Source organism: Quercus lobata, chromosome 11 (assembly GCF_001633185.2).
Source record: "Quercus lobata isolate SW786 chromosome 11, ValleyOak3.0 Primary Assembly, whole genome shotgun sequence".
NCBI lineage: Eukaryota > Viridiplantae > Streptophyta > Magnoliopsida > Fagales > Fagaceae > Quercus > Quercus lobata.
This window is the reverse complement of record NC_044914.1, coordinates 12,375,699-12,444,403: the sequence shown is the minus strand read 5'-3', so window position 1 is coordinate 12,444,403 and position 68,705 is coordinate 12,375,699. Positions and strand designations below refer to the sequence as shown.

At 34.1% G+C, this 68,705-nt stretch overlaps 3 protein-coding genes, 1 long non-coding RNA gene and 1 pseudogene across 8 annotated transcripts; 4 read left to right on the top strand and 1 right to left on the bottom strand.

Moving 5' to 3' along the window:
* The first annotated feature begins 9,735 nt into the window (after positions 1-9,735).
* LOC115968382 (allantoate deiminase 1-like) lies at positions 9,736-15,851 on the top strand. 4 transcript variants are annotated; one of them, XM_031087769.1, is made up of 12 exons: positions 9,736-9,993; positions 10,841-10,923; positions 11,764-11,867; positions 11,937-12,021; positions 12,164-12,280; positions 12,814-12,923; positions 13,004-13,109; positions 13,249-13,335; positions 14,631-14,873; positions 14,983-15,108; positions 15,186-15,347; positions 15,431-15,851. In XM_031087769.1, the coding sequence occupies exons 1-12, from the start codon at positions 9,891-9,893 to the stop codon at positions 15,551-15,553; spliced, it is 1,449 nt and encodes a 482-aa protein (XP_030943629.1). In that variant the 5' UTR covers positions 9,736-9,890; the 3' UTR covers positions 15,554-15,851. The 4 variants fall into 4 exon arrangements, with proteins under 4 accessions (XP_030943629.1, XP_030943630.1, XP_030943631.1 ...); XM_031087770.1 differs by lacking the exon at positions 15,431-15,851 and having other exon boundaries at positions 9,737-9,993; positions 14,983-15,103; positions 15,186-15,249; XM_031087771.1 differs by lacking the exons at positions 9,736-9,993; positions 10,841-10,923 and having other exon boundaries at positions 11,764-11,857.
* A 4,553-nt stretch (positions 15,852-20,404) lies between these two features.
* Positions 20,405-24,520, top strand: LOC115968381 (putative disease resistance protein RGA4). Its single transcript, XM_031087768.1, has 3 exons — positions 20,405-23,981; positions 24,224-24,271; positions 24,447-24,520. Exon 1 carries the CDS (start codon positions 20,663-20,665, stop codon positions 23,954-23,956), a length of 3,294 nt encoding a protein of 1,097 aa, XP_030943628.1. The 5' UTR covers positions 20,405-20,662; the 3' UTR covers positions 23,957-23,981; positions 24,224-24,271; positions 24,447-24,520.
* A 3,208-nt stretch (positions 24,521-27,728) lies between these two features.
* LOC115968384 lies at positions 27,729-34,101 on the top strand (annotated as a pseudogene).
* A 6,975-nt stretch (positions 34,102-41,076) lies between these two features.
* LOC115967484 (G-type lectin S-receptor-like serine/threonine-protein kinase RKS1) lies at positions 41,077-46,971 on the top strand. Its single transcript, XM_031086589.1, has 7 exons — positions 41,077-42,406; positions 43,682-43,810; positions 45,160-45,359; positions 45,532-45,742; positions 45,897-46,134; positions 46,375-46,525; positions 46,603-46,971. The coding sequence occupies exons 1-7, from the start codon at positions 42,121-42,123 to the stop codon at positions 46,903-46,905; spliced, it is 1,518 nt and encodes a 505-aa protein (XP_030942449.1). The 5' UTR covers positions 41,077-42,120; the 3' UTR covers positions 46,906-46,971.
* A 10,522-nt stretch (positions 46,972-57,493) lies between these two features.
* Positions 57,494-61,932, bottom strand: LOC115967937. 2 transcript variants are annotated; one of them, XR_004086596.1, is made up of 2 exons: positions 61,643-61,932; positions 57,494-58,951 (listed from the first exon to the last, which is right to left on the bottom strand). It is a non-coding gene; the product is annotated as an uncharacterized LOC115967937 (long non-coding RNA). The 2 variants fall into 2 exon arrangements; XR_004086597.1 differs by having other exon boundaries at positions 57,494-58,947.
* Positions 61,933-68,705: the final 6,773 nt, after the last annotated feature.

The window sequence follows — 68,705 nt, the reverse complement described above, 5'->3', positions numbered from 1 at the left end:
GATTTATTCACCAAGAGCTTGCCTTCACCTCATTTTCATGCACTTTCTTTCAAACTCATGGGGCATCCTCCCCTTCGTTTGAAGGAGGATGTAAAAGATGGTGGTGCTATTTCCAGTGGTGTTGCTTCAAGTACAATCAACAAAGCATCAGTTCATAGAGCTCAGCATTGTATTACAGCTTAACGACTTGTAGTTTAGTCATCATATTGTATACCTGTGTGTAGTTTAGGATAAGACTTGGAGTGTAGTTAGTTACATTGATGTACACGTGTCTCTGTTCTATTGGACACTAGATAATTCTATTAGAATAGTAGTTTTGGTGGCTAATCAGTTATGATTGGTAAGTATATAAGATGTATTTCATGTAATCTATTGAATATACAGAAGATTCAGTTTTCTCACTTCTTCTTCTTCTAGAACATTCTCTCCAAGAATCGTAGTTTTCTTTTAGTAAATACATGGCAAAAATTAAACATGTGTATCATGTCGGTTCCAATGTTCATAGGTAGATACTTTTCAAATACAATAATATAATTTATTTATACCCTGTAAATTCTTGAGATTCTAATTTTATCAATTTTAAAAATTAACTAAGAGTTTGTATTAAAAAAACTATTCTAGAAAATTTTTTATAGAAAAACAAAAAAAATTACTAATTTATTTAACAATTTTTTCAATTCGCGATAAAATGTTTTCAAAATTAGATGATTAATATATGCTCCCATTAACTAATAGAAAAAGCTTAATAATTAAATAAAATAATAACGTGCGTGACTTCATTAACAGTAAACTCCACCCATACAAGAGAGCAAGAAGTTAAAATATTTTCTTAAAATTATAAAAAATAAATAATGGTCAAATATAATTTTCCTAACTTTATGCCAAATAAGCTTGAAAAAAGAATATGCATATATGACTAAGATACGCACTCTCACGGTATCGTTGTGCAAGACGACAGGACTTTTGTAGAGCCCGCCTACACGTGGGTTCTTGTCCCAATATGAGCCTCAGTTCCTCACATCCCCGAACCATTCCAAAGAGCATCAGAATCTGGGGCAGGCATTTTGGGAGGGAGATCTCGTCAGACTAATTTTCACTTTCTCACTCTAAAAAGCAAACCTTAGGGCCTGTTTGGGTAAGCATTTTTCGTCACTCAATTTCCGTCCCTCAATTTCCATCACTCATCACTCATCACTCAATTTTTCACATCCGTTTGCCTTCATCACTCAATTTCCATCACTCACTATTTTTCACACTATTTGGAGGGCCCACGTCTGTCACAGTGCAGCTTTTTTTTTTTTTTTTTTTCACTAGCAGCTTCTTCCTTTTTTTCCCCCCTCCTGGGTTGGTTTTCGGTCTGGTTTTTTTTTTTTTTTTTTTTTTTTTTTCACTAAGTTTGGTGAGTCTAGTTACTAAAGAAAAAAAAAGAATAGAACAGAACAGACGAACCAGTAAAAAAAAAAAAAAAAAAAAAAAAAAAGAGAAGAAGAAGGTACGAACAGCCAACGCCAACCCAGAAAAAAAAAAAGAAAAGGAAAGAACAGCAACGCCAACCCAGTAGAAAAAAAAAAAAAAAAAAAAGGTCAAAAGGTGGTCAAAAGTTGCGGCTGTGGGTCCCTCATGTGTGTTTATTTACGGAAATGCCATTGAGTTATGAGTTATGGAAATTGAAAACAGCCTTTTGTTGTTTTCAGTTTCCATAACTCATAACTCAAAAATCAGAGAATTGAGTGATGAAAACAGAGTTATGAAAACAAAGTTATTCTTTGGCCAAACAACCTTTTTGCTATGGGTCCCACCATTTTTGAGTTATGAGTTATGGAAACTGAGAATTGAGTTGTGGAAATTGCTTACCCAAACAAGCTCTTAATTTCTATCTCTGAACAAAGCTTTGTCTTTCTACATTCTTGTTTCATCATTGCCAAATTAATATATGAATAATGAAAGAGATGGGCGAAAACTACAAATTGAAATAGTCTTATATGTCAAATTTCCCACTTGGGAATCTGATGCACACGACCCGACAAAAAAAAATCCAAACCTTTGGAATTTCTATCTGAATTGCAGTGGTGGAGCCAAGGATATATCTTTGGAGGCTATATAATTTTATTTTTTTTTCGTATGTATATGAAATGTAAAATAGTAATGTACAATATTGCATATTCAATATGTGCTATAAAAAAATGTATTTAATTAAAATTAAAAGGAAAACGTGTTATAAACAAGTGTATTTAATTAAAATTAAAATTAAAATGAATATAAAAAATAAAGCAATGAAAAGTAAAGTAAAAAAATTAAAACAAAGCAAATGCAAAATACTTGGGAAAGAGTTAAAAACAACGGGTCAGTCGATCAGCTAAGGGCATAGAGCACGACACAGTCAGGGGATGAGGGGCCCACGGTACAAAAGATTCAATCTTTCACTCTTTCTTGTCTAGTTTAGTGCCCGTTTGTTTCAGCGTTTTCAGCTCAAAACGCGCATTTTCAAAAAAGTCAGACCGAAAATAGTGTTTGGTAAGTATAAAACGCAACTTTTTGGAAAAAGTTGCGTTTTATATTTGTGAAGAAACGCGCGTTTGAGTTTATAGAGCTCTGGAGGTCCATAAACAAAAACTTATGCGCGTTTTGATTTTGAGCCGTTGGGCTCTTCCAAAAATTATGAAATTATCCTTGATAAATCATCCACTCTCATCTCATCTCTCTGCTCTCCCAACAAATTTCCAACTCCAAACACAAAAAAATTTATAACAAATTCCCAAATAATCTCTCTGCTCTCCCAACAAATTTCCAAATCCAAACACAAAAAAATCTATAACAAATTCCCAAATCAGCTAAGGAAAAAAAAAAAATCAATCCTTTGCAAATTAGGATTCCTCAAATGCAAAAAAAAAAAAAAAAAAAAAAAAAAAAAAATCAGAATGTATCAAAATCTTTCAAATGGAGTTTGTTACCCATCTTGCGGTGGATGAGTTCCGGTGGCTCTTAGAACACGCTGGGAACGCAATCATCAAAGCGACCGGCACCGAAACAATCCCCGCCATCGCCGTCTCCGGAATAGAAGCGGATCTGACAAGAAAAGGAACGAACGAAAAGGACGGAAAAAAAAAATTCTGGAAAGAAAAGGATACAGATTTGCTCTGGAGTTGGATGAGTTGGGTGAGTTTGGTTCAGCTCACTGTGGAACGAACGAATGAAAAAAAAAAAAATCTGGAAAGAAAAGGACTGAGGAAAAAAAAGAAGCCTTCCGTTCGTTTTGAAGTGCTAAGAGGAAAAAAAAAAAAAAAAAAAGAAGAAGGAGAGCTATGGTGGAACGTTCTGGACTGAAGAGGTATGAAGTGGTATGAAGAAATGAAGAAAAAAAAAAGGTGGAACGTTCTGGACTGAAGAGGAAAGGAGGAAAAAAAGAAAAAGAAAAAAAAGGGAGAGCTGTGGTGGAACGTTCTGGACTGAAGAGGTGGAACGTTCTGGAAGTGGTATGAAGAAATGAATTAAAGAGGAAAGGAGAAAAAAAAAAAAAAAGAGTGTGGGTACGTGTGTGGAGGAGAAAAAAAGAGAGGAAAAAAAGAAAAAGTAAGGAGAGCCACGTGGGTGGAGAGAAAAAAAGAGATAAAAAAGAAACGTTATCACAATATTTTCACAATAAATTTTAAAGTAGGTTATTATTAGCTACTATTAGTGAGAAAAAAATAATTTTTTTTAGAAAGAGAAAAAAATAATTTTAATGGTATGTTAAAATTAAAATCAGTATCAATTTTTATCACAATATTTTCACAATACTTTCATAATAAATCTTAAGTGGTAGGTTATTATTAGATAATATTGGTGAGAAAAATATAATTTTTTTAGAAAGAGAAAAATTGATTTAAGTATAATGAAGTAGTTGATTTAAGTATGAAATAAACTCACATAATTAAAAAAAAAAAGTATGAAATAAATTCTCTTATATACACATTGTCCTTTTTGGTAATTATCCCTCAAACTGTCACTTTTATAAGTGCTGACCAAACACTCAGCTTTTTCATTATGCACTTTTTAACAGCTTTTACCAAATACTCAGCTTTTTGAAACTCCACTTTTTCATTATGCACTTTTAACAAAACTCTACTTTTTCATTATGCACTTTTACAAAAAGCTGAACCAAACTCACCCTTAGTCACATAGTACAAAACTTTTACTATTAAACAAACTACAACAGCAATGGGAGGGAGGAAAAGGAAAGAAAAAAGAAAAAAAGGAAAAAAAAAAAAGGCAAATGCCAAGTCACCAACGGAGAGAGAGAGAGAGAGAGAGAGAGAGTCATTTGTGTGAGGCAAAATGTTTTTGTAACTGTGTGGGGACTGGTGGTGCGGCAAATCAACAAATTTTTTGACATTTTCAGTTTTTCTATTGTTGTGTACAAGTAAACCCTAAATGTGTTGAGATGAAAATTAAATTTTTTTTCTCTTTTGTTGAGGTAATTGTTAAAATACCTATGTGTTCATTTTAAGGATACTAAATGTTTAATTATTATAAGTTGTTGACATATGTATTTTATTTAAATAAAAATTATTTTTACTTTTAGTCTTTCTTAAATATATATGTATATTATCAGGTATGGGGGGCCAAAATGATAAGCTTATTTAAAAATTTTCAAATTATTTAGAATATTTCAAAAAAAAAATTTTAATCCCCCTTTGGTCATCAAGTGGCTTCGCCACTGCCGAATTGGTGGAGATCATGCACATCTCTGACTAGATCTAGTGGAGATCTCTTAATTTTTTTACGAGATCTATGAAAACGCTTATCATTGTTGTTTCTATTCAGTATTGAACATTAACCGCCACCATGATTGTCGACTCGGATTGAACCATTGCTTCTCTTTAGTTGATGATAGGTCTCTTTTTTGCCACTAGACGTGATCAAGTTGAGTTTAGATTGAGTTCAAAATTGACTCAAATTGTTACCCTAAACACCCCCTAATCTATGATTGTGGTTAAAAACTAACTTGTTTTTTGTTTTAATTAATGATATTTGATATTTATTTATGCTCTTTAACTACAAAGAGTGTAAGTAGTCCAAAATAAATCATATTAATAAATTGTTATAATTTTATTGAAAGGGGTTAAAGTTCTTATACTTCAAAAAAAGTAAAGAAAAATAAAAATATAAAAAATTGTACCAAAAAAAAAAAAAAAGAAGAAGATAAAAGCTAAAGGAAAAAAAGGAGCAAATTACATCTTACATACATGTGGTTTAGTTGAAATTTAAGTTGCTTACCTGTGATTTAAAATTTTACCCACCTAAGATTTGACCGAAATTTAAATTACCTACATGTGGTTTGAAATACCATGATGCAAGTGTTTCGTTGGATTTTTTTTAATCTTATTTTATCTTGTATTTTTATGTTTTTTGTATTTTTGGAGGAGAGAAATATAAAAGTGAAGCAAAACCACATATTTAGTCATGTTTTTAATAGAGATAAGTTAGGGAAATCTAACTGAACTAACTTCAAGTAGGTAAAATGTCAAATTTCAAATCACAGGTAAGTAACTTAAATTTTAGCTAAATCTCAAGTGAGTAAATTGTAATTTGCCAAAAAAAAATCCTATAACAAAATAAACAAGATATGGAAGTTGCTTATATTTTAATACTAAACTATATAGTCTCTAGGGAGGAAATTGTAATTTACAGCTTTGTATGGTAAGTAGTGCAAATAAAGAATTGAAAGACAAGATGGTTACGGAATTAAGTATAGGAATATTAAAATCAATAAAAGAAAGAAAAAACGAATATGAATATTCATCAAGATTCCACAGTTTTGCTGCCCAATAATTGTATGAGGAGTGGCTAGATCAGTTGAATATTCCACATGGCCCATCTACTACTTGCATGGCCGCTTTCAAGTTTGAACCCCACCGCAACCCCAAATTCGTGCCTACAACTATTTTTTTAAACCTAGGAAGGACCCACCCATCCCATCCTATGATCATTCACTTTGCCGAGCAGCCTCCACCACTAAATGTCACTACCACCAAAAAATATTGCAGCACGTCAGTGGGACACTGGAAGTTTCATGTTTATCGTATCCAAATCAAATTCAAATTAGCTTTTAATTGTAGTTTGATAGTCTATTTTAATTTTGTCTTAATTTTGGTATTGATTAATTCGTTCATGAATCAAAATCGAGTTCAAATGAGCTTCTAATCTAGTTTGATAGTCTATTTCAATTTTGTCTTAATTTTCTTCTAAAAAAAATTGTCTTAATCTTGGTATTACTCAATATGAAAACTTAGATAATCATCTCACACATCTGAGTAAGAGTAAGCAACCATCTCACAATCACTATTATTGAATGTTTAAGCACATGTTACAAACTAATTTTAATTATATAAATGATTTTTTTAGTTAAAATTATATACTTGATTAAATTATCAAAATCAATCACATTTATCCTATAATTAAAAGTATATGTGAATATTTATGATCATTTTAATGATTACATGAAGCTTTGGTTAAATTATTAACTTGATAATAAAATTCAATGTAATCCATCAACTATTAATTTTATCAATTTAATTCCTTAGTAAAAATTTTCCATCTTATCTTTCAACCTTCAAAATCAAGTCATCTTAATTTATTAGTTATTAATTTTGCCTAGTTAGCCAAAGAACTAGATGGTGTAACTCATAACATAACTTGCTCTCTTCATTAGGAGAATCAGAGTTCAAATCCTCACTGTCTCATTCTTGTAACTGTCAAATTATCTCCCCCCATAACAAAATATGTTTGGATGGGCAATATGCCCCTTGTGATAAAAACATATCTTTGTATTTTGATTTAACAAATTAATATACAAAATTAAAATTACTATCTTCCTTTCTTTTTATTTTTATCTTAAAAATAAAATTCAATTTCATGCTTAGATTTCAAGTCAATTAGATTTTAACAAAATTAATTAATATGTCAAATGAAACATAATTTCATGTGGTAGAAGAAATCTAGAGACCTTCATTAGCAGTAGTAGCAGCAACAACAACAACAACAACAATACAAATTTACGTTTGAAATTTTTACACTTTATGTTTTAATTAAATTTTAACCGAGCAAAGACTAAAAATTGATTGACTTAATTTACCCAATAATCAAAATTTGATATTTTTTTTTTTTTGGAAACAATCAAAACTCAAAATTAAAGAAAATCACATAGTATGGAAAGGAAAAAAATTAAAAAAAAAAAAAAGAAATTGTTTCACTTAATAATCCAACGACTACACCAAGTTATGCGTCTGATTTTGTTTTGTTTTTTATATTTTAAACTCAGTTACTTTATAAGGAAAAACAAATGGGTAATATGTTGTCATCGATGGAATATAAAGGGAAACACTTAGAATGATATATGATTTTATCGACTTTATGCAATCACTTTCTCACAATGTATGTGATATATGTCATTATTTCTTTTTTTTGTTCTTTTTCTTTTTTGAGAATGAAGTGAGACTCCCATAATAAGATACACACGCAAACACACACACATATATAGAGCTGAATTCAAGTTACACCTAGTGTAACTTTAAGTAATATTACACTACCCAATAACTTTTTATAGAATTTACATTTTGAAAATCTCACCGTTGAATTACATGTTTTATATGTTCTTAACATTCATACCAATTTTCATGTCAATTGGTTGTTATTTACCATTCGATCCATAAACTCATTTTTTATGCATTATTTTAAACTATAAAAATTTGAATTTAAATAATTGATTGATGTCATGGCTATTAATCTTTGATCACCTTGAAAATTAAAAATCATGAAGAATATATAAATATAATGTAATCTAGCGGTAGATTTTTAAAAATTCACATCCAATTAAAAAATAGTGAGTGGTGTAACATTACTTAAATTTTCATCAAGTGTAACTTGAATCCAACTCATATATATATATATATATATATAATTTTATTCTAAAATTTTATTCTTATTCATATGGAGGTAGTATTTTGAACTTTAGCCACCTGCAGTCAATGTTACAAAGCACGTGCACAAAGCATATAGGATCCATGGATGTAAATGCCTGGTTTATTTTTCCCTATTTTTCCTATTTTAAACTTTAGGTTACCCTATAACGAAAAATAATACTATATGTCTGATTTAATTTTTCCCTATTTTCCCTAATTGTATGCAACTAATATCTCACAACATGTGGGTTCCAGTTAGCTCAACTGGTAAAGTCTCTGATGGTTGTATAAGAGATCTGGGGTTCAATCCCCGCCTACACCAAAACTGATTGGTGTCTTGGTCTGATAATAAAGAGCTATTATCAGGAGCGAACGCCATATGTTGAAATTCTCTCTCCAAAAAAAAAAAAAAAAAATCTCACAACATATCCTATAAAAAATATATATATATATCTCACAACATAGTTTCTCAAATATATATTTATACTATCTATAAAAAGATTCTCCTCTTTAAACTGGACTTTTATGTGGTTCAGAAATACCCTTAAATCCTACATTTAATAGGAACAAAACTTGAAGACAACCTGATAAAGATATATCTCAAATTCCAAGTAAAATGGCTACAAAATAGGACATTCTCCTACTAATTCATACATTCAAAACAAACTTATCCAAAAATTAAAATTAAAAAAAAAAAAATCTTAATTCACTTTGATATTTCCCTCAAACATCTTAATTCAAATTATTTATTTATTTATTTTACTTTATCAAGACTCACCAGTTTCTTTTATTTAATTTTTTTTTTGAATTTTCATTTTCCTTAATTCCTAATCCCACATACACTAGATTTAAAAAAAAAAAAAAAAAAAAAAAAAAAAAAAAAAAACTCCTCTTTGGACTGGACTTTTATGTGGTTCATAAATACCCTTCAACCCTATGTTTAATAGAAACAAAACTTGAGGACAACTTGGTAAAAGTATATCTCCAACTCCACGTAAAATGCCTACAAAATAAGACACTCTCCTACTAATCTATGTCTTCAAAATAAACTTATCCAAAAATTAAAATAAATAAAATAAAATAAAAACCTTCTTAGTTCACTTTGATATTTCCCTCAAAACTAGTTCAAACTTTTTATTTATTTAATGATTTTACTTTATCAAGACTCACCGGTTTCTCTTATTTATTTATTTTTTTTTAATTTTCGTTTTCCTTAATTCCTAATCCCACGCGCTAGTGTATGTGTCTGTATGTATGTATATATATATATATATATATATATATCACAATATATAGGGTCCAGAAATGTATAATAACTATAATGAGTCTGAGTAACAAGTGTCAAAGTATATTGATTAAGATTGAATTTTTATTACTACAATCAATCAGTTTAGAATTTATTTGTTAACTTCTGCTATGTATTTTTTTTTTTTTTTTTTTTTACAATGAGACTCGCTCAATTACTGTGCCAACATCTGCTAAAAAAAAAAAAAAAAAAAAATAGTGCGCCGACACCAATAACAAAAACTAAACTTATAATCTAATGTGAAACAAATTTCTTTGTTAATATGGGAATCACAAAAAATGAAAAAAAAAAAAAATATATATATATATATATATGGGACTCACAAAAGATGGGCCCTACTGCCCCCACCCTTATTAGTCTTAGAGCAGAATATGAAATCACGTCACGACTCACGACTCACGACTCACGAGGGAGCAAGCCTCCACCACTGTATGATCTCTCACGCATTGCTTGGCTGGCGTTCAAATGGAGGATGCGTCAATACACAGAACTCACGACAAAAAAAAAAAAAACACACTCACGTTCCATTTATTGGCCGCCTCTCTGTCTCTGTCTCTATCTCTACCTCCTTCTCCTTCTCTGCCTTATTAAGACCCTTCTACGCTTCTAGCTTTTCCCATTTCAATTTCATCTTCATCACTATCATGAACACCCTCTATTCCTTCGTTCAATTCAAATATCTGCCTCTCTCTCTCTTACTGTTACTGTTATCTACTTCTTCTTCTGCTTCAGCTTATATATTTTCTGGTATTTCCATTCTCGTCTTCTTTTTCTTCCTCAATATCACTCCAAATATACATATAAAATAAGAAAAGAAAAGCAGCAGACAATTTTTTTTTTAATGTATTTTGGCAAAATATGAATATTCACATCAAATTCAAAGATGGGTTCTTTTGGTTTAGTCCTATGGTTTACTTATTGTTTGTTTCTTAGATTAATAATTTTGCCTTGGACAAAAGACAATATTGGCAAAAAAATGAATATTCGCATCAAGTTCAAAGATGGGTTCTTTGAGTTTAGTCCTATGGTTTACTTATTGTTTGTTTCTTAGATTTAATAATTTTGCTTGGACAAAAGACAATTTTTTTTTTTTTTTTTAATGTATATTGGCAAAAAATGAATATTCGCATCAAGTTCAAAGATGGGTTCTTTTAGTTTAGTCTTATGGTTTGCTTATTGTTTTTTTCTTGATTAATAATTTTGCTTGGACAATAGACTTTTTTTTTAAAAAAAAAATTTATATTGGCAAATAGTGAATATTCACATCAAAGTAATAAATGGGTTCTTTTAATTTAGTCATATAATTTGCTCAAATTTTTTTCTTGATTAATAATTTTTCTTGGACAATACACATTTTTTTTAATGTATATTGGCAAAGAGTAAATATTCACATCAAGTTCAAAGATTTGCTTATTTGATTAATAATTTTGCTTGGTTATTGACACTGACCTTTTCCTCTGCATTTGAATTGAGTCCATGAAAGTGACGTTTTTTATTGTTGGGGTTTGAATAATTTTCTTGTTTAATAATGGTTATTAGCTTAGCCTATGTTATGTTGATGATGATGATGATGGAAATGGTTTGTTTATTGAAGATGGTGAAATAAGCAGTAGGAATGATTTGTTTCGTGAAATCTTAAGGGATGAGGCAGTGGCAAGGCTTAATGAGCTTGGAAAGGTATAAAATTCTAGACCCAAATTAAATTTCTGACATATTTCTAATAAGTTTTATTAGGTAGTACTGCTAATGTTAATTTAATTACTACTGAATTAAAAATATTTGTGGGTTTTGCTGCAATAGCATTGTGGAGAATAGTTTGCTAATTTTATATATATATATATATATATATTTTTTTTTTTTTAAATTAGTGTTTATGGCCTCAACTTTGGGTGTCATTTGGAGTACTAATTTAGCTGTCATCTATAGGTTTTTCTGTCAATAAAAGCATGATTTGAAAAAAAAAAAAAACGATTTTGACCACCTTGTCAATGTTCCATTAAATAAGATGTAAGTTATTATTATTATTATTTATTGATGATGTACTTCTTCAATGATATACGAGTTGAATTTCTGTTACATGCGGAAAGGAATACAGGAATCCGATTTTTGCAACAACATTCAAGGTTTTCAATGCCTTTTTTCTCAGCCAATTGGGCAATGTTGAATGTTGATTTTTTTTTTTTAATTATTTATTTACAAATCCTCTTAAAATTTTGCTGCCTTATCCTCAAACAGCTATGATTTTGCATAAATCAGAACAAATATGTTATATGTCTGCAATCAAACATAGTCTGTATCACACACCATCTCATATATCCCCTGCCCCTAAGATTAAAATGCTCAACTTTCAATGTTTCTATAATCACCATTCAAATGGTAATCACCCCTTGAGTCTGGCCACTGCAATAAGTTAAAGAAAAAAGCTGCATTGAATTTTCCTCGGCTTTACTTTACTCAATATGTAACTTGTGCTGTGTGGTTATTTGTGAATGTTAATGTTGTTGCCTGCATAAGCAGGTAAGTGATGCAGATGGCTATCTTGAGAGAACATTCATGAGTCCAGCTTCTTTGAGGGCTGGTAACCTTATTCGTGGATGGATGGAGGATGCTGGTTTGAGAACGTTAGCTCTCTACCTTTTTATGTTGTAAACAGTGTTGGAAGTTCGACTGATGTTTATGTTGATTTCCAGTTGGGTAGACCAGTTGGGCAATTTACACGGTCGAGTTGAGGGAATGAATGCAAGTGCTGAGGCTCTGTTGATTGGTTCTCATCTGGTGATGCTCTCTTTTTTTCCCTATTTTTTAATTTAATATTTAGTTTGCATACAAATACATAAATACACGCCCACACACAGTGAACATGCCACGAAGACGTATTTCATCAATATTGATATGGGATATCCCTTCTTTATGATAGGATACTGTTGTTGATGCTGGTATATTTGATGGTTCGCTAGGCATAATCTCTGCATTATCTGCTCTGAAGGTTTTGAATGTCAATGGGACGATGGGAAAATTAAGGCGGCCGATTGAGGTCAGTAAGATAACAACTTGGGAACATTATATTTACTTTGTTTGTCTTGATTGATATTTAGTGGAAGAAGATTAATCTTTGTCTCTTCAGTAACATCTGGGAAAACCTTTTTATATCTGCCATTTAACTTGTAGGGAAAATATTTAAGATATGCTTTCCATCATTTGGGTTCCATTGACTTAAATTATGGTATAGTCTCGTTCATGTGCAAGAGAAGCATGTTACAACGTGGGAAGAGATTTAAAATCCTGCTATTGGTGAAACAAATAGATTACATGGATGAAATACAAAGGAAATATATTTTGAGACTCTGAAACATATATGTGAAACCTGATCTCTTGAATACATCAGTTCTTATTTTTTACTCTATTCTCCATCTAGAGCTTTAATTGACGCAGACTTAATCTTGTCCTGAATTGTTTTTACAGTACTGCAATCTGATTCAGCTGTAAATTTAGATTTGTAATATGTTGGAGGTGGTGGCTATGCAGCAATTCTGATTATAGATGTCAATGAATTTCCTACTATTTCAGGTGATTGCATTTAGTGATGAGGAGGGAGTGAGGTTTCACTCTACTTTCTTGGGCAGTGCTGCTTTAGCTGGTGTTTTACCACTTACAGCCTTGCAGATATCTGACAAGAGGTTTCCCTGAATAACTTTGAGCTTATATCTACTCATTATTCTGTTTATTATCAGTTTATTCACGCATGATCCTTTTTTAGTGGTGTGACAGTGCAAGATGCTCTGAAGGAAAACTCCCTAGAAATTACAGAGGAAAACTTGTTACAGCTCAAGTATGACCCAGGGTCTGTCTGGGGTTACGTTGAGGTATAACAGTCTACACCAATTATCTTGTGAACAAGGATGTACTGAATATCCTTTTTGTATTCAGCAATAAATTAAGTTATTTTAGCTTCTAGTATTCTGGGTGTGCATATTCAGTTCTTGTATTGGCTTGATGCTGCAGGTTCACATTGAACAGGGTCCTGTACTAGAATGGCTTGGTTTTCCTCTTGGTGTGGTTAAAGGCATAGCTGGCCAGACAAGACTAAAGGTATATAAAATTCTTCCAGTGTTTATTTTTTATTTTTTATTTTTTGCAGTAAAAGTGGTTTACTTGTATTTTGCATGATATTGCCATCTAAAATGTTTGCAATTCTCCTATCTGGTTTTTTTTGCCTGTGTTCTCCTTTGAATTACATTATTTTATAAGTTCCTTAGCTTTGTTATGCTTATTTTCTTTTCAGTGTTTGTAAAGTTTTAAATTTTGCTGAAAGATTGTCATATATACTACCATCGTCCCATTTTATTGGTTTCAAGTCCATTTTGGGATGTCTCAAAATATTGTCTGCATTGATATGTCAATAGACACAACTTGCCCTTGCATTTATTCAAAAGTCAATACCCTTTTTTCCATTAGCTTTATTTGAGTTTAAATTATGTAGCATAGTTTTGGAAATTTATACCTTTTTACTAGAAGACAATACATTAAATGATATTCCCATAAAAAAGTTGTATTTTCTAGATAAGATCAATAATATGGAACGGAGAAAATGTTGTATGATTGTACAAATTTAAGTGTGCATGTTGATGACTTGCATATGAATCTGAGCTAAGTGAATTTTATTCTATAATCATTCTAGCTCCCATATCAGTCCTATTCCATGCCAAAACAAAACCATTTTTTTGGGTTAATATATAAACTTGAAGTGATCCTCTTTCTGCCCTATCACCTTCTTGTGATATTTGGTTCTGTTTCTCCATCCTTTTGGAAATATTTTGTGATTTTTCTTGAGTACAGCCCATATAACAATCACGAAGGAGTATACCAATAGTTATTCATCACTTGTAGGCTCATTATAATCTTGTTATTCAGAACTTTCCTGCAGTTGTACAGCACCATTGTTCCAATTCTTTACAACAGAGATTTGATTTTGGTGAGACGTTTACTGTGCCTTGATTATTTTGAGTATGAGTTTCGCCAAGCTCATGTAAGAATTGGATTGCCAGATAGAAACTTTCTTTACCAGCTCAGGATTTAATACCAGAACTTGGTCTTGTAAGGTCTATATCCAAAATACACAAAACTACAAACTGTAGTTTGTTATACAAATTGAGATATAATGAAATCAATGAAGAGGAAGCATAGTGTCTCGTTTTTGGAATTTTAACAAAACACCTAGGATAGGCTAAAGTTAATTTTTGTATGGAATTTTCAACTCTACACATTTCTGCCTGGAGAATGTAAAGATAAGTGTAAATCAATGATAATATGCAGATGCTGATCTTATATCAAAATTGATATAATCTTTGGTTGTTGATGTTTTTGTTCCATATATATAATTGTAGGTTACAGTGAGAGGTTCACAGGGGCATGCCGGAACTGTTCCTATGTCTATGCGTCAGGATCCTATGGTTGCTGCTGCTGAATTAATAGTACTGTTGGAAAGTATCTGTAAAAACCCTAAAGATTTTCTATCTTATGATGGTCATTGCAATGATATATCACTTGAATCACTTTCCAGTTCTCTAGTCTGTACTGTTGGAGAGATATCAACATGGCCAAGTGCAAGTAATGTCATTCCAGGCCAGGTAAGAACTTTTATCTATGACTATGCTGATCTTGATAACAAAGCTCAAATTGGGATACCTTCTTGTTTATTGATAATGTCTGAATTCACAATGGACTTGTTGGAAAAAGGTGACATTCACTGTGGATTTACGAGCAATTGATGACATGGGACGTGAAGCTGTTATCTATGAATTATCTAATCAGATGTATAAAATATGTGAGAGGCGTTCTGTTTCATGTATCATCGATCGTAAGGTCTGGGACTTTATCTCATTATGCATTTCTTTTGTAACCCTCATAATCAATAACCTGGTTTGTTGTGGACATTTCAGCATGATGCGAATGCAGTGGTTTGTGATTCTGAATTGAGTTCTCAGCTGAAGTCTGCGGCTTACTCTGCACTCAGAAAAATGGCCGGTGACATTCAAGACAAAACACCTGCCTTAATGAGTGGTGCAGGACATGATGCCATGGCCATGTCTCATTTAACAAAGGTTTGTCCTGTTTTGCTTCATCGTCGACTTTTAGGAGGTGATATTTCATGTTATATGATAATAATCTGCAAAAACTTGAACAGGTTGGAATGCTATTTGTCCGGTGTCGTGGAGGTGTAAGTCATTCCCCTGCAGAGCATGTATTGGACGAAGATGTTTGGGCTACTGGTTTGGCAATCTTGGCGTTTCTGGAGACCCAATTGTAAAGTTAGAACATTTGTTGTCATTAATGTACAGTAGAGCAGTCATAATATCATCAACAACAATTCAATAACTAATCCATGATCTAGAAGATGAAGATCAGTGTTAAGTTCTTAGCAATTCAGAAATGGATGAAAAGAAGAATGAAAATGAGAAAGAAAATGAGAGTTACTTCAAGTGTAACCACCTCCTGAGCAATAGGGAGAGCTTGTGAAGAATAGAAAGAACAAGCCCGGTTAATTTTCTGGATATCCTTCATTCTTAGTCCTCTTATATAAAATTCTCCCTCCACAACTCTTAACATTTCCTGCCTAAAGAGTACGTACTAACTAATTGAAACTTTGACATCAGCATAACTAACTGACGTTAGCTTCAGCTTATCTAACTAATCCAGCACATCAGAAGTACTAACATATGTTGCAATACATGTTAACCTTCAGTACGTCACATTTGGATTTCTAACAATAAGGATGAACCAGAATTAGAGAAAGATACTGATTTTATAACATAGGAATACAAAGATGGTATATAAAACACAAGCATAACAATCCAACAAACAAAATGGATTTTGACTGGTTTATAAGTATCAAAATATTATGCAACGATTCAAGGAAAAGTGTTAGTCATATTTGTGTTTAGGGCTGGAACAGAACGGTTTCAGGCTTGACTTGCACCTCAACCCGATAAAACTCAAACTTGTACTTTTTAACTAGCCCAAAAGTTCAATTTAATGGGCAGGTCAGTCGGGTCTCGAGTTAACTTGTGGGTCCCTTCCTTTTATTTTTTTTATTTTTTTTTTGGGTGTGTGTGTTTTTGTGTGGGAGGGGATTGTTTTGGACTTTGTATTCTTTCTATTTAAAATTAGGGTAAATTGCAAATTACACCCCTAAAGTTTAGGGTGTTTGCCAACTACACTTCTAAATTTGCAAATTACACCTCTAAAATTATTCAAGCCCAACAATTTGTTAACTAGTATTTAAAAAAGAAAAAACAAATTAGACGAGTGTGTCGGGTTTAACACGATATTGACCTAAAACCTGAATGAGACCCACTTGTTTGAACCAAACCCAGCCCAAACATCCAACTAACCCTTTAGGTTGGGTGAGTCCTTGCTTACCGCCTATATGCCTTATACCTCAAAGGGACTAGTCAAATTGAGGATTTTTGTAGTTGTTAATAAAGCTCAAATCTACCAAGTAAATGCCCGATATGGGACTCATCATACACCCACACAACACGCACTTAGACAATATCCAAAATAGATCTGGGGGGTCACATATTCAGACACACTTGTTACTGAAAGGGTATGGTTGTTCTGTAAATACATATTTACGAGAAGGCCTTAAATAGCAACTTATTTTACTCAAAACTATTTTCAACTTATACATGATTTTGACCCGATCGACACATTCACCAAGCCTCTATCATACAACAACAAGCCTTAATCCCAAATTTTTGGGGTTAGTTATGGATCCTCAACATATAGTTAGGAACAAGGCCAGTCACATATATTCTTTTCCTCCATTTTATTATATTTGAAAGCGTATTCTCAACTACTTTCTTAATTGATAAATTTGTTAACCAGACACAGAAACATCATCATATTGAGATAATCACTGTTAGGAGTAGTGCCTTAACACTCAATTGGATAGCATTATTTTTTTTAATAATAAAAGTTGTTTTATTTTTGAGATTGTTTTTTGTATAAATATTTGAACGTTATATATTCTAATCTATGAGAGGCATTGTATGCAATATAGGTATGAGAATGAAATCCGCATACTGAAGATCTAAATCATGAGTTCCTCATAAACTTATTAATCTAGTTCAAAATTGGTGATGAAATTAGGCATTTCATCTGCAAAGACTACAACATATAATTATGAGGACTTATCTTAATCATGGAAGTGGAGAATTCTGATTAACAGATATGTTGGTTTATTTAAATTATGTGGGATACATTAAACTAGATCATTGTGAGATTTATTATTTTATTAATATACTCACGTGAACTTATATATATATATATATATATACATATATATATCATGACTACTATTTGCATGGACTCTCAATTTTGAGTAGATGATGAATTCAAACATGAATTTTGCTTGCTTTGATGTATACCGGAGTGAGATCTTACATGGTCAAAACATGAGAATGTTAGGCAATTACAGTGTTCTAGGAACACATATTCTCAAGATGGAATCCATAATTTGTTTTTAGAGACACAAAACATTCCAATGAGACAGATTTAATGAGAATTGGTTATTTAGTGTGTTGGGTCTGACCACTTTAATTAAGAGTTTCTAAATATAAATTTCATAAATATATGAATAATCAAAAGATTAAATTGTAGACTTTTTTTGTTCCACTATAAATGATTTTATGGAGGGACCAAATGCTAATATAATAGAGTCTTGGGATAAATCTTTGATTTAATAACAACCTAGATTGCAACCATAATTTTTTAGTAAAATAAATTATGATTAATGGTAACTTTGTGCTAGTCATTAGTTACAAGGAGATTCAAGGCCCATTTGAGATAGTATTTTTATTTTTTCTTTGGTCCCACCTCAGATCATATTCTAAAAGCCCAGGTAAGATGACCCACTAGCTAATCCAAGTAAAAAAGTTATTAGTTTAGTTGAGAAAACCCTAGTCTATACTCTATAGAACGTTTAAAGAAAAAGAAAGATCACCGCGTACTTTTGACGCGATAATCATTCCACAAATTTAAGTGCTTGTGAGGTGTGGAGAGTAAGTGTCGAGGTTCAAGTCTTAAAGAGGAAGCTTTACATATATATAAACTTAGACTAAGATAAAGTACAATTTTCTATCTTGTATTTTTTTAAAAAAATAATAATAAAGTTCTCTCACACTCTCTAACAAACAAGGCTAGTGGGTTTGATTATTAAGGAAGAGAGCCCACTCTCTTAGGATTCTATCGGTCATTTAGGTGACGATCAAGGTGTTATCAAGATAAACAAATCTGCAACATTAATTTGTTTTGAAATCTACTACCTCAACGTTAATTGTATAAAAGCCCTCTACTATTGTACAGAATTCATTAAGTCAATAATAATAGAAACAGTTCATCCGAATCTTCTCTATCTGTTTTCTTCAACCTCGATCTAGACCTTTCTATAATATTTCAATTTTTTTTTCCAGTCTTTGTTTGTAAAGCCATACATAGTATCAAAGCCAATGGCTACCAATACAACACAACCAACTGTTGGTGTAACAAAACAACCTTTAGTCTAAAACATGTCGAATATGATAATGGAGAGTCAAGTTAAATGCGTAAACCTCAAATTGTCCTTAGTTTAGCTTAATAGCCCTAAGGAATTTTAGATATGCGTGACTCATCACTCCTTAAAAAATCAATGATACGTGAAGACTTCCTAAACCCGATAAAATGATAAAAGATGCACTCACGTACACAATTCACAAAATCTCGAGCACTTCAAAAGCATCACACACTAGACATCAAAATCTGGTTGCCGAAATTTTGCATGCATATTTATTAATTCTATTACATCACATAAGCCAAACATATATTTGAGTTCGAGTTCTAGGGTTGGGCTTTAGTTTCCCCCAAGACCTTTGTCACCTCCACCCTTGCCGCTGCTCCCTCCTCCTTAATGGCCTCCTCCATGTCCAACATCCTTTGTGTCATATACCTGGTTTGATCCTTCTATGTGAAGCATTCATTTGCACAAGTAAAATGAGCTCATTGTAAATTTTCTATTTATAAATGTTAAAAATTTACAAAAGCCTTTCACAACAGCATAATTCTTAATGTAAAAATAGAATATATACAATGGAAAATGTGTTATAAGTATTTTTAAAATAAAAAATAACTAGGTAAAGTATGTGATGCAAAATCTGGCATAAATATATGTGAGCATGAACTACCAATGTTTTCTTTTCTGTATCCAAAATCGATCTTACGTATATGTGAGTATTATGAATAATTTCAATATTCAATCACTTTTTCACTTTAAAAAGTGGGAAATGGAATTAGAATCCATGTTCTCTATAAAAAATGAATCCAACCATATCACTAAAATACAAAACTATTAAGGATCTATTTGATTGAAAAGATAGAAAAGTGGAAAAATAGAAAATACATTAGTTTATCATCATGTGTGTTTGGTTGGATGATGGAAAATTAAAATGATGAAAAATAAATATAAAAATTTCCTCCTTTTTGTTAAAAAGTAAAACTAGAAGAAGAAAAATGTAATTTGTATGAATTTTTTGAAAAGACAGACAAAAATGATAGTTGGTGGCTACTTGTAGGGGAAGTGGGGGGAAAGAGTGGTAATAGAAGAGAAAAAAAAAGGTAATAGAAGAGAAAAAAAAGTCTTGGTGTGTAAGGACAAATAAGTCATTTTGACTTAACCATACATTTTCACCTTAGTTTTCTTCCAACTTTGGGAAGAAAATGATTTGGTGAGCTAGGTCCGAAAGTACCTGGCCCCCACCTTTTTGCTCCGTGTTTTACATTGTTAACCAAACAAGACAAAAATTGATGTTTTTAACCTATAATTCTGTCAAAGGTTCTCCATCCTTCTATTTTCACCCCAACCAAAATAAGAGCCTCTACAAATGTTCATCTCAAACATATTAAAAGTATTTGGCTTTACAAATGCATTGAAATTTTTTGGTCTCACTGACATAGCATTAACATTTGAGATAGTGCTCGACTGGACCCATCATAACCCAAAAATACAGATGATGGTGTCAAAATTTGTGAACCTCTACTTTTCCTTAGCTTTATGTCCCAGTATGTAATCCTTATTTTCCTTCGGTGGATCAAAGATAGTGACTTTCCACTCAACTATTGAGCAATACTGGGGCCTTCTTGCCTTTTTCTTTTGTCTTCACAGAAACCATTATTGAGGAGCACATGGGGCTGTTGTTAAAGTAGTAATTATTGAGCAGTGGAGCCGTTGTTCACATTTATCTGTTTATTTCTAAGTGGACTCTTGACTTTACATAACTAGCCAAGTCTTCCTTCTTCACAACCACTTTAATCTTCCTCCAATATTTTAAACTACTATCTATCAGCTAAGCTTGCGACGTTTTCTTTCATCCAACAAGAACAAATGGCCGATGCAATCCTCTATGGCGTTGTGCAGACGATCATTGAAAGCTTGGGCTCTTCCACTCTCAATCAGATTGGATCGATCTGGGGTGTCAACGATGAGCTCGAAAAAAGGAAAAACACTATTTCCACCATTCAAGCTGTTCTTGAGGATGCAGAGGAGCAGCAGGTCAAGAACCGCCAACTCAAGAACTGGCTCATGAAGCTCAGAGATGCAGCTTTTGATGCGGATGACTTGTTGAGCGAGTTCACCACTCATGTGTTGCAGCAAGAGGTGAAGGAAGGTCATGAATATGTAAAGAAGGTACGCACTTTCTTTTCTAGTTCAAACCAACTTGTTTTTGGTAATGAGATGGCTCGCAAACTAAGTGCTATGAGGGAGAGGTTTAATGATATAGCGAGTGATAGGAACAATTTCCAATTGATAGAGCGTCCTTTAGAGACACGGGCTGTGAGTAGGGAGAGGGAAACTCACTCGTTTGTACGTGACAAAGAAGTTATCGGGAGAGAGGAGGATAAGAAGGCCATCATAGGTCTATTGCAAGACTCTGATGTGAAAGAAAATGTTTCGTTCATATCCATAGTAGGAATTGGTGGGCTAGGGAAGACCACCCTTGCTCAATATGTATACAATGATAAGATAGTCAAGGCTCATTTTGAATTGAAAATCTGGGTGTGTGTTTCTGATGTATTTGACGTGAAAACAATTGTTGAAAATATAATTATATCCGCAACTAGAAAAAAACCTGAAAGCCTTATAATGGAACATTTGCAAATTGAACTTTGCGAAATTCTTAATCAAAAGATGTATTTACTTGTGTTGGATGATGTGTGGAATGAGAATGAAGAAACATGGGGTAAATTGAGAACTCTTTTGTTGGATGGTAAAAGGGGAAGTAAGGTGGTGATAACTACACGGACTAAATTGGTTGCAGATATTACCAGCCCAATCTCACAATATTTTCTAAAGGGCCTGTCAGAGGATCAGTCTTGGTCATTATTGAAGCAAATGGCATTTGAAGAAGGGCAAGAGACCATCAGCACTAACTTTAAAGCAATTGGTATGGATATAGTAAAAAAATGTAAGGGAGTGCCTCTTGCTATAAAGATAATAGGACGGGTCTTAAATCACAAAAAAACAGAAGCTGAATGGTCATACATCAAGAATATTGAATTGTCAAAGGTACCTAAGTTGAAAGATGGTATTATGCCGGTTTTAAAATTGAGTTACGATCATCTCCCACCACATTTGAAATGTTGTTTCGCATATTGTTCATTGTTTCCCAAAGATTATTTGATTGATAAGTTGAAATTGATACAAGTATGGATAGCACAAGGATTTATCCAATCACCATATGAGAACTTGCTACTAGTGGATGTTGCCGATGATTACTTCAAGGAGCTACTTTGGAGATCCTTCTTCCAAGAAGCAGAAGAAGATGGAGGCAAGAATAGAAGGTTTAAAATGCATGATTTAATCCATGATCTTGCACAATATATATCAGAGACTGATTGTACACTAGTTGATTCCAATGCAAAAAATGTGAAAGAAAAAGGACACCATCTATCGTTTCCATTTTACAATGTTTCATTCTTTGAGGAGAATTTAAGCAAGTTGGTTAAAGTAAACAAGATACGAACATTTATATTGGCATATAACAAGTGGAAATATGATCAAGGAACAATTAAAGAATCAACTCTCAAAAAACTTATTTCTACTTTTAGATACTTGCGTGCATTAGACCTACATGGTTTAAATATGAAGATGTTGCCAAATACCATAGATACTTTGATGCATCTAAAGTACCTTGACCTTTCCTCTAATGATATCGAGGTTCTCCCTAGTTCTATTACAAAATTGGTGAATTTGCAAACATTAAAGCTCTGTGAGTGTGAAAAGCTTAGGGAGTTACCGGTAGATATTCAAAAAATGGTCAGCCTCAAGCACCTTGACGTTTCCTCTAATGATATTGAGGTTCTCCCTAATTCTATTACAAAATTGGCGAATTTGCAAACATTAAAACTCTGTAAGTGTAAAAAGCTTAGGAAGTTACCGGTAGATATTCAAAAATTGGTCAGCCTCAAGCATCTTGACTTAGAAGAATGTGAGAATTTGACTCATATACCGCATGGATTAGGGCAATTGACTTCTCTTCAAACATTAAACTTATTTGTTTTGAGTGAGGGTCCTGTAGGTTCTTCCAACCATTGTGGTGGGCTAGCGGAATTAAGCAAGCTAAATGACTTGAGAGGAAAATTAGTGATTAAAAATTTGGCACGATTGAAAGATGCCACCCCAGAATTCAAGGCTGCAAATTTGAAGGAGAAGCAACATCTCAGTGAGTTGAAATTAAGGTGGAATCCAGAGGGTGATGATGGTGTAGATGCCAGTGATGATGAAAATTCCATGGATAGCCTCCAACCACACGAAAGTTTAAAATCTTTGAGAGTGAACGGGTACATGGGGGTGAGGTTTTCTAGTTGGCTTTCATTCTTAACAAATCTCGTTGAATTAAGAATAGAGAATTGTAAGAAGTGTCAATATTTGCCACCGTTGTATCAACTCTCATCTCTACGAGTTCTACGTATTTGGGATATGGATGGTCTGGAGTACATGACAGAGGGGGATATGAATGATGAGATATCTGCTTCACTGGCATCACCATCAACATTTTTCCCATCCCTTGAGGATCTCTATATCTATAAGTGTCGAAATCTAAAGGGATGGTGGAGGAGTGTGGATAAGGGGAATGAGGCAACAACGACATCAACAATATCATCATCATCAACTAATCACTATCACCAACACATGCCGTACTTTCCGCGTCTTTCTTCCTTTTGTTTCAGGCATTGCCCTAAGATGACTTGCATGCCGCTATTTCCAAATCTTGAAAAAGAGCTTCTTTTGAATAATAGCAGTTTGAAGCCGTTGGAAGAGACAATAGAGATGAATAATAGGGGAGGAAGGGCTTCTTCATTTCCGTCCTCTTCCTCTTCCTCTTCCTCTTCCTCCTCCTTCTCCCCTCCTCTCTCCAAATTAAAGAAATTGAATTTGTCCCAGATACAGGAGTTGGAGTCTCTGCCAGAGGAGTGGTTTAAAAACCTAACTTCTCTTGAGGCATTACAGATTGAGTGGTGTCCCAATCTGACGTCACTTCCCGAAGGGATGAGTCACCTCACCTCTTTACAGATCCTATATATCAGGGGTTGTTCCCTACAATTAGAGCAAAGATGCGAGAAGGAAAATGGAGAGGATTGGGATAAGATTTCTCACATCCCAAATCTTTACATATAATTGAACTACTGCATACGCTTCCCTGGTATGTTTTTCACTCTTCTCTGATTTTTTTTTTTTTTTTTTAAACTTATTTTATAATTTCTATAATTCCAGACGCAAGATTTTCAAAGCACAAGCAAAACCAAAATTTAAAAACTCTATAATTTCTTTTTCCACACGCAAAATTAAAAAACAGAACTTTACGTTTTCTTTTTCCCCAGTTTCTTTTTCTTCGCCTAGAAATAGCCTGGCTTTCTGAATGTGTGATTGATGCTCAAATTGCAGAAAGAACAAGAGGATTTCAAATGGGAAGATAGGAAAGAAGAAGAAAGCGTAAGTATTATATATATATATATATATTCTTTGAAATTGGGATTTGGTTAATTTGTTTTGATTTTAGTTGTTTTTATGTAAAAATATGAAATTTTATATAAATCTTTTCTGGGTTTCATTTAAAAATATACATTTTTTTTACTTGCTGGGTTCCATTTGATGTGCATGTTTGCAGTTTTTCTTGACGTTTCAGAAGTTAGTACACAAGATTCTTCTAGACAAAAAAATGGCTGATTCAAACATGGATGATGAAAAGACAAAAAAGTAGCACCGGTGCGTTTTTTTTTTTTTCTAAGAATATGTTTATGATCCGTGTACTTCTATTAATAACCTCCTCCTGCCCTGTGTGATCAGCTGTAGCATTATTACAACTATGGCTTTTGACTCATTCGGTGTGCTAGAACCACTGTTGATACCCCATTTTCAACCTTCTCTTGGTAAACAAGAGTTGGCATATGAAGAAAAATATTGAGCTATTGTGTCTTTTAATGTCCCTAGCGTTCTAAACTTGCTTGTTTCTTCTTTCTTATCCGTTGCACTATAAATCCACAGGCCATTTCCAATGATTTTGGGGTATCTTGAACTTGATTGTACTGTTTGAAGAAGATATTGCAAGTTGGTCATTTCAGGGCATCTTACACTGCACTAATAATTGGGTTTAAGGATTTCTAGGTTGAGATTAAGCTTAAAGAAAAGCTGGATATGGTTATAAACTTTGCAGAAAAAAATGCAAAATGGATAGTAAAAAAGAAGAGTAAGAAAAAAAAAAAAAACAGAGAGAAAGAGAGAGATGAGACAAGATTGCCTCAGAATCAGACAAAGGCCTTTTTGCAGTTTCAGCTATAAAATAATTACTAGAATCTTTATTGTTAGTTGGGTTGAACCACTTAAAATTCTTAATTATCGATGTTTTTAGTTGTTTCCATTTCTTGCTTAATGAAAATGACATCTGCATAGTGTTTTATTTTATTTTATTGCTGCTGATGTTTTGGAAAATTTATTTACTATTTCTTTATGTAGGGATATTTTGAAGTGCAAAGCAAATTTTTGAAAGAGTGCCAGCAGGAAACAGGAGATGATTGCTAAAAACCTCTAACATCCTAGGTATGTGCTTAATTCTTTATTCTATGCTGTTTTCTTATGATGTGAACATCTCAGTTGATCTCATATGCAGAACCAATTGAGGCATAGGAAAACTTAGGTGTCAGAATTGGTGTTTATTCAAACTTTAGGGCTCTGTAATCAAGCAACAAGTCAGATAATGAAGCATAGGGAAATCAAGGTTTTTAGCTTACAATTGTAGCTTGGTTCATAAGGTGTATAAGAAAAAGACTTGAAATTATAGAAGTAATGAACAATGAAGTTTATGCAGGATAAAAGCAAGGTTATAGTGTCCTTTAGGCTCCATCCAAAGGTAGACCTTTTATGTCATCCTTAAATTTCTTGACTTTGGGGATTTCTTCTTGGTTTGGTGTTGCATTAGAGACTCATAGGCCTTTTCCAATAAATTTGGTTCTCATAATTGTGAATATAATTTTAGAAGGTATGTGAGTTAGTCTTAACACCATCAGGCATTGTCCTGCATTAATAATTAGAACTGTCAGGGATTTTAAGGCCGAAATCAGACTTAAGAAATAGCTGGTTGTGGTTAAAATTCTACAGAGCAAAGCAAAATATGAGTGGTGTGTGTGTGTGGAGAGAGAGAGAGAGAGAGAGAGAGAGAGATTGCATATATGGAACTCATGGCTTAGGTTTGTGGTCCTTCACTTTTGTCTCTATATTTATTCAAACATGTTCCTTTGTTTTGGCCTGTTATGTCTCTCTAGACATTATGTTGGAAGGATTTATTCAAATATGTCCCAATGCTTTCTGCTGTTATGTCTCTTTCGACTCATGTCTCTGTACTTATTCAGTATCATATGTTCGTATTTTGTGGCCAGTTTTCCTTCTAATGCTCTAAAATCCTCCAGTTTGAGATCAACTTGAGCTTTAGTCTTAGGTTATAATCTTAACTCTGATATCGGTATCTCCTATTATTGTAGGCAATTTAGCTTCAAGCAGCATTTGTGAATCTTATATTTGTTTCAAATTTTGTAGAGAGAGAATGCGTGAAGGTTTGAGAAGAGTGTGTTTTCCATGTGCAGTGGTTCTAAGCGGAAAACCTTGTGAAACAGGTTTCATCATGGGCAGTGAATTTGAGAAACAAGACAGCAACATCATTTCAATTTTTCTTGAATTATTGCGCTTTGATGATTTTATTGTTTTTAAAAGTTGTATGGAAGAAGAATGTCATTATATTGATGAGGGAAGCTTGTGGTATGGGAGGAGAATTGGGTCAAAGATGATGGGATTTAAAGAGAAGATGATGGGCTTCTGCACTTCCTTTTGTTGCTGCCGTGGACTTTGCCATTTCAAGTGAGGTTATTAAGCACTTGCTTGAAGCTTTCTGCACTTCATTTTGTCTTGTTGCATACTGTTGATTATGTACAGGACACCTTGTTCATTTTATTCTTGCTGTTTATTTTCTCTATAATAATCGTATTTAAATAATATTGTGTAATAGAACATGTATTTGGTGTTGATTTGATTTCCATCTTTTGGGTTCCATTGGCTTAAATTATGGTATAGTCTCGTTCATGTGCAAGAGAAGCATGTTACAACGTGGGAAGAGATTTAAAATTATGGTATAGTACTGCTAATGTTAATATAATTACTACTGAATTAAAAATATTTGTGGGTTTTGCTGCAATAGCAATGTGGAGAATAGTTTGCTAAATTTTTTTAAATATATATATATATATATTTTAAATTAGTGTTTATGACCTCAACTTTGGGTGTGTCATCTGGAGTACTAATTTAGCTGTCATCAATAGGTTTTTCTGTTAGTAAAAGCATGATTTGAAAAAAAAAAAAAAAAAAAGAGTTTGACCACCTTGCCAATGTTCCATTAAATAAGATGTATGATATTATTATTATTATTTATTGACGATGTACTTCTTCAATGATATACGAGTTGAATTTCTGTTACATGCTGAAAGGAATACAGGAATCCAATTTTTGCAGCAACATTCAAGGTTTTCAATGCCATTTTTTTCAGCCAATTGGGCAATGTTGAATGTTGACTTTTTTTTTTTTCAAAAATCCTCTTAAAATTTTGCTGCCTTACCCTCAAACAGCTATGATTTTGCATAAATCAGAACAAATATGTTATATATGTCTGCAATCAAACATAGTCGTATCACACCATCGCATGTATCTCCTGCCCCCAAGATTAAAATGCTCAACTTTCAATGTTTCTATAACCACCATTCAAATGGTAATCACCCCTAGAGTCTGGCCACTGCAATAAGTTAAAGAAAAAGGCTGCATTGAATTTTCCTCGGCTTTACATTACTCAATATGTAACTTGTGCTGTGTGGTTATTTGTGAATGTTAATGTTGTTGCCTGCATAAGCAGGTAAGTGATGCAGGTGGCTATCTTGAGAGAACATTCATGAGTCCAGCTTCTTTGAGGGCTGGTAACCTTATTCGTGGATGGATGGAGGATGCTGGTTTGAGAACGTTAGCTCTCTACCTTTTTATGTTGTAAACAGTGTTGGAAGTTCGACTGATGTTTATGTTGATTTCCAGTTGGGCAATTTACACGGTTGAGTTGAGGGAATGAATACAAGTGCCAAGGCTCTGTTGATTGGTTCTCATTTGGTGATGCTTTTTTTTCACCATTTTTTAATTTAATATTTAGTTTGCATACAAATACATAAATACACGCAAACACACAGAGAACATGCCACGAAGACATATTTCAAACAATATTGATATGGGATATTCCTTCTTTATGATAGGATACTGTTGTTGATGCTGGTATATTTGATGGTTCGCTAGGCATAATCTCTGCATTATCTGCTCTGAAGGTTTTGAATGTCAATGGGACGATGGGAAAATTAAGGAGGCCGATTGAGGTCAGTAAGATAACAACTTTGGAACATTATATTTACTTTGTTTGTCTTGATTGATATTTAGTGGAAGAAGATTAATTTTTGTCTCTTCAGTAACATCTGGGAAAACCTTTTTATATCTGCCTTTTAACTTGTAGGGAAAATATTTAGGATATGCTTTCCATCTTTTGGGTTCCATTGGCTTAAATTATGGTATAGTCTCATTCATGTGCAAGAGAAGCATGTTACAACGTGGGAAGAGATTTAAAATCCTGCTATTGGTGAGACAAATAGATTACATGGATGAAATACAAAGGAAATATATTTTGAGACTCTGAAACATATATGTGAGACCTGATCTCTTGAATACATCAATTCTTATTTTTGACTCTATTCACCATCTAGAGCTTTAATTGATGCAGACTCAATCTAGTCCTGAATTGTTTTTACAGCACTGCAATCTGATTCAGCTGTAAATTTAGATTTGTAATATGTTGGAGGTGGTGGCTATGCAGCAATTCTGATTATAGATGTCAATGAATTTCCTACTATTGCAGGTGATTGCATTGAGTGATGAGGAGGGAGTGAGGTTTCACTCTACTTTCTTGGGCAGTGCTGCTTTAGCTGGTGTTTTACCAGTTACAGCCTTGCAGATATCTGACAAGAGGTTTCCTTGAATAACTTTGAGCTTATATCTACTCATGATTCTGTTTATTATCAGTTTATTCATGCATAATCCTTTTTTAGTGGCGTGACAGTGCAAGATGTATGTTATTATTATTATTTATAGATGATGTACTTCTTCAATGATATACGAGTTGAATTTCTGTTAAATGCTGAAAGGAATACAGGAATCCAATTTTTGCAACAACATTCAAGGTTTTCAATGCCTTTTTTCTCAGCCAATTGGGCAATGTTGAATGTTGATTTTTTTTTTTTTTTTACATCCTCTTAAAATTTTGCTGCCTTACCCTCAAACAGCTATGATTTTGCATAAATCAGAACAAATATGTTATATGTCTGCAATCAAACATAGTCTGTATCACACCATCGCATATATCTCCTACCCCTAAGATTAAAATGCTCAACTTTCAATGTTTCCATAATCACCATTCAAATGGTAATCACCCCCTGAGTCTGGCCACTGCAATAAGTTAAAGAAAAAAGCTGCATTGAATTTTCCTGGGCTTTACTTTACTCAATATGTAACTTGTGCTGTGTGGTTATTTGTGAATGTTAATGTTGTTGCCTGCATAAGCAGGTAAGTGATGCAGATGGCTATCTTGAGAGAACATTCATGAGTCCAGCTTCTTTGAGGGCTGGTAACCTTATTCGTGGATGGATGGAGGATGCTGGTTTGAGAACGTTAGCTCTCTACCTTTTTATGTTGTAAACAGTGTTGGAAGTTCGACTGATGTTTATGTTGATTTCCAGTTGGGTATCCAGTTGGGCAATTTACACGGTTGAGTTGAGGGAATGAATGCAAGTGCTGAGGCTCTGTTGATTGGTTCTCATCTGGTGATGCTCTCTTTTTTTCCCTATTTTTTAATTTAATATTTAGTTTGCATACAAATACATAAATACATGCCCACACACAGAGAACATGCCACGAAGACATGTTTCATCAATATTGATATGGGATATTCCTTCTTTATGATAGGATACTGTTGTTGATGCTGGTATATTTGATGGTTTGCTAGGCATAATCTCTGCATTATCTGCTCTGAAGGTTTTGAATGTCAATGGGACGATGGGAAAATTAAGGCGGCCGATTGAGGTCAGTAAGATAACAACTTGGGAACATTATATTTACTTTGTTTGTCTTGATTGATATTTAGTGGAAGAAGATTAATCTTTGTCTCTTCAGTAACATCTGGGAAAACCTTTTTATATCTGCCTTTTAACTTGTAGGGAAAATATTTAGGATATGCTTTCCATCTTTTGGGTTCCATTGGCTTAAATTATGGTATAGTCTCGTTCATGTGCAAGAGAAGCATGTTACAACGTGGGAAGAGATTTAATATTCTGCTATTGGTGAAACAAATAGATTACATGGATGAAATACAAAGGAAATATATTTTGAGACTATGAAACATATATGTGAGACCTGATCTCTTGAATACATCAGTTCTTATTTTTTACTCTATTCACCATCTAGAGCTTTAATTGGTGCAGACTCAATCTAGTCCTGAATTGTTTTTACAGCACTGCAATCTGATTCAGCTGTAAATTTAGATTTGTAATATGTTGGAGGTGGTGGCTATGCAGCAATTCTGATTATAGATGTCAATGAATTTCCTACTATTGCAGGTGATTGCATTGAGTGATGAGGAGGGAGTGAGGTTTCACTCTACTTTCTTGGGCAGTGCTGCTTTAGCTGGTGTTTTACCAGTTACAGCCTTGCAGATATCTGACAAGAGGTTTCCTTGAATAACTTTGAGCTTATTTCTACTCATGATTTTGTTTATTATCAGTTTATTCATGCATAATCCTTTTTTAGTGGCATGACAGTGCAAGATGTTCTGAAGGAAAACTCCCTAGAAATTACAGAGGAAAACTTGTTACAGCTCAAGTATGACCCAGGGTCTGTCTGGGGTTACGTTGACGTATAACAGTCTACACCAGTTATCTTGTGAACAAGGATGTACTGAATATCCTCTTCATATTCAGCAATAAAATTAAGTTATTTTAGCTTCTAGTACTATGGGTGTGCATATTCAGTTCTTGTGTTGGCTTGATGCTGCAGGTTCACATTGAATAGGGTCCTGTACTAGAATGGCTTGGTTTTCCTCTTGGTGTGGTTAAAGGCATAGCTGGCCAGACAAGACTAAAGGTATATAAATTTCTTCCAGTGTTTTTTTTTTTTTTTTTTTTTTTTTTTTTTTTTTTTTTTATTATTATTTTTTTTTACAGTAAAAGAGGTTTACTTGTATTTTGCATGATATTGCCATCTAAAATGTTTGCAATTCTCCTATCTGGTTTTTGTTTTGCCTGTGTTCTCCTTTGTATTACATTATTTTTTAAGTTCCTTAGCTTTGTTATGCTTATTTTCATTTCAGTGTTTGTAAAGTTTTAAATCTTGCTGAAAGATTGTCATATATACTACTGTCATCCCATTTTATTGGTTTCAAGTCCATTTTGGGATGTCTCAAAATATTGTTTGCATTGATATGTCAATAGACACAACTTGAGTGTGTTCAACATACCACTTTAGATGAGATGACATTTAATTGACGAGGCCGGTTTAAGGTGATCAACCTTACATGGTCTAGCTCTTCTCCAAGAACAACCTACAGATTAATTACCCATTTAGTGTTTAATAAGGCATACTTTTGTTTTACCACCAGTTGCAAGAAAATCCAAGTATAGATGATAAAATACAAACAAATAGAACAATACACAATAGTAGTATATAAACATGGGGAGAATCATCACCCCTCTTCCCCCACAAAAAAAAAAAAAAAAATCATATCTAAAATCATAATTTGCTTGAAAAGTACCTCCTCATTTGGAATTACAACTTCTTGTGCCATTTGATTGATTGATTGAATTTTGGATTCGATGCCAATAAACTGCGTAAATATACAACTTAAGATCATGAGAATGCCAACTGGGTATACAAAAATTGATTGAAAACAGAAATGAATTTACTTTGAACAAAGAATTAGCTTCAAATAGCCAATTGCAAAAGTGGGACAAGAAAACAGTTTATTCCATTCTTCAAATAAAATAAAAAAAAATAAAAAAGGCATAATGATTAAAAATTTATTCAAAAGTCAATACCCTTTTTTCCATTAGCTTTATTTGAGTTTAAATTATGTAGCATAGTTTTGGAAATTTATAACTTTTTATTAGAAGACAATACATTAAATGATATTCCCATAAAGAAGTTGTATTTTCTAGATAAGATCAATAATATGGAACGGAGAAAATGTTGTATGATTGTACAAATTTAAGTGTGCATGTCAATGACTTGCATATGAGTCTGAGCTAAGTGAAATTTATTCTATAATCATTCTAGCTCCCATATCAGTCCTATTCCATGCCAAATCAAAACCCCTTTTTGGGGGTTAATATATAAACTTGTAGTGATCCTCTTTCTTCCCTATCACCTTCTTGTGATATTTGGTTCTGTTTCTCCATCCTTTTAGCAATATTTAGTGAATTTTCTTGTGTACAGCCCATATAACAATCGTGAAGGAGTATGCCAATAGTTATTCATCACTTGTAGGCTCATTATAATCTTGTTATTCAGAACATTCCTGCAGTTGTACAGCACCATTGTTCCAATTCTTTACAACAGACAGATTTGATTTTGGTGAGACGTTTACTGTGCCTTTATTATTTTGAGTATGAGTTTTGCCAAGCTCATGTAAGAATTGGAGTGCCAGATGGAAACTTTCTTTACCAGCTCAGGATTTTATACCAGAACTTGGTCTTGTAAGGTCTATATTTTAAATACACGAAACTACAAACTGTAGTTTGTTAAACAAATTGAGATATAAAGAAAACAATGAAGAGGAAGCATAGTGTCTTGTTTTTGGAATTTTAACAAAACACCTAGGATAGGCTAAAGTTAATTTTTGTATGGAATTTTCAACTCTACACATTTCTGCCTGGAGCATGTAAAGATAAATGTAAATCAATGATAATATGCAGATGCTGATCTTATATCAGAATTGATATGATCTTTGGTTGTTGATGTTTTTGTTCCACATATATAATTGCAGGTTACAGTGAGTGGTTCACAGGGGCATGCCGGAACTGTTCCTATGTCTATGCGTCAGGATCCTATGGTTGCTGCTGCTGAATTAATTGTACTGTTGGAAAGTGCCTGTAAAAACCCTAAAGATTTTCTATCTTATGATGATCATTGCAATGATATATCACTGGAATCACTTTCCAGTTCTCTAGTCTGTACTGTTGGAGAGATATCAACATGGCCAAGTGCAAGTAATGTCATTCCAGGCCAGGTAAGAAATTTTATCTATGACTATGCTGATCTTGATTACAAAGCCCAAATTGGGATACCTTGTTGTTTATTGATTATGTCTGAATTCACAATGGACTTATTGGAAAAAGGTGACATTCACTGTGGATTTACGAGCAATTGATGACATGGGACGTGAAGCTGTTATCTATGAATTATCTAATCAGATGTATAAAATATGTGAGAGGCGCTCTGTTTCATGTATCATCGATCATAAGGTCTGGGACTTCATCTCATTATGCATTTCTTTTGTAACCCTCATAATCAATAACCTGGTTTGCTGTGGACATTTCAGCATGATGCGAATGCAGTGGTTTGTGATTCTGAATTGAGTTCTCAGCTGAAGTCTGCGGCCGGTGACATTCAAGATGAAACACCTGCCTTAATGAGTGGTGCAGGACATGATGCAATGGCCATGTCTCATTTAACAAAGGTTTGTCCTGTTTTGCTTCATCGTCGACTTTTAGGAGGTGATATTTCATGTTAAATGATAATAATCTGCAAAAACTTGAACAGGTTGGAATGCTGTTTGTCCAGTGTCGTGGAGGCTTAAGTCATTCCCTTGCAGAGCATGTATTGGACGAAGATGTTTGTGCTGCTGGTTTGGCAATCTTGGCGTTTCTGGAGACCCAATTGTATAGTTAGAACATATTTTGTCATTAATGTACAGTAGAGCAGTCATGATATCATCAACAACGATTCAATAACTAATCCATGATCTAGAAGATGAAGATCAGTGTTAAGTTCTTAGCAATTCAGAAGTGGATGAAAAGAAGGATGAAAATGAGAGAAAATGAGAGTTACTTCGAGGGTAACCACCTCCTGAGCAATAGGGAGAACTTGAGAAGAATAGAAAGAATAAGCTTGGTTAATTTTCTGGATATCCTTCATTCTTAGTCCTCTTATATACAGTTCTCCCTCCCCAACTCTTAAAATTTCCCGCCTAAAGAGTACTAACTAACTAATTGAAACTCTGACATCAGCATAACTAACTGACATCAGCTTCAGCTTATCTCACTAACTAAACAAACACATCAGAATTCCTAACATACATTGCAATACATGATAACCTTCAGTACATCACATTTGGATTCCTAACAATCCGGATGAACTAGAATTAGAGAAAGATACTTATAACATAAGAATACAAAGATGGTATTTAAAACACAAGCATAACAATTCAACAAACAAAATGGATTCTGAATGGTTTATAAGTATCAAAATATTATGTAACGATTCAAAGAAAAGTGCTTGTCGTATTTGTGTTTAGGGCTAAGTACTGGTCGGTTTCAGGCCCGACCTACACCTCAACCTGATAAAACTCAAACCTGTACTTTTTAATTGGCCCAAAAGTTCGATTTGATGGGCGGGTCAGTCGAGTCTCAGGTTAGATTGTGGGACTCTTCCTCTTTTATTTATTTATTTTTATTTTTGGGTGTGTGTGTTTTTGTGTGGGAGGGGGCTATTTTGGACTTAGCATTCTTTCTATTTAAAATTAGGGTAAATGACAAATTACACCCTAAAGTTTAGGGTGTTTGCAAATTACATTCCTAAATTTGCAAATTACACCCCTAAAATTATTCAAGCCCAACAATTTGTTAACTAGTATTTAAAAAAGAAAAAAAATTAGATCAAGTGGGTTGGGTTTAACGTGATACTGACCCGAAATCTGAATGAGACCCACTCGTTGGAACTGAATCCAGCCCAAACATCCAACTAACCCTTTGGGTTGGGTGGGTCCTTGCTTACTACCTATATGTATTATACCTCAAAGGGACTAGTCAAAATTGAGAATTTTTGTAGTTGTTAATAAAACTCAAATCTACCAAGTAAATGCCCAATATAGGACTCATCACACACCCACACAACACACACTTGGACAATATCCAAATTAGATATGGGGGGTCACATATTCAGACATACTTTTTATTGAAAGGGTGTTGTTGTTCTATAAATACATACCTACGAGAAGGCCTCAAATAGCAACTTATTTTACTTAGACCTATTTTCAACTTGTACATGATTTTGACCCGATCGACACATTCACCAAGCCTCTATCATACAACAACAAGCATTAATTCCAAATTTTTGGAGTTAACTATGGATCCTCAGCATATAATTAGGAACAAGGCCAATCACATGTATTCTTTTCTTCCATTTTATTATATTTGAAAGAATATTCTCAATTACTTCCTTAATTGATAAATTTGTTAACCAAACATAGAAACATCATCATATTGAGATAATCACTGTTAGGAGTAGTGCCTTAAAACTCAATTGAATAGCATTATTTGTTAATAATAAAAGTTGTTTTATTTTTTGAGATTGTTTTTTGCATGAATATTTGAATTTTATATATTCTAATCTTTTAGATGCATTGTATGTGATCTAGGTATGATAATGAAATCTACATACAGAAGATCTAAATCATAAGTTTCTCATAAACTTATTAACCTATGTTCGAAGTTGGTGATGAAATTAGGCATTTCATCTTCAAAAACTAAAGCATATAAATTATGAGGATTTGTCTTAATCATGAAAGTGGAGAATTATGATTAACAGATATGTTGGTGTTTTTAAATTGTGTGGGATACATTAAACTAGACCACTATGAGATTTATTATTCTATTAATATGGCCATGTGAACAAATATTTATATCATGACTACTATTTGCATAGACTCTCAATTTTGAGTGGATGATGAATTCAAACATGAATTTTGCTTGCTTTGATGTATACCGGAGTGAGATCTTGCATGGTCAAAACATTAGTATGTTAGGCAATTATACATAGTGTTCTAGGAACACATATTCTCAAGACAGAATCCATAATTTGTTTTTAGAGACACAAAACATTCCATTGAGATAGGTTTAATGAGAATTGGTTATGTAGTGTGTTGGGTCGGACCACTTTAATTAAGAGTTTCTAAATATAAATTTCATAAATGTAAGAATAATCAAAAGATTAAACTATAGACTTTTTTTTGTTTCACTATAAATGATTTTATGGAGGGGGAAAATGCGAATATAATAGAGTCTTGGTATAAATCTTTGATTTAATAACAACCTAGATTGCAACCATAATTTTTTAGTAAAATAAATTATGATTAATTGTAACTTTGGGCTAGTCATTAGTTACAAGGAGATTCAAGGCCCATTTGAGATAATGTTTTTATTTTTTCTTTGGTCCCACCTTAAGTCACATTCTAAAAGCCCATGTAAGATGATCCACTAGCTAATCCAAGTATAAAAGTTATTAGTTTAGTTGAGAAAACCTTAGTCCATAGATATATGTGACTAATCACCCCTTAAAAAACCAATGGTAGGTGGAGACTTCCAAAAAACGATAAAATGATAAATGATGCACTCACATAGACAATTCACAAAAACAAAATCTCAAGCATTTCAAAAGCATCACACACTCAGCATCGAAATCTGGTTGCCTGAAATTTTGCATGCATATTTATTAATTCTATTACATTACAAAAGCCAAACATATATTTGAGCTCGAGTTCTTGAGTTGGGCTTTAGTTTCCACCATGACCTTTGTCACCTCCACCCTTGCCACTGCTCCTTGCTCCCTCCTCCCTCCTCCTTAATGGCCTCCTCCATGTCCAACATTCTTTGTGTCATCTACCTGGTTTGATCCTTCTGTGTGAAGCATTCATTTGTACAAGTAAAATGAGCTCATTGTAAATTTTCTATTTATAAATGTTAAATATTTATGCTTCTAAAAAAAAAAAAAATGTTAAATATTTACTGTAAGGACGCGTTTCGTGGCGGACCGTAACAGTGTCGGGTTCGCACGTGAAAAGGCCCCTAACAATATCATTTGTAGAGCGTGGGTTTGGAAGGCTAGGCCTTGGTTGATAGGCGGTGGGTTTTTCACGGTGTTCGTACCAGTTTAAGTTTTCCTACACCCCTGGAGTCTTTCTCCTGGAGGTGGGCTGGGAGGCTCAGGTTTCTGGCCATTTTTCCCAACCCCCTTTTTAGGTTACTTATTTTTCCTTTTATATTTGCCTGCGTTCATTGTCCTTCGTCCACGTATTGGATCAACTTTTCCTAAATTGATATTTGTCCCATCAGCCCATATTCAAAGTCGTTGGGGGTGGTTGTAAAAGCCAAAGAATGCGGCTTTGTCAGGTTCAGAGCATTGAATGGCAGTAAGGGCAGCTTTCCCTGGATATTTTAGATCTTTTTTCCGAGTTTCAGTTTTATACCATTTTTACCCTTCTTTACGAGGGGGAACTTTGGGTCTGCCGAGGATTGAACTACCCTCGGCGGTACCCAAAGTCTATTTCGTTGAACTTGGGCCATAATCCTCCTCGGCTTGGCCCATAAATCATTTACACCCTACATTTACAAAAGCCTTTCACAATGGCATAATTCTTAATGTAAAAATAGAATATATATATATATATATATATATATATATATATATATATAATGGAAAATGTTTTATAAGTATTTTTAAAATAAAAAATATATAGGAAAAGTATGTTATACAAAATCTTGCATAGATATATGTGAGCATGTACTACCAATGTTTTCTTTTCGGGTTTGAGTTATCTCTAGTACTTTTTTAATTGGAAATTCCTTTTGTTTTAAGGAGAAATTGTCGCATCATCCACTAACTAAATAAAATGTGGAAATTAGAATCCACTACCCTTGCCATTATATATTTAAAACAAAAGAAAACCTCCAGTTAAAAAAATACTGGAGATAAGCCAAATTCTTTCTTTTCTATATCCAAAATCGATCTTATTTACAAACATAGTATTATGAATATTTTCAATTTTTAATCTTTTTTTCACTTTAAAAAGTGGGAATCCATGTTCTCTATAAAGAATGAATCCAACCATATTACTAAAATACAAAACTATTAAGGCTCTTTTTGATTGAAAAGATGAAAAAGTAGAAGAATAGAAAATACTTTAGTTTATCATCATGTGTGTTTGGTTGGATGATGGAAAATTAAAATGATGAAAAATAAATATAAAAATTTCCTCCTTACTAAAAAATAAAACAAGAGAATGAAATATATAATTTGTATGAATTTTTTGAAAAGTTTTTGGAATCGGACAAAAATGATAGTTGGTGGCCACTTGTAAGGGGGGAGGTAATAGAAGAGAAAAAAAAAATCTTTGTGTGGAAGGACAATTAAGTCATTTTGACTTACCTATCCGTTTTCACTTTTCACCTTAGTTTTCGTCCAGCTTTAGGAAGAAATGATTTGGTGAGCTAGGTCCAAAGGTAGCTGGCCCCACCTTTTTGCTCAATGTTTTGCATTGTTAACCAAACAAGACAAAATTTGATGGTTTGAATCTAGATTTCTGTCAAAAGTTTTTCCATCTTTCCACTTTCATCGTTACCAAAATATAAGCTCTACAAATGCAGAAATGCTCCTCTCAAACATGTGCTGAAAAGATATAACATATATGAGTAGTTCAACAGGTACTTCAAGTTTTACTACACTTACAAACTCAACAATGAATTCCATAAATTTTTCTCCAAATATTCTTTAAGAAACATAAATTATAGGTGAAAATGTCCTTTTGATTCCTACATTTTGGACCAATTTCAATTTGTTTCATAAATTAATTTTGCTACTAATGTAATCCATAAAAAAGGAAAAACGATTTTATTTTAGTCTTTGTGGTCAACCCACTAAAAAATATCTTCTATGTGATAGATGAAGTGGCCTGTTGATTGACATGATGCTGACGTAATAATTAAAATATTATTAAAAAATTTTCTTTGATATTTTTTAAATGTCACGTATAAATTAATAAAACATTAAATCGAAAGGCCAGATCAAAAAGTTCAAAAACATTTTAATTCCTCAATTTTAGTTTAAATTAAAAACAAACAAAAAAAAAAATTACTTTTTTTAGATTAAAGATTGAAGCTCTCTGTTCACCCAAAAATATTGAAGCTCTCTCTCTCTCTCGGTGGATTTGCTGGGTATTGTATAAAAAGGTAAAATTGAGGTATGGATTTTGGAAATTGGAAAATTTTGATTAGGTTTTTGGAACGGGAAGATGATGTAGTACCAGGACCAGGTAGGGCATTTGGAGACGTGGTTATCGCCGGCGATAACGAACTCGGAGACGCTGAGAATGCCTTTCTCTTTGAAGGCAGAGACGGTGCGAGGACCTGTGATTCTCTCCACCGTTAACACTTTATGAAGCTTCTGCATCAGATCCATCTTCTCTCTCTCGCTCTCTCTTTGTGGAAAACCCTGAGGTGGGTTTCCTGGTTCAACTTGCTGAATTGTTGGGCTTGACTTGGTGGGTTTTGAGGTGGGTTTCCTGGTTCGACTTGTTGGATTGTTGGGTTCTACTTGGTGGGTTTGCTCTGAGGTGGATTTCTTGGTTCGACTTGGTGGGATTTGTTCGGTTCTGAGGTAGGTTTGCTGGGTTCTAAGGTGGATTTCTTGGTTCGACTTTCGGGGTTCTGAGGTGGGATTGCTAGATTTGCTGGGTTTAACTTGCCCGAGATGGGTTTTTCTGGGTTTGAGATTTTTTTTTTTTTTGGGTTGGTTATGTAGTATTTTTGGATTAATTTGGTACTTTGGGGCTTTGGGATTTTATGATTTTGCTGGTGTTTGAAAAAATGGTGGATTTGAGATTTATGATTTTGTTTTTGAGCTGAATTTTTTGGGTTTTTTTGTGTGTTTGTTTCTTAAGAAAATTTTTGGGTTTGCTATAGTTTGTTTGCCGGGAAAGAACATGAAGGTCATGTTTAGGAAAAGAAGAAATGTTCTTACGAAAAAAAAAGTATAAAATAAAATAAAATATAATTATATTAATGTTTATTTTTAATTTTTTTTTTGAATTTTCTAATCTAGCCTTTTTTTAATGTTTTATTAATTTAAATCAGACGTTGGCATTAAAAAATTGCCAAAGAATTTTTTTAAATAATATTTTAATGGTCACGTCAGCACCATGTCAGCTAGCAGGGCATTATTTTTGCCTTGTAGAAGATTTCTATTAATGGATTGATGGCAGAGACTAAAATAAAATTGGTTTTCTTTTTTAGGAACAAAATCAATTTTAGGACCAAAATGGGAATTGACTCAAAATGTAGAAATCAAAAGTGCATTTTTACCTAAATTATACAATCTAATAAAAAAAGAAATTCATATATTGACAACAACAATAAAAAAAACACACAGATATATAAAGTTTACAATTTTCTTTTACGAGTTTTTATACTTTGAAATCGGTGCATAATAATTTCATTATCAATACTACAAACTACATCTCTTTCAATATACATAACAAAGCAATCCTTCATCCACGAAATATATAACAAATTATGAAGTAAAATTTAATTTTATTGCCATAAAAAAAATTGAAGGTATTCTCAAAATTTTTTTGAAGGCTACACAAATAAAAAATTTTAAATTATTATATATATATATATATATATATATATATAAATTTAAGGAGGTGCCGCCCCTGGTCAAAAATTGTGACCTAGACTTAAATTAAAGTTGCCAAAGAAGACCAAAGTTTTGTCAAGTATCTTTCATTGAGTAATACTATAGACACATAAAAATGCATAATTTTGTGCCACAATTTGCCATATGGTGAGTTGTGATTAGTAAATGTATGATTGTGGGTTATATGGAGATAAACTTCCACTACTTACAACTTGCCACAAGTTGTAACACAAAATTATGCATTTTTTATGTCACCATCGCATGACTCATCTTTCACTAATGTGAACGGGTTTTCAAGGTAAACATGATTTGAGCGTGTGGGTCCTTGACAACTTGACGAAACCTTGCATATGTCAAATAACTCATTTAACTTTATTTATAAAAGAAGAACAATTGATTTTTTTTTTTTTTATATGGCTATCAAGCTTTCTATAGTCTATCCTAACTCATCAGCCACAAGTCGTATTGCTGTACTCTTCATTAGAAATCCCATGAATCCTGCTAAAGGGAATACATCATTGCTTCTTCTCTCCCTTCTTCTTGTTTGCCCAATCTGCACTTCCCTTGACTCCATAACACCAAACCAACCCCTCAAGGATGGTGACGGTCAACTTCTACTCTCAAACCAAAAAACCTTTGCGCTTGGGTTTTTCAACCTTGGCAGTTCCAGTCACCGCTATGTTGGAATTTGGTATAACCAAATCACCGAACAAACCGTTGTGTGGGTTGCAAACAGAGACACTCCTCTCAATGATGCCTCTGGAGTCCTCTCCATCAACGGTAAGGGAAACCTTGTACTCCACACCCAAAATCAAACCACTCCTATTTGGTCCACCAATGTTTCTTTTTCTGTCTCATCCACAAATAATTCTATGGCTAAGCTCTTAGATATAGGAAATCTTGTTTTGGTTCAACAAGACAGCCAACGTTTTACATGGCAAAGTTTTGATTATCCCACCGATACTTTGCTTCCGCTCATGAAACTTGGGCTAGACCGGCGAACTGGGTTGAATCGGTTCCTAACATCTTGGAAGTCCAAAGATGACCCAGGAATTGGCGACTACTCATATCAAATGGTTCCAACTGGGTATCCTCAGGCATGCTTATACATGGGTCGGACTCTATTATGGCGTGCTGGATCTTGGACTGGCCTAAGATGGAGCGGTATACCCGAAATGATATCAAATTACTTCAATGTTAGCTTTGTGAATAATCAAGATGAAACCACCATTATGTACAATATATTTTCAAATTCTATTGACCCCAAAGTTCTTGTTAAAATGGTGTTGGATGAATCAGGAATTATGCGACGGTCCTTATGACAGGAGACTACATGGGTCGAATATTGGTCTGCCCCACAAGAGTTGTGCGATAAGTATTTGAATTGTGGTCCAAATAGTTATTGTGACCCACACAATTTGGTCATTTTTGAGTGCAAGTGCTTTCCCGGATTTGAACCCAAGTCATCTCATGATTGCATGAGGGAAAAGCAAGGAGTGTCCATATGCAATAACGGAGAAGGGTTTGTGAAGTTGACAAATATGAAGGTGCCAGATACTTCAATAGCACATGCGGACATGAGTTTGAGTATGAAAGAGTGTGAGCAAAAGTGTTTGAGGAATTGTTCTTGTATGGCTTACGCAAGTGCAAATGAGAGTGAGGGAGGAATTGGTTGCTTGACATGGCAAGGGGACTTGGTGGACGCAAGAACATATCCTGAAGCAGGACAAGATTTATACATACGTGTGGATCCGGTTGTATTAGGTACTTTTTCATCTTAAAATTTTGATAAAACATTTTACAAAAATACACAATGAGTTCCCTCACCCCATTTGGTGGTTAGGTCATCGGTTTGATGAGCTAGGCAAATGATGTTGGTAGCCCAGTGGTTAGAGCCACCACTCTAACAATTAGTGCCAACGTTCTGGTGGCTAGAGCCATCACTTTGGCAACAAATGGTAATCCGGTCACTAAAGCTACGTGCTAGAGGTTTGATTACCGAAACCACCATTCTAGTGGCCGGAGACATCACCCTAGCGGTAGTTGGCCCTTGTCTGGTTGTTGGAGACATCGTTCAAGCTAAAATTCCAATAGTCGGGTTACTAGACCTCCTACACTAGCGGTTCTGGTGACTCAACTACTGATTTTGGTTGTTTGCTTGAAAATTTTTATTTGTCATACAAAACACCTTAAAATTTTATTTTATTGGTCATGTCTATTGTATTATATTAGTCTGAAATTTATACAGAATACTAGTTCAACATCTAATTTGCCCTATGGTACTAACCTTAAAGCTGATTTAGGTCACATTATTGAAAAATGATTTTCTCTATTTAAAATTGATCTATTTCATATTTCAAATTATATAGTACAAATCTAAACGAGTATTACATTCCATATGGGAAAGAATTTATATATGGTTTTGTTAAATTATCTAAAAATATCAAAATTTTCACAATTCTACCTTTTATCTATTTCATACTAATTCAAAAATCAAACGATGTGTGGAGAAGTCAAAATTATTTAAGAGTTGTATACCCTTATAACACAAGATTTCTACAATTATATTCATCACTCGTAGTAGGTCCTACTATGCAATACTTGTTTCATTTTATTTTTATATAGTTATTATAATAATGGGAGAGAGAGAAATTGAACTGTGATTCTACTCATATTAATAAGAAACACTCTCTTGGCATTGGACATTGTTGTTACAAAAATAGGTTTGCAATATTTGTTTTTTTGTTTCTTTTTTTAACATGTTTTCGGCCTCAAAAAAGAGAATCACATATGGACTTGACATTGTTGTGAGAATATGTTTGTTTTTTTGTTTTGTTCTTTTGATAAGTTGGATCTCAAAATGAGAATTGCATTTTCTCCTTTAAAAAAATAAAAAATAAAATCACATATTCTCCTTAAACCCTTGTTCCATCCCTACTCTCATTTTCTTGCAAAACTGCATCAATAAATATTTATGTTCAATTAACTTCTAAAATTATGATGTCATTTGAATAATTTTTTTTTTTTTTTTTTACTCAGCTCAATATGCTAAGAAAAATGGTCTTACTCAAAAAAAGAGGATGCTGACAATTCTGGGAGTTTCTATTGCTGTAATGTTTCTTCTTATAGTCTCAGTTGTGTATTGTTTTGTAATGAAGAAGAAGAAAGGTAAGGAAATTTAGAGCAATTTTTTTAAACCTATTTCTATACTTCTAAGGCTAGTGGACAAATGCTCCCAAGATTACTCCAATACTATGTTTCAGAGTTTATAAAAGAATAGGCTATGTTTTAGAGTTTATAAAAGAATAGGCAGAATACGTAAATCATGAAATAAAACTGAATAAAATGGAATGGAACTTGATATATTTTTCAAGCGTAGAAGTTGATAAAAGAAAAAAATGAAAAAGAACTAGATATATTTTGTTATTATACTCATAATCATTTCTTTGGATCCAAAGATGGTATACTGAAGCAGCCAAGGAAATTTTTCAAATGCTATTCTTAAACTTCTTACTTTTCAGCCTACGAATAAATGCATTAGCTCATTCCATTTGCACATTCTTATATCTACCATACACAAATGTTAAATTCAAAAGAAAGAACACTCGAAGATGACAAGATCAAAAATTCCATTTGACTTCTACAGAAAACATACATGAGCACCATTGTACCCCATTTTACAAGCCTTTCTTGGGAGGGAAACCTGTCCTTCACTGCCAGCCAAGATATGAAGGACTTGTTGGGAAAAGCAGCTTTAGACCATTCCAGTTTCTACCTTTCATTGAAACATACATGTTTCTTATTTAATTCTACTCTGAATTGCAATTCGTCCTTTGCTGCCAGCCAAAGACAAAGTATTAAGGAATGCTTAGAAGTAGCTACTTTAGACCATACCACTTTCCACCATTTAGCTATATCCATCTTGTTTCTTATTTCACTCCAAGTTGAATTCCCGTATTTAGATGAAATCCAGTACATTGAGTTGTCTAATTGTCTTAGCTAATTTTAATTGATGAAAATTAGCTTGTAGGGTAGTATCTTTTGATCTGATAAGTTTCCAAGGCTACTGCATTTCTTTCAGAATACTGGATACTTTTGCAAACTCAGAAATTGTAGTATCATACACCACCTTTTGGACAAAGTTGGGGATCAAAACACCTTCAGCATGTCAATTATCATGCCACATGGATAATTTTTTCACCCTTTCAACTAAAAGCTTCATGAATGGCCCAACCAATTCCCTGACATTTTAAGATTTTCTCTAGCCCCATTAGTAGGCCTGAGGAACTTTCACCTCCCATAAGCACTTACCTCTTAGAAAAGTGCATTTTAACCAAATGGGATTTCCTGACAATGATAAATAGAAAATTGTAAACTTCAATTTTTCCTCTTATTTTCCTCTGTTTCATTCTTTATTTTAGTGTGTTTCTCAGTTTTATTGAATTAGGCTTTTGTGTGAGAATTCCTAATTGGACAAAAATGATTGCTAGCATTATTAATTACTTGTTTTATGACAGGGATGAGGCATAGCACAAAATTAGATAGTGCTGAGTCCACTTTAACATACTTCGAGGACTCTCCGAGTAGAAGGGACCTTGATGGAACTAGAAGAAATTCAAATTTTCCATTATTTGATCTAAGAACCATTATTGCAGCTACCGATAACTTCTCTATTGCTAACAAGCTTGGCCAAGGTGGTTTTGGCCCAGTTTATAAGGTAGTCTCATTTCAAGTGTGTTTATGCATCATAAATTCCATCATGAATGTTTACGGGTACTCATTAAGTATGAATTTGTGGTGTGCAATTGGGCTTCCCCAAATAATTCACCAAGTTGAGTTTCTTTCAACAATTGTGCACTATGACAATGATATTTGGACTTTAATTGCAGGGTTTGCTACAAAATGGAATGGAAATAGCAGTAAAAAGACTATCAAAATGCTCTGGACAAGGAATAGTACAATTCAAAACAGAAGTTGCACTAATTGCTAAACTCCAACATAGAAACCTTGTGAGAATTTTAGGTTGTTGCATTCACAAAGAAGAGAAGATGTTGATTTATGAGTACTTGCCAAATAAAAGTTTGGACTCTTTCATTTTTGGTATGTCTTCTTTTTCATATTAACCTCATTCATCATCACTGGAAAACGATCCTCCCATTACAAACATATCAGTTCCAAGTAGCAAGATTTTATACCTAAGTAAAAAAGCACGAATGCAATGCAATCTAATCCAAGTTCTCACTTCTTCATTTAGATGAAACAAAAAGGACATGTTTAGATTGGGGAAAGCGATTTGAGATTATTTGTGGAATTGCTCGAGGGATCTTATACCTTCATCAAGATTCAAGATTAAGAATTATCCATAGAGATTTAAAGGCCAGCAATGTTCTACTTAACAATGCATTGAATCCAAAAATTTCAGATTTTGGTATGGCTAGAATTGTTGGAGGGGATCAAATTGAAGCTAATACAAATTGCATCGTTGGAACATTGTAAGTATGCTAGAAAACAAAGATATACTTTTTTAACCGATTACTTGACTACCATTTTTACATCTAAGGAGAGTCCAAACTACAAGCCTTTGTAAGAAAAAAAATATATTAAGGATATCTCTATAATTCGTTTTCATATTGTGTTACTTCAAATTTTACATGTATGTTAGCGCCCAAAGGGCTATCTTCGATCATTTTATATTGAGGTTCAATATCTTCCTTTTTATTGTGCTATGACAGTGGTTATATGTCACCTGAGTATGCAATGCAAGGACTATTTTCAATAAAGTCTGATGTATATAGCTTTGGGGTATTGCTGCTAGAGATTGTTACTGGTAAAAAGAATAGTACTTACCATCATGATGGTCCTTCCTCAAATTTGATTGGACATGTAAGTACATGTGCAAACAATGACTACAAAATTAAGCCTATATTGTTGAGTCTAATATGATCAATATCTTGTCTCAGGTTTGGGACCTATGGAGAGAAGACAATTCCATGAAAATAGTTGACCCATTACTAGATGAGGCATACCCTGCTAATGAAGTTTCAAGATGCATTCAAATTGGACTTTTGTGCGTGCAAGAACATGCAACAGACCGGCCAACCATGTCAACTGTTGTTTTCATGTTGGGTAATGACACTCATCTTCCTTCTCCAAAACGACCTGCATTTATTTTGATGGGTACTTACAATAGTACAAACAGATCAACGAGTGCAACATCTAATTCAATAAATGAAATATCACTTTCTAAAATTGACGGTCGTTGAAACCCCAAACTATTTGTAGCAAGTGTACAAATATTCCATTACAACATAGGATTGAGTTACTCTATGTCTACTTTGCATTACCCTTTTTTTTTTTTTTTTGGTATGAACAATTGAACATAATGTATGCACTATAAATTATTACAAAAAAGAAGATAATATATAATATTACACAAACTGTGATTGTCCAAAACTTGTGATGAAATCACTACCATCTCCTTTAGCTTTTTCTTTCAAGTGGTTTCTGAAATTAATATACAAAAAGTTAACTGCATATATATGTTTTGTGGAGATAACTTCATTGGTTTTCAGAACAAGATGTCCAAAGTTACAAAGAACTTTTCTTTTGGTGTGAAATTTACTAAGTTTAACCATAAAGATTTAATAGAGGAATGCCAAATGCATAATACTGGAATTTAATTTGGATTTCAAGGTGTTTTACTCAAAACGGAACCATTGTATTTATGAATTGTGCAAAGCCTATTGATATGCTTGGGTATGGCTAATATTTTTGACTTAAAAGAACACTTCAACCAAGACAATATGACAAAATAAGTTAGAACAACAATTTATAACTTTGATGGCAGATCCTTTTGTATGGCAAGGAGAAGTGAAAAAATGGGTGACAAAAAGTTGTAATCATTTTCTCATTTTTGCTTAAATTTGGCCCAATACTACTTTTGTGGTCACTTATATTTGTGAAGGTGCCTTATTGAGAGTGTGTGATTCTCTCCTTGAAGTTCACTTGAAAAAAAAAAAAAGAAGCTCAAACTAGTTTTCACAACATCAACATCATATGGAACAAATTAATGTTATATAGCATGACACAAATGATGAATATAATTTCAAAAAATAATGTTAGACATCTACAAATTTTAAACAATTTCAATTCGTCAACCTGCTGCTTATAGGTTTGCAATTTTATTTTATTTTTTTGGTGAAATGGGTATAGGTTTGTAAAAATTTTAAGAAAAAGAGAAGATATACATTGAGAGAATTTTAATATTTTTTGGGTTGGTTTAACGAAACTATATATAATTTCTTTGCAACATGCATAAAATCTGAATGTTCTAGATGTGCTAAACATCAGGATTCAAACCTTCATTTAGATAAAAGGTAGAACTAAATATTATACAATGTTTTGTTTAAGACATTGTTTTAAATGATATTATTTTTAACATCTAGATAAAAACACAGGTGTATTGACAACCTTTCTTAAGACCTAGCTATGATGATTTTACTGTCTTCAAACAAGAAGTGATTCAGTGATGCCAATTTATTTTTATTTATCAATGTGAATTACACAATGTCGGGTAAAAAAAAAAATTGAATGCAAGTAACCCAAATACAATTTTTTTTTTTTTTTTTTGGTGAAGAACCCAAATACAAATGTAGCCTGCTTTTCAACAGTGGCGGCTCCGGGAATTTTTTTCAGGGTGTTCCTCAACTAACCCAAATACAATTTTTTTTTTTTTTTTTTTTTTTTAATAATTTTTTTTGGTGAAGAACCCAAATACAAATGTAGCCTGCTTTTTAACAGGGGCGGCTCCGGGAATTTTTTTCAGAGTGTTCCTCAACAAGCATAAATTACACAATCTAATAAAAAAAAAAATTGTATATTGACAACAACAATAAAAAAACACGCAAATACATAAAGTTTATAATTGTCTTCTATGTGGTTTTCTTATCAAATATTTGTCCATAATTCTAGTAAAAGAATAAACAATAAACTATAAGTTCATTTGAAATATTAATAAAATCATTAATTATTGTTGTTTAGTTGTTTCATTAATTTGTTTGTCTTTTGTGGGGCCCAATAATTTAAGGACCAAGCCCAATTGCTCCTGGAAAATCCGAAGGCCCAATCCGAGGAGAGCTGTGGCCCAAGCTCTACAGTGCAGAGCACAAAACAATTTTTGGAAGGCAGCCGAGGACAGTTTGGTCCTCGGCAGATCCTGAATCCCACCGAAATGAAGGGATAAAACTGGTATAGGGACGAATTTGTAAGGAGATCTAAAATATCTTGGGGAAGTTATCCTTACTACCCTTCCGGATAAGACCCAACACATGACAGAGCCGTACTCTGCAGCCTTATCAACCATACCCAACAATTCTGGGATTAGATTGATGGGACAAATATCAGTCTTGTAAAGATTGACCCTACACGTGGACGAAGGACAATGAACACGGACGAGTATAAAAGAAGAAAGTAAATAAATCTGAAGGGGACCCCATCCCACCTAAAGAAAGAAAGATCACATGGGGGAGAACATCTCAAGAACACCGGACTTCACTGAAGAAAGTCCGTCGTTGGATAACTGGGGTAAGGCCTCAATGGTCCTCGGATCAACTTCGAGGAGTCCCATCCCATAGGGTGCGACGTCTTAGGGCTTAAATGTTCAGGCTCAACTCCTTTTTCTACCTGAATTCCTCTAAAGCCAGGATCGGACATCGCCCCGTGACCAGCGGCTAGCTTTTCAAGCCCACTCTCTACAAATCATATTGTGAGGGATCTTTCGTACGCGAGCCCAACATCCTTATTGGGCCGCCAGAGAATCGTGTCCTTACAATTGGCGCCGTCTGTGGGGAAGCTTGCGCGTTGGCGCAGGTGGCGGTGGAGTCAGCTCTCTAGCAAGCAGAAATTTCCGGGATTTCCCCCGTCTCCGGCGACATATAGTTGTTGCTCCGACGTAAACTTCTGCTAAGGGCTACGCCTCGCAGTGCTAAGGGCACGGGCGTCTCTAGGGGCTTCTGGCCTCAGGCAAACTATCCCCGCCTTGGTGAAGGGGCTGGTGGTTGAAAAATAAAACAAATAAGAGAAATCTTATAAGTTTTGGACAGAACCAAGGCCTTGCATGGTCCTCGGACTCAAGCCTATGGGGAAACCAAGTACATAAAAGAAATCTTACAAGTTTTGGACAGAACCAAGGCCTTGCATGGTCCACGGACTCAAGCCTATGGGGAAACCAAGTACATAAAAGAAATCTTACAAGTTTTGGACAGAACCAAGGCCTTGCATGGTCCTCGGACTCAAGCCTATGGGGAAACCAAGTACATAAAAGAAATCTTACAAGTTTTGGACAGAACCACGGCCTTGCATGGTCCACGGACTCAAGCCTATGGGGAAACCAAGTACATAAAAGAAATCTTACAAGTTTTGGACAGAACCAAGGCCTTGCATGGTCCTCGGACTCAAGCCTATGGGGAAACCAAGTACATAAAAAAATCATAAGTTTTGGACAGAACCACGGCCTTGCATGGTCCACGGACTCAAGCCTATGGGGAAACCAAGTACATAAAAGAAATCTTACAAGTTTTGGACAGAACCAAGGCCTTGCATGGTCCTCGGACTCAAGCCTATGGGAAACCAAGTACATAAAAGAAATCTTTACAAGTTTTGGACAGAACCAAGGCCTTGCATGGTCCTCGGACTCAAGCCTATGGGGAAACCAAGTACAAAAATCTTACAAGTTTTGGACAGAACCAAGGCCTTGCATGGTCCTCGGACTCAAGCCTATGGGGAAACCAAGTACATAAAAGAATTATTAAAGTTTTGGACAGAACCAAGGCCTTGCATGGTCCTCGGACTCAAGCCTATGGGGAAACCAAGTACATAAAAAAATCTTACAAGTTTTGGACAGAACCAAGGCCTTGCATGGTCCACGGACTCAAGCCTATGGGGAAACCAAGTACATAAAAAAATCTTACAAGTTTTGGACAGAACCAAGGCCTTGCATGGTCCACGGACTCAAGCCTATGGGGAAACCAAGTACATAAAAGAAAAATCTTACAAGTTTTGGACAGAACCAAGGCCTTGCATGGTCCTCGGACTCAAGCCTATGGGGAAACCAAGTACAAAAAGAAATCTTACAAGTTTTGGACAGAACCAAGGCCTTGCATGGTCCTCGGACTCAAGCCTATGGGGAAACCAAGTACAAAAAAGAAATCTTACAAGTTTTGGACAGAACCAAGGCCTTGCATGGTCCTCGGACTCAAGCCTATGGGGAAACCAAGTACATAAAAGAAATCTTACAAGTTTTGGACAGAACCAAGGCCTTGCATGGTCCTCGGACTCAAGCCTATGGGGAAACCAAGTACACAAAATAAAAACTGTTACTAGAGCATTAAAATCCATCCGAAGAGGACTTCTCGTTAACAGTTGGGTCAGTCTTTAATTGCACGGGTTCCCCGGTCTACCCGCAGATCCCTAGTGCCAAAGGGGCTAATACGATACGGCACAGTATGTTGTCCCAAGGGCACGATCCAAGTCCATCGCTGCTCGGCTGCTCTCTCGGATATTCGTCTAGCGTGCATCACGCAGCGCTCAGCAGCTATCTCGGTTAGTTCCATAAATTCAATCTATTGAGGATTACCATTGTTATACTTGATAATATTTGCGAGTTTAAACTAATAAGGGTTTGTATTAAAGTGTTCTTCCGTCCAGAATATTGTTAAAGGCATGTTTAGACTTAATATTCAGACCCAAAGTGGTTGTTGCAAAAAAAATAACATATGCATAAAGAAATAAACACATCTTTTATTAAGACAAAAGAACAGTACAGTGTACAATAAAAGCTGAAACCAGCTTACATTAGAGTTAACTGCGTAAGCAAAAGAAAAGCACAAAAGAGTAAAGATGATGCCGAGGAGATATCTCAGAGGAGAGGTTGGCTACTGTTCCAAGATGTCGTCTAAGGAAACTATTCCTCGACGCTTCTACATGCCCATAACTCAGGCAGCCAAAGAACCTGACCTCAGACTAACACCATCTACAGCAAAGATGCAGGGAGCCGGCAGTTGGGAAGCCCCCGCAGAAGTTTGCCTGCTACAAGGCAGACGGCGCTGATGGTGGAAATTCCTTCTTCGGGCATGCCAAAAATCTGGCATGACCAGAACCTGCTTCGGATTTTGACTAAAAGAAGGAGAAACATCCTTTCCCCTCTCTCGAATTGAGATATTCTCTTGAGTCTACGCCTCCTTGGCCTGTACCTCACTATCTGGAGTCTCAGGAAGACACAGCGCTTTTGTGGCGGAGAGAGCTCCTTTGCCCCAATCCTCGCCTCAAACATGATGTACTAAGAGAGGAGACTGAAGAATTCGTGTGAAAGTAAAGCAACCTTCTCTCCTATTTATTTAAAAGAAGAGGTGATGGCATTTAATTCACGCAGCGTCCCAAGGAACGCTACAGACAAAATGTCTCCGGCTCGATTTCCAATGCCGTCTGCAACCCTGAGATTAAAGGAGCCTCGTAAAGGCGCACCTCGAATACTGGGACGCCAAAAAGTACCGCGTGACCAAAGGCTACGGAAATGCCTCTAAACCTATGGGCCTAATAAATTCGCGGCCCAGGCCCGTTCTGCATGGAAGCCCACGGACTATGGCCCACACCAAGGAATAACCATTACCGAGGACAACTTCCTGCTCGGCAACTTATGAGACACCTGAGGAAAGACAGGTGCAAAAAGAAAAGGGGAGGGAATAAAGTTTTGGACAGAACCAGGCCTTGTATGGTCCACGGACTCAAGCCTATGGGGAAACCAAGTACAAAACATTATTATTATTAAAGTTTTGGACAGAACCAAGGCCTTGCATGGTCCTCGGACTCAAGCCTATGGGGAAACCAAGTACAAAAAATTATTATTATTAAAGTTTTGGACAGAACCAAGGCCTTGTATGGTCCTCGGACTCAAGCCTATGGGGAAACCAAGTACAAAACATTATTATTATTAAAGTTTTGGACAGAACCAAGGCCTTGTATGGTCCTCGGACTCAAGCCTATGGGGAAACCAAGTACAAAACATTATTATTATTAAAGTTTTGGACAGAACCAAGGCCTTGTATGGTCCTCGGACTCAAGCTTATGGGGAAACCAAGTACAAAACATTATTATTATTAAAGTTTTGGACAGAACCAAGGCCTTGCATGGTCCTCGGACCCAAGCCAGGGGGGTAAGTATTACTTTTTATTGGTCTGCCTTATCATGCCAGGCACTTCCATTAAAGTTATGGCAACATCTTTTTATTATTAAGTATTTTGGTCTTAGTCGTCATTGATTTAGATGCTATATGATTGTGCCGAGCGGCGCTTACAAATTTATAAAAAACAAAGAGACAGAACATGCAAAGTGAAATAGAAACAAGTTTTATTAATATGAAAAATTATTACAATATACAAAGAGAGGCTTCAACCAGCCTATACAAAAGAGGGGCTGCCGAAGCAGTACTAACATCCACAGTACAGATAAGCAAACGGTCAAGCGCCTTTTTAAACTTGTCTTCAAGGTCCCTCCGATCTCTGCCTCATAGCTGCTCATACTAAGAGAAGAACTCACTTCAAAAAAAAAAAGAAGAACGAAAAAGAAGGAAATAGTAAGGAAGAAATCAATGAAGAAGATGGAGGACATGAGTAAGGGAAGGAGGAGAAGAAGAGTGGGAGAAATGAAAAGACAAAGAGAGGAGCAAAAGAGGGAGAAGGACAGCACCAGGGCGGAACTGGTGTTGGGAAGACTATAAGAGGAAGGCGGAGGAAGGCACCAGTGAGCAAAGAAGGGGAGAAGCAGAAGCACTTCGCCCCTGCCTCAGCCCTGACTCCTAACACACTGGTGCCATGTTAGGTACGCTCGTGAGGAGCCGAGTGGTGCTGGTATTGGGTGTTCTCGACTCAGCCACGCCGAGAATTCGACATGACGAGCCCCTGCTTCGGATTTTGGCTAAAAGAGAGGCGGGACAGATCTTAAGTCTGCGCCATCCTTGCCCCGATCGAGCCATTTCAAGCTTTATCGGAACATGGTGTTTTGAGGAGGGGCATGGTACTTTCATCGCTCGTTATGGTGGGCATGTACTGATATGGTGTATAACAAACGGGCTAAGCAGGCGCTGGAGAAGGCTACGGGTTTCAGATTTCAGAAGGAAAGAGAGGAGTCTGCACGAAAGTGATGGCCTCCTGCTTGCCTTCTTATAGGAAGGGCAGAACGAAGGGTATTAAATGCATTCAAGTTTCCCAAAGGAATCTGAAGAAAAAAGAGGCGTCCGTTCCGTTTCCCCACCTTATTAGATGAGCCGCCGGACATAAATGAGCCTCATAAAGGGGATTCATTAAGGGCGCGTCTGGGACAGCCAAGCGGCAGGAGTAGATCACGGGCAGATTAAATGAAATCCCTAGAAAACCGGCTAATCTCCTGGACAGGTGGAAAACCGCTCACATAAATGCGGGGTTGAACTAAACAAGCCATATTGAGGGCCCGGGTTTGCCAAAACCCTCCCTTCCAACCCGGAAGTCGGATAGAAGGGTTTTGAGGGGCTATTGTGGGGCCCAATAATTTAAGGACCAAGCCCAATTGCTCCTGGAAAATCCGAAGGCCCAATCCGAGGAGAGCTGTGGCCCAAGCTCTACAGTGCAGAGCACAAAACAATTTTTGGAAGGCAGCCGAGGACAGTTTGGTCCTCGGCAGATCCTGAATCCCACCGAAATGAAGGGATAAAACTGGTATAGGGACGAATTTGTAAGGAGATCCAAAATATCTTGGGGAAGTTATCCTTACTACCCTTCCGGATAAGACCCAACACATGACAGAGCCGTACTCTGCAGCCTTATCAACCATACCCAACAATTCTGGGATTAGACTGATGGGACAAATATCAGTCTTGTAAAGATTGACCCTACACGTGGACGAAGGACAATGAACACGGACGAGTATAAAAGAAGAAAGTAAATAAATCTGAGGGGGACCCCATCCCACCTAAAGAAAGAAAGATCACATGGGGGAGAACATCTCAACAACACCGGACTTCACTGAAGAAAGTCCGTCGTTGGATAACCGGGGTAAGGCCTCAATGGTCCTCGGATCAACTCCGAGGAGTCCCATCCCATAGGGTGCGACGTCTTAGGGCTTAAATGTTCAGGCCCAACTCCTTTTTCTACCTGAATTCCTCTAAAGCCAGGATCGGACATCGCCCCGTGACCAGCGGCTAGCTTTTCAAGCCCACTCTCTACAAATCATATTGTGAGGGATCTTTCGTACGCGAGCCCAACATCCTTATTAGGCCGCCAGAGAATCGTGTCTTTACATCTTTTATAAACTATAATTTTTTATATTGTTGTTTCATTAATTATAAAATTATTAATTATTGTTTAGCCTAACATAATTTAATTTGTTTGTCTTTTATAATGTATTGGTTAATTAAATTATTAATTATTGTTTATTAGTTGCTTCCCCCAATTAATTATTGGTTAATTAGATTATTTTTTTATACTTATGTATTAATTAAATTAATATTTATTTAATATTTTTATATTATAATATATTTCATTTAAAATCTATTTTTTGTGAATTTCTTGCTCATTTGTGATATTTTCGTCTAAATTTTGTGTTATATTTTGTTTATTACTAATAATAAATTTATTCATCTAAATTTTGTGTTATATTTTATTTATTACTAATAACAAATTCATCCATTGATCCTTTTTGAGCCTCAATTAGTTTTTTTTTTCTTTTTTAAAATGTTTCATATCCAGATGAATATTTTTTTAGTAGACATTTCTAATCATACAATATATTTATAAAAATTAAAATAAAAAATAATTTTCAAGTGTAAAACAAATGAGAAATAAAACCTGATTTATATAAAAAGTACTGTTGTAGTTTCACTAAACAATAACAAGTTTTTAACAATCTTAACCTGCATAAATAAAAATTTATTCATCATATTACTAATAACTAAAATATATATATATATATATATATATATAAAAACACAAGATTAAAAATAATAATAATAAATAATTATAACAGAGGATGCCTGCCAAGATGGCATGCACCCACAAAAAACGTAAAACAAATTCTATTGCAAAAAGAAAAAAAAAAGTCAAAGTCTTAACAAAACCAAAAAAAAAAAAAAAAAAAAAAAAACGCAAGCTTAACCAAAAAAAAAAAAAAAAAAAGCTTGAAGGCCCAAACGTGGTGAAACGTCCAGCCCACTGCTCAGAGAAAACTTAAGTCTTTAACAAATCTAAAGAAGAGTAGAGAAAGGCAGAATGGCAGAAATCAAAGTACCTCAAAAGTCAAAAGTCAAAACCCATTCAGCCATACTTCAGTTCTACAGAATCAAAACGCAAACGTAGCAGCCAAAAAAAAAAAAAGAGATCGGAGGAAGCTTTGTCTAGGGCCGACCCTGACAGTGGGAGTGGAGAGAGAAAAAGAGAGGTAGAGAGCAAGAGTTGAGAGAAAAAAGCAGAGAAAGAATGAGAAAAAAAAAGGTAAAAATTTTAGGGATTTGAGGATTTTTATTTGTTTTGACAACTTGTAATAGCGTATATTGGGTTTTGATTTTTTATATATTTTATATTTTTTTGAGAATCCGTTTGCTAAAACGTTGGGTTCGCTTTACCTTGTTTTTTTCTTTAGGTTGAGTTTGTAATCTATTGTTTAGGATTGATGTTGGGTTTGTAATCTGTTATTTAAGATTAAGGTTGGGCTTTTTTTTCCTTATGGGCTTCTCTATTATAATTTTTTTTTCTTCATATTTTAGTTCAAAATTTTTTTTGGGCTTTTAATTAATTAATTTATTTTTATTTTTTTGTTGATTGAAAGTAGAACAAAATATATATTTCTTTATTTGAAGGTGTTCCTAATTTTGGTTGAGGGGTAAACAAGTAATTTTTTTTAAAATTGTTATATATAAAATTTTTTTCAGGTCAGATGTTCCTGAAAACATCCAGGATTGTATGTAGTGCTGCTACTGTACAAACTGATATGACACCAATCATAGAGAGCCGATTCAAATATTCATTTACAAGGTGGTTAAAGTCCACCACTCAAATTCATTGTCAAATTAGTTTGTAATCTTTATTTAATAAAATTTGTTGTGCATTTACCTAAAATTAATTCAACAAGTGAGAAATTGAGAATCAAAAGAGAGAAGGTGGATTTATATGAATGGATGCCGTAACTAACCTTCTTTGGCCATGGCTTCAGTTTTTAAGCTATGAGTCTCGTCATTGCAACATAGAGAGCAAGTTCCATCACGAAAATGTCCGCAACAATGAACGCAGGGCAAGAGGTACTTTGCATCATTTACTTGGATTGTTCCCGTAGCCACCTCCACTGTATAAAATATCAAGTATTATAACCTATAACCCTTGTAATGTACTTATCATCATGATAATTAAATGCCTCATACATATACTTGGTTTATTGCAATTCTCATATCAGAGAAATGAGCCCATTTATAATTTTTATACTATTTGATGCAAGTAATTATAGAAGCATGCTTAATATTTTCAAGAAACAAAATTATTAATGAAAAGTTAAATTCACTTTAATTGTCAAATTAATCTCTAAACTTTAATTTTAATCAATTGAGTCCCCCATTTTGTAAAACTGATAACACTCCCTTGAGATATATCAAAATATATCATACTGTTTGAAGAATACAATTAAATGAAATATGGTAAATTATTCGACCCTCCTTTGAAATTATCAAAACTAGCATTTAACCCGCGCAATGCGCGGGATCATTTGAAATCTCATAAGTAGAAGAGAAGTTTGGCTAATAAAATCAATTTTTAAAGAAAAAATTTGTTGCAAAGTGTGTAAGAAATTATTACCATGCATTCTAAAGATTCTCAATCATCACATCCCTAACTTTGGTAGTATTTACGAAAGATCCAGACAAATTACATTGAAATAAAACAAACCTTTTCAGTATACAACTAACCCAACAAAAAAGCTTCAATCAAAACCAACCCAACCAAAATACTCAAAACTAACTCATATTTCTCAGTTCATAATCAAATGAAAGGAAGAAAAAATAAATAAATAAAACAAAAAATAAAAACTTTTAACATTCAATTTCAACTATAGAAAATGCTGCTTGTGGAGGTAATAGACTCCCTTGAGATCTTAAAATGGCAGATTTTGATCGAATCAACGCAGGTGAAAAAGAGTGGACACCATCAATTGGTGTTGAAGATTTGGATGGATGCATTTTGCCAGCAGCAAAACTGTACCTATTCACCAAAATGACTCAATGCAACATCATTTACATATCCAATAATCTAATGAGCTTATGCAGATAGCCGAACACATAAATTAAAATAATGGTCAGCCTAGCAGGTAAATCTACTTTGTACTCAAACCTCAACACATCATACTTCTCACTTTTCAGCAACAGAAAAAAAGGGGGAAATGTATTTATTTTAATCATTTGATCATGCTGTTAAAATGGACAGCAAATGAAGTGTGAAAGTGAAAATATAATAAAATTGTACAAAAGAAATACAACTTCACATATTGAACTTTGGTGGTATTTATGGAGGAGCCTGACAAATTACATTGAAATAAAACAGAAATGCCTTTTCACTATACAACTAACCCAACCAAAAAGCTTAAATCAAAACTTACTCATATTTCTTAGTTCATAACCAAATCAAAGAAAAAAAAAATTGTAACATTCAATTTCAACTGAAGAAAATGCTACTTCTGGAGGTAATAGACTCCCTTGAGATCCTAAAATGGCAGATTTTAATCAAATCAGTGCAGGTGAAACAGACTGGGCATCATCAACTGGTGTTGAAGACTCAGATGGATGCATTTTGCCAGTAGCAAAACTGTACCTTTTCACCAAAATGACTCAATACAACATCAGAACAAAAGGGGAAAATGTATTTATTTTAATCATTTGATCATGTTGTTAAAGATGACAGCAAATCAAGTGTCAAAGAGAAAATATAATAAAATTGAGAGAAGCCAGGCTGGATAGATATTCTGTAAATCTCCAAAGCTACTATCTTTCAAGTTGAAAACATGAGTTTCATTTTGATCATTGAAGAAAATGCAATTTCTTTTATACCCGGTAAACTCTTCAGCCAAAATCGATAAACAACAATCATTACCCAAAACAAAAACAATAATTACACTTTGAAATCAACCACTTTGGGACCATCACTGTCTCTAACATACCGGTTGGTATGTTCTACCCTCCTCCTTTCTTTATTAAAGCATCTACCAACAACATAGAGAGCTCCACATGACTCCACCAAGTGCTTCTAGCTACCCAAAGGGCTTGAAAAGTCATTAATTAAATAAACAAACGTTCAGAAGCACAAAGATTAAAAAGTGATAAGGGGTCTCTATAGGATGCATTTAGATGTCCATATTTATTGGTGTAACAGCCCAAAAATAAACAAAATTATGTAGATAGAGTAGAATATTAACTAAAATCTAAGAGATAATCAACTTTGTATTAAAAACATTACACTTTCAGATTTCAAAGTTCTACAATTTCAATCACTCTTCAAAACTCATCATGAGATCAAAATTCTAACAATGCATTCAATTCAAGAGGCACAAAACCAAAGTTTTCTGAATCTGATTTATAGAACCAAAAAACAACAAAAATTAAAGCTCCATACAAAACCATAAAAGAGCTGACAATAAGAAAGGCAAATATCAACACCAAGCCCTTTACATAACCAAAAGACCAAAAATAAAACACACATAATAGAACTAACAACAAAAATATACATCAAATTGAATCTCACATCAAATATTCACATTTTAAATTGCCACGCCAGCCATTTACAAATTATTTTACTAAAAAATTACAGTATATATTTAATTTGATGCACTAACTCTAGCAACTTAATATAATCTCTTACTTTGGTATAAAATTCAGCAATTCAAATATTTTAGTTGACTATAACAAAGAAATTGTATTTGTAAAGACCCGGTTATTGTGTAGGAGAAGATGAAGAGTTTATTGCGAGGTGACACTGTTTCAATCTCTACTACCAAAACACCAAAACAAACAACCCTAAACAAAATTATATTCTGCCGAGACTTGGTTTAATCTTCTTCCTCTTCTCATGTTTTGTCTAGAATTAGTTTTCTTTTGAGTATTCGGGTTAACCTCCATATTTATAACCAAATTATTCATTTCCATTAAAATTTGATTTTAAACAGCCATAGTATAACTGCTCAGATTTTTATCATGATGAGGGAAAAAATCTAATGAGAAGATTACATATCAAATTTTAATGGAATTTCATTGAACATATATAATGTAACACCAAAAGAACATTTGCTATTATAATCAAATTAATAAATTCCATAAATATACCCCTGAGTACAGAATGTTGACCAATAGCTTTGATGGCCCCAAAACTTAAATTCTGCATTTTGATTGAACAGTACACTAAGACAACAAATAATCAAGTGAAGATTATGAAATACAATACCTAAAAATGAGTGTAAATATTAAAGTATGAAAATGCAGAACTGAAATAGGCAAGAAAATATTCTAACATGTTCCCAATTTTCTTGAAGTTCCAAAAGATGCTGATAATATGTGAGACACATCATGATGTACAACAACTAACTTTCTTTTATCAAGACCTTTGTTTTAATAATGCCAATCAATTCAAAGAAAAATATGCCATTTGTGAGATATAGAAAAAGGATGACCATAAGTTAGGTTAAATAACATAGACCAAAGTCTGAAATTTACTATAGCAAAAACTTAAGTGCAAAATCTATTTTACTTGGCAGTATTAAGCAATGACCATTCACCAATTTAAACTCAAGCATCAAGATTGATGCCATAATCTAAGTATATAAAAATTGTTTAGAATGTTGTTAACTACTGCAATTAGTCATATGCAATAGAACCCAACATTTACAAATCAAAGGGCATAGAACCAAAGTCTTATTAATCTGATTTATGGATTTAACAACACATAAAACCATTTAAAAAAAAAAAAAAACCAATTACAACAAAACTTAAACCTCACCATGAAAACATAACAGAACTAACCAAAAAGGCCAAAAATTGAACATGCATAACAGAATGAACAACACATTCATCACAGGAAAAACGACATCAAAAGGGCCTAAAACAAAAATGGAACATAATAATAACAAAAGCGAAAATATTCAATTTTAACAAAAACAAATTTTAATCAATACAACAATCGAACAAACAGAACTCAAGAAATTGTAAAAATAAAACGGAAATTGAGGAAAAAGGTAGCAGATTAGCATCAATGGAGACAGAAAGGCATTTTAATGTTCAATACCTTCTTATTCTCTATGTTCCAGGGATTCATTTTTTAAAATCAGAGCAACTACAAATGAAAAACTTTAAATATATACTGCAAAAACCTTAACAACAATGCTAGAGAAGAGATAGGGGAAATGAAAATATTAAAAGGGGAAAATATTTCAACAAAAAATTAAAAACAACATACATGAAATGACAGAACTTTATTTTTTTGGCAACACATAAATCTATGTTCTTCAACACCAAATTGATTTCAGTTTGAGAGAAACCATCAATAAATCTACACTCTACAATAATTTTCAAAACCCTAGAAACGATAACTGAATAGAAAACCAAATTTTAGGAGAAAGCCAAATTTTAGGGGAAAACCAAAAGAAGTACAAACCAAACTAAAATCTGCCAATCTAAAACTAAATTTAATCAATACTACAATCGAACTAAACAGGACTCAAGAAATTGTAAAAATAAATGGGAAATTAGAGAAAAAGGTAGGCAAACCTTAAACCTTAATTGAGTAGTGCGGCAAAACAGTATTTAACAAAATCTTTGTTATCTATCTATCTGTTTGAAACACTAATTGAATGGAAAAAAAAAAGCCTACCTTCTACTAAACCTATATATTTTTGAAAACCCTAGAAACGGTAATTGAATAGAAAACCAAAAAAGGGGGGAAAAATGCGTACCTTCTGAATTGTCTGTTGTTGAAGAGCAGAGACGGGATAGCTTCTAAATCGTTTGTTGTTGGAGAGGACGAACAAAGATTTCAGTCTTCACTATTGCAGAGAACGAACAGAGGTTTTCACTGTTGCAGGGTTTTTTTTTTTTCGCCTCTGTTTGATGGGTTGGAACACGCTAATCTGATTTGTGTGTATATGGAGGTGCAACGAAGAATCACAAGTTTGAGTCTGAATTTTGATCGGGAAATACAGTTTGGGTTTTAGGGTTTGCGTTTTTTATTTATTATTATTTTATTTTAAGCGGGCTGGTGTGTGAAAGTGAGTCTCTCCAAACACACCGTGCAGTTTTTTAAAGTCCTAAACGTGTGTCTCTCTTAATTCCGATTATTAGCCTAGGCCTCACCAGTTATATTATTGCTAAGGTTTATTGAAAAAAAAAAAAATTATATAAATAAAAAAAAAATTTATTTAAATATTGTGCTAATGTGAAAAATTGTGAAAGTTTCAGAGGTTTCGGTTATATCTATATATATTAGATAGCACTTGTCCTAAAGGATTCTATAAATGGCATATTCTTTATGAGGTTTGTAAAAATGCAAAAATTAAGTCTATATAACCTCTTAAAGTATGAATTTAGTAACGAAATATTCCACTTAAAAAAAAAAAATTATTACCAAACTATGTTTGAAGTGACACTCTTATTGTTTGAGGTTTATGGATGAATGAAACTATTCCTTTGAATTATGTATGAATTTGTATAATATTTTTTTTTTAAATTAATATTTCATTAGTTAAAACTTAATTGTCACATTTTTTCAAACTTCAAAGGATCCTTAACATGAAACTATTAAGGGGAGTATCATTTTGATAACATTCAATGGTGGGTTTTGTAATTTATCCCCAAAAAAATGTATGAATAGCCTCATATGCTATAATAGATTTGCACGGAAGACCAAAATTCAGTTATCTTGGCAGAGTGAAATTGATTGAATTGACAAAAACTAAATTTTAAAGATTCATTGTACTAAATTGGATTTTAACTAATCAACAAAGGAGGGAAAAAGAAGCCTCTCTAACATTTGTGAAAAAGATGAAGAGAAGTATGTCTATAGAGGAAATAAAAGATGACAATACACTAACATCTACTTTCATCATCGGGTATCTTTGCCACCACAGCTGAGAGAATGAGAAGGAAAGCTACAAAGAGGAATATAAAACTTTTGGAATTCATTTTCTTTTGGGGTTAGATGCTTCTCACAAATCTCACCACCAATATTTGAGGTAGTATGCTTCTTCCAATGACCACTATTTATATAGGTATATGAGAAATACAAATCTTTTATCCCACTTTTTATATTTCACTTTATTCTCCAGAGTAATGAAAAAGTACTTTTTGAAAAAACTAAGTGTTTAGTAAGCAATTATCAAACTTATCTTTTAAATTTTACATTTATGACACTCATTAATGATAAGACTGCCACCATTTTTCAAAGAGCAACTCATTTATTATACTTATTAACACGCATTAATGATAAATATTGTACAAACTTATTTTTTAAGTTTTATATTTATTACACTCATTAATGATAAGATTGCCACCATTTTCCAAAAAGCAACTCATTTATTATACTTATTTACATGCATTAATTTATCTTTTAAATTTTATATTTATTATACTTGTTAATGATAAGACTGCCACCATTTTCCAAATAGCAGCTCATTTATTATACTAATTTACACTCATTAATTATGTATTTATCTTTTAAAAGAGTAGCTTAGTGCTTCCACTTGTCATGTAACCTAGCCCAAAACCTATTTTTCTTTTCCTTCTTTTTTCTTCTATTTTTTTTTTCTTCTCATCCAAACATCTGCGATCTTCTTCTTTTCCCTTTAGATATTTTCCTCCACACAAAGAGGTCCTCTCTCTCTCTCTCCTGCAAAATTAAAGAAACATCACCACCAAGCTTTCACTCTCACACTCATAAACTCAACTATTCCATCCACAACCAAACCCACAAATCATACCTTCTTGTAATATATTGCCACTCCAATCACACCTTCCATCTCCAACTATCTTCTCCAATATACCGCCACTTCCAACTCCCCCATTTCACATAGTGAGATCCTTTCGTTATTGTATTTTTTGTTGACCGGGAAAATTTGGGAATTCAAAATAAAGCTAAGGGTAATTTAGGAATAATATGCATAACTAGCAACGGTAACAATGCAAGCAAGAGTGTGTTTTCGTATTTCATCTTAGATGGCCCATAACCAAAATGTGCTTTTGGATTAATTGCAATTTCAAAATGCACAATTTGGAAATCTTGCGTTTGGTCCAAAAATACTAACAAAACTGGCAGTTAAAATGATAGGAATCATAGGATAAACATTGGAAATCATTATACAACTCAAAAATTTATGCTTGAGAAAATTTATTGGTCTTGGAAGTTTGAACCACTCCAATATGATTGCAATCCATTGAGAAAAGTAAGGATAGAGTCCATGGATATGGGGTAGGCTTAGCTTCAGGGAGACCTAGGAATATCAAGCATTTTAAACAACAAGTTGGGTGACAAGGTGAAAGAAAAACCCTAAACCAAGAGGGGCAAGATAGAAAAAAATTGGAGGGTAGAACATGCAGTCCATATTCAGAAATGGAATGATCGTTCCGAGTGCATCCATTAGGTAGACAGGGTAAAGGAGGTGATGTCACGTCATCATCCATATATGGTGAGGTATCATAGGATCACTCGATTATATATCAATCGCAATAGCACTAAAATGGAAATTTTGGTAATGTGGACAAATTTATTTTGTTTTGCAAGTTGTCTTCGATGTCATGTTTGTGTCCTACTTAATAATGCCAATCATTTAATGATAGATTGCAAACCAACTGGCTGTCCTCAACTGGTTCAATGAAGAATCTAACAAATACCAGTTCATTAAGAAATCCCTTGAGGATGTGGATGAGGTTGATCATATAGATGTGACAGCCAATGATGAAGCAGCAAACCACACTGAAACACTAGATGTAAGGCCTAGTACATGCTCAGCTGCTCTAGTGCGTACACGTCGTTGACGTGCCCCCACCCCTCATTTTGCCACTAAGACCCCTTATCCACCCTTGTCCACCCCTCATGACACAACTGGGCCCCCCATACCACCCATCCCTCCCATTGACACCGGATCTCCCATGTGGTTTACCCATGCTGAATTCGAGTCCTCCCCCCACACCACCGCCGTTGACCACAACTCGCCCATGGCCCCGTCCTATAGCTCCCCCCAGAAAGTTATACCCACCTCTAGCCTTCAAACACCCCAAGTTGAGCTCATGTCTACCAGCCCGAGTCATACACAACATCCTCCTACCTCCTTCTCTCCCTTGATACATGTTGCACAAGCGACACAACCACATGACGGACACGTTGAGCAGGGGCAACGTGATCAAGTTGAGCAGCCACACAATGCAAATGCTCACGCTCCACCCAAACAGAAATTGACTTGCACCATCCAACCAAAGAGATGCAGCATAGGTTCCCACCTGTTATTCCAAGTGCTTTATTGTTATTTTTATTTCATCCATTTTTTGTGGTTCTATGTGCATGATTTTGTTTTGTTTTGTTTTTGTTTTTTTGTTTTTTTTTGTTTTTGTTTTGTTTTTTTTTTTTTGTTTTGTATAAGCTTAAAAATAGTTTTATGAGTAGGTTACAGCTCCAAATGAGTCATTAGAGTAGGTTATAGCTCTGACTGATTAAAACGCTCACCCTACAACCAAATAGTACAATAGACGTGACTAGAAAAGAAGTAAACGCGGGGAGGGTGCAGCCTAAAACCACCTTTAGTGGAGCATTCTAGAAGATATTTTTTGAAAAGGTATGGTTTTTGCCTTTTCTTTGATTTGGTAAAGTTCAGTTGGTTTTCTGTTTGCTGTTCGCATTCTGAATGTACTAGCCCACTAAATGTTTTGAATCCTGTTCCTTATTTGCCAACTAACCTAATGTATTGGGTGCAATATACATGGCAATTTACCATCCTTGTTGCTCGAGTGGGGTCCACATGGACTTGTGGATAATTGAAATTCTTGGTCTTTGAATTTAGGAAGTAGAGGGACTAAAACTGCCAGGGTTATGGTCCCAGAATTCTGTAATATGGTAGCAAGGACGGTAAATTGATCAACTTATTAGAAATGGTGGCCTCAGTAATTGAAAAATGTTGAGAGACTATGTTTGTGTTTCTATGAATTAAATAACAATGAGTGTCTATATTTTTGGCTTGTTTCAGGAGGATAAGTTGCCCTATTCTTTCTATATATCATATAAGCAGTTTGTTGTGCCTCTTGGCACTTACTTAGAGAAAAACAAAAGTTAATCAAATGAGACTGGCAGTAGAAGTGTCACGCTTTAGCTATTGCAATTGGATTTTAGTTATTGCTCCTGTTTTTTGAATGAGGCATTTAAAGGGTGAATTATGAGGCTTTGCTATTGTTTGTTTACTTGATAACAAATTTGCAGTTTCTATGGAGAAGGCACTCTCAATAGTTTATCAACCACAAGCCGTTTTCCGAATTCGTCCGGTTAATTGTTGTTCAGTAACAATTTCTGGTATGATATTTTGTATTTTGTTTGCATTGCCATTTCATATGGACACATTAACTACAAGACGACATGAACTCTTTCACCTTTTTTATGTAATTGGTTGCTTTGTGATACTTTATTATGAGTGGACTACTGCTAGTTTTCATTGGTCTAGAGACCATCTTTGAGCTACTTATTTGCTATTCCATTGCAGTAGTTTTGTGATATTTGTGTTTGTAGTATGGTCTTTACCAGTTATTTTGAATAGGAATACTTTTCAAAGGATTGCTTGTCTTGACAACTTTTGTTACTGATAGAACCTGCAAAGTCATTTTTTCATTGTTCTTTTCATAATAGTTAATAAATTCTTATACAATGCCAAGTACATATAACTGAATGGTTTTACTTGTACTTCTGAAAAAAAATAATCTTGTATGCCCTGCCCTAAATTATCTATAAAGGATTACACCAGTCTAATTTTAATTGATTGATGCTACCCTATACTTGAATGCCCTGCCCTATACTTCTAAAAAAAAAAAAAAAAAAATCTTGTTGTCCGATGTTAATCCTGCCTTTCAAAGCAGCAGACTGGGTTATTGATCCAACGTAAATGTAATCACTTAAGATGTGACATTGTGTTGTTATTTATGACAATTCGAAGATGTTTCCCCTTGTTGGAACTGTGCAGTTTTTCAGCCCAAGAGTAATTTAAATATAAATATTGCCATGATCCAAACTCCAGTACCAACTAATTCAAAGACGTACTTTCGGTGGAGCATGCACGTATGCTAGAAGAGGGAACACTGAAAAGTATCATTTTAGCCTTTTTGCTTGAATTAAATAATCTGAAATGAAGCTCATTGAGATGGGTGGCTCAACTGTGAGTTAAATAAGTTGAACTAAGTTTTGTAATTTGCGAGGTAGTCCATTTTAAAGTTAATTATTGTAGCTGGCATGTGATAAAAAAGTTTGCTCCACATTTCTCGTAATCTACAAATTGTTGTTGTTACTAAGGTTAGTTTAGTTAATACAAGTATTTTAGTTGTTCTACACTATATTTACACTTCTGTGCTGCTGTTTAGCAACTAATTCCAAAGGCGATGGATACTAAGGTTTAAGTTGTTTCTTTATGCATTTAATTTGTTCCTTATAGGTGCACCTTTGTCTCAATTTAAAATAATTTATAGTCTTTTTGTTTCCTTTCTGCAGGACAAGTAAATTCAGGAATTGACTGCTGAGTTGGGTACCATTGCTACATATTCCAGTCCATCTAGGTTTAATCAGGTTTTCCTTGGTACCTAAATTACCTGTTAGTTTTCTTAAGTTGACATACACTAGTCCTGATATTTTTTGTATCTCAGGGTATGTACTCACTGCGATGGACATATTGGAAAGAACTGGATTTATACCACCCTCGTTGGAACTAACGGGATTTGCAAGGTGCGGAAGAAAGATACTTTCTGCATTTTGTCTTCAGGTCTGGTTATTATCGTCGCTGGCGGATGTACTGGATGCCTATTGAACCTTCGACATAGTGAATCCTTTTAGGTTTTTTTTTTTTTTTGGTTGCTGTACTTGAATAGAATTTATTAGCTTTGCTTCATGGGATATTAATAAAGTGCCAAGGCCTCGTAATTCAACTGGCAATTCTTAGTATTTTCAACTAAGATAGTCAGGATTTAAAACCTCCATCCCCCTATGACAGTATATCGAATTATCCAAAAATTAATGAAATATTTATGAGAAACGGACAATCTTATGGTTGATATTACCACTATCAAGAATTTTTAAACAGGTGAGGTTTTATTTGGATGCATTATTTGGTTAATATGCAACCTTCCGGGTGGAACCAAGCTGCAACGTGTGTGAAACCATATAATTTCTCTGTCTTATTCAAAGAATCTTTTGGCTGTTCATAATAGTTTATTTGTCAAAATCATTACATAATGATTCTTCAGCAGCTTTTAGTGTTGGACTAAAATCGTTTTAGTGTTAGACTCAAAAGGCAATCCATTTTGCATAATGACACTCACACGAAGTTGAAAATGCCAGTTACGTGACAGCTGCTAATTCGCTTTAAAGTTCAAACTCCTAAGCAACTCAGTACAAGAAACACAGATTAAGTTCTAACAAAACAAATAGTGCCCATAGGACCTGCTATCTCTTCTTAGTATGAGCATTACATTTATTTGGATTCATGCTATTTGCCTTCTCAGCATGGTCCCCAATTAATATGTCCCCAATTCGTCTAGACCACCTTCATTGATATTGGATGTCCAAATTAATCAAGTTTACAAGAACAAATGTAAATTCAACAAGTTACCAACACTTTGACATGGAAATGAACTAAACCAAGGATGCAAGGTTTAACAAAAGTCGATGCTTATAAACTATGCCACAAAGTCTAAAGGAACTGGAAAATACAAAAAAATGTTCCCACCATGGTCCTGTACATTCATCCGGCATATGCATCATTTAGGTAGAGAAATTGTTAG

Bases quoted from the DNA above. Each gene is read 5' to 3' on its own strand.
- LOC115967484 (XM_031086589.1), top strand. From the start codon at position 42,121: ATGAGGGAAAAGCAAGGAGTGTCCATATGCAATAACGGAGAAGGGTTT. The intron at 43,811-45,159 runs GTAAGGAAATTT...GTTTTATGACAG, and splicing joins TGTAATGAAGAAGAAGAAAG to GGATGAGGCATAGCACAAAA. The intron at 46,526-46,602 runs GTAAGTACATGT...ATCTTGTCTCAG, and splicing joins CCTCAAATTTGATTGGACAT to GTTTGGGACCTATGGAGAGA.
- LOC115968381 (XM_031087768.1), top strand. From the start codon at position 20,663: ATGGCCGATGCAATCCTCTATGGCGTTGTGCAGACGATCATTGAAAGC.
- LOC115968382 (XM_031087769.1), top strand. From the start codon at position 9,891: ATGAACACCCTCTATTCCTTCGTTCAATTCAAATATCTGCCTCTCTCT. The intron at 10,924-11,763 runs GTATAAAATTCT...CTGCATAAGCAG, and splicing joins GGCTTAATGAGCTTGGAAAG to GTAAGTGATGCAGATGGCTA. The intron at 13,336-14,630 runs GTATATAAAATT...ATATAATTGTAG, and splicing joins CTGGCCAGACAAGACTAAAG to GTTACAGTGAGAGGTTCACA.